Below are 72089 nucleotides of genomic sequence, written 5' to 3'. Positions count from 1 at the left end.
AGTGAAAGTGAGTGTGTGTTATCAGTGCCGCTTCAGAACATCCCGCCAGTCGTTGCTCACCTGCTGCAGTGTGCTATAGGCCAGCTGTCCAGTCCCTGCCTGCTTTGTCCAGCTGAAGCCTGATCCACTCTTCTCTGAGAGATTCACTGGAAGGCAGCTGCCGGGCAGTACAACAAGCCCAGCAGGCATTATGTAGGCTTGTGGGGCCATTCATTCATTCGCTTTGGACCAACTGGATAGGAGGCCTACCTACAGGGCCACAGAGTGCATGCATGGTTGTGGGGAGTGAGGGAGGGACATACCGCCCACTAGTGGAGGGTCAGAAAGAGATGACGTTATATCACTTTGCAGAACAGAGCTCTCATAAACTTGCTGTGTTTAGCTTGTGATTTCCCCTTCCGACCAGAAGATGACAGCACTACACTGGATTATGGTAAGAATGGCAGTCAGACTACCCAGTGTGATTTTCTTTCTACTATTGGATCCTCACCAAAACTTCAAAGGTGACTGTTTTCATATCTGCTGTTAAATAAAACCTTGAGGTTTGGATGCTCTCTAGGTACAGTAGTTATATCCTCAAACAACAACAAAGAAGCGAGTCTCAGGGTCAGCTTGGAAATGCATAGGGGTTGTTGCCACAGTTTTCCTGTGCTGTTATAAAACACAAGCATTGGCATTTCTGATGCCAGCATCAGGGTAATCTGTGTCTCCCTATCTGTGTGTGTGTGTGTGTGTGTGTGTGTGTGTGTGTGTGTGTGTGTGTATGTGTGTGTGTGTTCTCCTCATCCTCAATGAATAATAGCAGGGTCTTATCTGTCGGCGCTTCACCTTTGAAGGATCTCATATCAGAGGAAAAACAGGTAGATAAGGTGGGTTAAAAGGACCTTTTAAGAGGATAGTGTTTTAAATTCTTTTATCAAACCTGATGAGAAATTGACACGCTATTCTCTGTGTGTGGGATCCCGCAGTATCAAAATACATTTGCAACAGTTGCAGTGGAGTAAAACAAATGTTAGCATTTGTGAATGCTTTTTATTTTACAAGACCGTTGTCGGTCATTTGCCTCAGAAAAAACAGGTTTTTTTTTGTATTAAACTATATTGGCCTATGCAGAGAACTCCAAACTCCATGTGTGTTGAGGCATAAGCATAAGTGTGTGAATCCAGACCATTGCAACAGGTGAGCCCCAGTCAGCACTACAAACACAGCCTTTGAAACTCCATCTGTTCTTGGATAACATTGCCCTCTGGTGGGAGCTGTCTCTATCGCAGCATACAGCACTAACTTAATGTGAGACTGAAATACAAGTTGCGCTCTGAGGGGGTAAAACACATTCCCTGATGATGATGATGACTCAGGCCTGTATAGACGCTCGTCACTCCAGGACCATCAAAGACTTCTGGATGGAAGTAGCACAGCTCGACCGCTGAGAACCCACTGATGACTCATTCACACTAGGCCCCCCCCAGGTGGAACTAGCTACTGATTAGGCCCCCCCTTGTAGAAGTAGCTACAACTCTCTGATGTTAATGTCTGCCAGTAATACCTTTCAAATGTTTGTTTCTCTCTTCACCCCCTCAGAGTGTCTCAGAGAGCTTGGGATGCTGGCAGATAATGAACGAATCTCCTTTATTTAACCCTTGTATTGTCTTCACTTTTTGGACCCTTTGGGAGTCTTTGGGTCAAATTGACCCGGGACATCATTGGGGCTTTAAAAGCAATACAAAAATAAAAATTTCCATTAAAAACTCTTTAACATATATTGTCTATCTCAATTCCAAATTATATAGATAACATGTACGATTAATATTTGCAATTAATCTCTGCTAGATCATATTTAACAATGGAAGTGCAATTCGTTTTTTGTGATAAAGTTATAATTTATGTAAAAAATCTGCTATAATAAGGACTTGGGTGGAATAAATCATGCTTATCTCTGAAAAGTTGAAATGAAACAATGTTTTCATTGATGTTTATTATTTTTGAACAGATATTGAGATATTCTTAGATCGATTTAGTCACTGGATATGAAATACATCTCTCAAAAATGTCTCAAAAATAATTTGAGGTGATTTACAATAAATAGAAACACAAAACATGAACGAAATGTACACTGCTTTATTCACTGTCAATGAAATACAGTACACGTCTGAAAAATACATCTCTCAAACAATTCTGAAATAATATTGGATACATGTGAATTAGAAAAATGGTGTGTGTGCATGGGCATGCCTGTCTACACAACACATGATGCACAGAATTTGAGAGTATGTGTACTACAGATGTACTTTTAGCAGTTTCTGCATGTGATTTGTGTCTTTGAGTCCTTTGAGGGTTCACACACCTCGCTGCGCTTCCTCTTGTTGCCACCAGCTGCAATCTAGAATAATGAAAATACTTTATTAGTTCAGGATTTTTTTCCCACCACATCTTCTAATAGTCAATTTCAATTTGACCCACATACACACAAAGACACTCAGAAACATACACACACACACACACACACACACACACACATGCGCGCACGCACACACACACACACACACACATACATGCACACATAAACAACAACAACAGGACACTTACTTCAGGCACTGGAGGTTGTGGTTGTGTGGGTCGTGCATGTGGGACAGCAGGAGCCTCCTCCACCCTCCTCACTATGGCTAGAGAAGCTGGGTTCCTGGGCACATGTTGTCTCCTCTGTATGTGCGGTGTCACCAGTGCTCATAAGCATCACATTTTTGCCCTTTTTGGGTATGTAGGATACCAGGGCCATGTTGGCCGTAAACACAAAGTGGGAGGAATGGACTGGCCTGTTCTTTACAGTTAGAAGCTGAGGTGGGAGCTCTGTCTTATTTTTTCTGACTGTTCCACCCATTGTCAGCTTTCTTTTGAGAAGTTCCTGTCCCAGGCTGTACGATAAGAACAAATTATCCCAAGTGATGTTGTGGCCACTGAGGCCCTGTGACATATCCAGCACCACCCGTGTCCCCTGGTGTCTCTCAGGGTCTCCTCCCTCTGGCTTCCCAGAATGTTTTGTAACAACATTGTGCAGGTTCTGTGTGTGTGTGTGTGTGTGTGTTTGTATGTGTGTGAGTGAGTGTGTGTGTGCATGTTTCTGTGAGTCTGTGTGTCTCTGTGTATATGCGGGTCAAATTGACCCGAACACCCTGTGAAGGACATAAATGTGTAGGGGGGGTGTAGCATGTGCACTCAATGATTTTTTTTTTTGATGGCCCCCCCTTGTAGAAGTAGCTACAACTCTCTGATGTTAATGTCTGCCAGTAATACCTTTCAAATGTTTGTTTCTCTCTTCACCCCCTCAGAGTGTCTCAGAGAGCTTGGGATGCTGGCAGATAATGAACGAATCTCCTTTATTTAAGCATGATCACGATTCATGAATGTAATTCAGTATGAAAGTGTGTTCCATGGAAAACAAGGGGGATGTTTGGGGATGTTTGGTGGAAAACTTTATTTCATAACAAAATCATGAGACTCTTTAAGTGGCACATCTATACTGATATACTTTATTCTGTATTTACATGGCTGAATGGTACAGCAATTACACAATAACAACCTATTAATTATTTGTTTATTTCTTTGATATCTCTATTACTACGTTTCAATTATGGCACTTTGGTTTGTTACCTCCGAAAGTTTCTCTGAGATTTCTGAGCTTTCTGTTGACATAAACCATTGACCAGGTTTGACTTATAGATACAAACTGCCTACATACCCTCCTTAATGACTTCTCCTCATAGGCTGTTTGATCTTTGGCTCAAAAGCTTTGGCAGCTTTTAGAACTTTTAGTCTCATTGCCTGATTGGACAAACCCCCTACAGGCTGTGGAGGCACTCAAGTGAAGGAGGCAAGATCATGACGAAAAAGAAATAATGTAGAAACTCAAAGACCTTTACCTGCCAACGCCAATCCTGAGTAACATGTTGGTTGTGGAAGAGAACATCAATCAATTGTCCCCCATGTCTGTAAGGATATGATCCCTGTTTATAGAGATCCCTCATGTCCTGATACGGTACCTTGTTCCTCTGTAGCATGTTCTGAAGATCTGATACCTTAAAAGTGAAGCGTTTGATCAAGAGAGGCTGTGAAATGAAAGGAGACGTCTTCTTATGCTTAACTTGCAGATCAGATATGATATGATATACACCTCTCTCTCTCTCTCTCTCTCTCTCTCTCTCTCTCTCTCTCTGTCTCTCTCTCTCACTCTCTCTCTCTCTCTCTCTTGGTGTGGTTAGGGCAGGGCCACCTGAGCTGCTTTGATGAATGAGTTTTGATGTTTTCCTCCCCTGAAGCCATCAGTTCTGTGTGATAGGAGACTAGCGGTGTGTTTATCCAAAGGCACATATCTTTGGTCCATGCCAATACTCTGGGAGAGAGAGAGAGAGAGAGAGAGAGAGAGAGAGAGAGAGAGAGCGAGAGAGAGCGAGAGAGAGAGAGAGACAGAGCACTTAGAGGGCAGACCCAGCCAAATTAAGGTGTGATCTTAATGATCCATGATTTAATGTTCAGGGAACATGTACATTGGAATATTAAACAAGCATGATGTTGTTACAACCGTTGGTAGCAGGATGAGCACTACCCTAAACCTTATGTAGAGAAAGACAGATATAGAGAAAGCAAGACAAATGTTTAATGTCTTATATCATCTCATAATTATCCTGAGCTGTATATGGTCATTATTGTTCTTGTTTCATGTTCTCTCTAACTCTATTGTCTCTAAAAGAACAACAATCTTCGGATGGCAAACTTACAATGACAATTTCCGACTTAGTAATGTTTGTTATGGCTGTTTGCTTGCATGTCAATTTTACGGTCTGAGAATTTGTCTTCAGCTGTAACATTTTATGCCCATTTTACATTGTTATGCCCTGCCTCCACCAACTCCTGTGAGAGAGTGCCAGAGGAGAAGAATGGGAACTTTTGAGTACTCCAGCTGGCAATGGGAAAACATGTAGCAAGAATGCAGTGGAAATCTGGCTGCCCTTTGAGAACAGAACTTCTATTTTCTAACCCCCCCCACAGACGCTTCTGATCACAGTCACACACAACAACACTGGAGGTGACAACATTACTGTAGGTCCCTCTCATTCCTCTTGTCACCTGGGTGTTCTATGGAGCTAGCTCGGGGCTGAATATTGTTGGTATGATTAACTTTCGGTTTCATTGTTGTTTACATGCTACTTTCGTGACTATAGCTACTGTACCATTAGAGCTATACTGTACCATTATAGTCATGCTACTGTAAGCTATACACTGTACACTGACTGCACTTGTACAACATACGTACATCAGTTTTACATAAGAATAGGGACTTCTTTTTATCATATGATCGTTTTCATGGCGAATATGTAGCCAATAATCCAGTCCTGTGCTTTCCTTAAGTGCTTGTGATAGCGATCAGAACCACATCAAATGGATGGGCTTAACAGGTCTAAAACCTTAGTTAAATAACCCACATGAAGTCGTCAGAGCACAAAATGAATTCCTAATGAGTAACCCAAACACTTAGCTTAATCTGTAGAGGACCCATCTCCAGCTGGTGATAACAACATTAGCTTTCCCACCAAGAGGAACTCATTTGTCAGTGTATGTTTTGTTTCACATCTAATGACTTGGGTGTGTTTTCTCATGGTCTACTAGAAAGAGTGCTTGGCTTGGACAGCCTAATGGATGGGACCGGAGTGCAGGTAGAAGTCAAGTTCAAGGTGTCCCAAAAGACTTGACTGGCCACAGCAGACCAGAGACACTGGTGTGTATAGTGTGCAGGGTCTGTGAAAGTGACTTGGGACTAAAATTGTTTCTCTGAACTCTACCCTTTAACTCTTTCAAACACCTGTCCATAGTCCATGATTACAAGGCTGTAGTCAGCATTGTTTCTCCTCTCTGAAATCCTCAGAGTGGAGCTGTACACTGGTCGGGAGGGGTGTGTGTGTGTGTGGGGGGGGGGGGCTCTTTTGAAGTGCAGCTCTTTATGGACAAACATCTGCAGGCCCGCACCACTGTCCCAAACACACACACACACACACACACACACACACACACACACACACACACACACACATCCCACAGCTGGCTCTACAAAGGACCAGGGGCACAAACACGCCGTCTAAATACATCCCTCGCTCGGCTAGGCCAAGGCTCAGCTTCCCAGGTGCAGGTCTGGGCCTGCCACCACAGAGTGGGCCGTGGCCAAACGCCATTGCTGCAATAGATGCTAAGTGGGATCTTTGGAATGACCCAACCTTAACCCTAACCCTAACCCATACCCCATCCATAACCTTACCCCAACCATAACCATACCCCAACCATAACCATACCCCTTAACCCTAACCATAATTGTCTTTGATCCCAATTTACACTCACACACATGTACGCACGCATGCACAAACACACAGACACACAGACACACAGACACACACACACACTCACACACACACACACACACACACACACACACACACACACACACACAAACACACACACAGAGCACGCTCAGACAGGAAATGTATACTTTCACATGAACGGCGATTTTTAGTTTGGAGGGAGAAGAAAGAGAGCAGGTGAGCGAAGAGGAGGACTTCCCAGATCGTGAATTCCTAGGAAAGGCTGGCCATTACGTGCTTAGGAATGATTACAGACAAACAGAGCGGAGCATGTGGCATCGCAGAGCGCTGTATATCATGCCATTTCACTCTTAAATGACTGCCTTTCTTTCATGTCTGGCCATGAGTAATTCTCCTTTGATGTTTAATGTTCTGTTTGCATTGAACACTGCCTCTCTGTAAACGGGGACAGTAAACTCGGTTTGGGCCTGGATTCAATACACTCAACATGCAGATGAAGTCACGCAAATATTATTATTTCATCCAAAATGGTCAAATCAGATTTCATATCCCATGAAGAAAAATGATCGGTGGGAATCAGTAGGAGCCAAGATGAGGAGAAATCTTGTAGCATGATGAATTCATCCCTGGCAGGTTTGGTGAGAGATGTGGCTGTCATGACATGCATCCCAACAACTGCACTGCCATAGGTCTGCATATAAAGACACATACGTAATTGAAACAGCCCTGATCCTATGAGTCAATCGTTATGACACATATTTGTATGACATTTGCTCATGACTGATTTGTGAATACTCCATGTCGGCCTTATTTAGGGTTAATGAAGGCTTCATTGATCCTTGAAAATTGTTTAATGTGACCCATTATGACATTTGCAAAATCTATGGAATAACCCCCTTTACAGTATATCACTGGTTCAGTAGCTTGTTATGTGAAGGTATGACCTTAGTGAGAGAGAAAAACTTCCATCTGGCCATTGTTTTCCCTGACTCATGGGAAGTGACTAGATAAAGGGCCAGGGCCAGTCTAAACACTGGCACAGTCGAACAATAAACCCTGGGGTCTCAAACCAAAACTCAGAGATCTGCAGCACTCTAACACTAGCATTGGGGAGGTGTGTTTGGGTGTGGATCTGGTGGTAGGGCTGTTGAGTTCAGTCTTGTGGCAATTCGACTTGGGTTGAAACAGAAAACATTTATATAAAAAACAAAGGCCTGTGCATTGTTTCTTAGACATCAGTTTGAACCATGGTACAATTTGTAAGCACAAGCCTTTATTTTCAACATGATATTTGTTTGTGCCATTTAATTCTGTAAAGTTCCACGATTAAATGGATTAAATACATTCACCCACAGTAATGACTTTACCTACTTTTGCAATTACCATCTCATGTTCCCACTACAGAAATGTATTAACAATCAAAGCTGCCAACCCTCAGGACCCCCCCCCCCCCCTCCTTTTGCAGCTGTGCCCTCAGACACACATAGAGGTGATAGGGAAGGCTGCATTATACATGCACTTTCACAAGTGCAGTCGACGTATAGCATAGCCCTGTGTATCTCCCTACTGGTCTCCTACAGAGCTGTGTGTGAGGCTGTGAGTATTAGCACTCTAAAGGACAGGGGAACAAATCACGTGAAAATAGCAGCATGTACCTACCTACCATTGGCCTGGCTAGCTTGTTTACCAAGGCCATCAACTTCACCCCCGTTCAATTAGTATCAATCCACTCTGTGTTAACACACACGTTGTTGCCAATTTCATGGATTTGTCTGGAGGTTTTGTGGAACCTCAGGACATCTGAAGACATGAAAGGGCTATTTGGACATAAAACAGGCACTTGAGGTAAACTGTTCAATTGTAAACGGCAAGAGAGGCACTTCAGCGATGTGCAAATGTTGATTTGGATGACAGACAATTGGTGCAGAAATGACACTGCTTTTATAGGTGTCTCAGTGGAGAGGAAGACAGAGCTGGGTTAGGGTTGTGTCAGTGTGCTGTCATCTTTATGGTGTTGGAGGTGCTTCAGGATGGAAGGGTGGGGGAGTGGACACATGCAGCACCTGTCTTGTCTTTAGCCAAGTCATCCCTCTTTTATCCTATGAACCTACTGGTCCCACTTTAAAATAATCCTAATGTATGAAGGATGAATATGAGTTCTTCATATACCCTTCATAAGGGTACATGAAGGGTACAATACAAAGACAAACCCCCAGACAGTAGAAGCCTTTACATAATATCAAATTAGCTTATAAATGATTTGTAAACCATACATTATGTAGGCTTTATAGAGGGTTTATGAAGGGAACGAATAATGGATTGATCAAGTTTGTTAGAGGCTGAACTGGCGTAAGTAGGGAGGCAGGGGTTGTGCTATGAACTCTTCTGGCTAAAATACATTTACTAGCCCACATTGTCCTCTTAGTGAAATCACACTCTCTTATTTACCAGTGCTTTGTCCTCCATTCACACTGTCTCAGCCAGCCTCGAGAGAAACAATCTAGTTGTATAGATCCCTATTTACATAGCCAATTTACTGATGAGATTTCACCTGCATTACCACTTAAGAGAGGGTGTGAATTCAACAGGCTTTTAACATGGTAATCCTCCCTCAGTGCAGTATACATTCAAGCATACAAATTACCCCGTCTCAATGATCTTGCGACCTCTCAAGACCCTAAGCAGTGTTTATTAGGATTTCTGTATACATGTAAATTCATCTCTCATGCTCTCTTGTAGATCATGAAGCTCTCTTTTAGATCTTTTCTCATGATGGTGAGCCAAGGCACTCTCTCCATATCAGCATGTTAAACTTTATGTTGGGTTAACATTGGATTAAAATGGGGTTAAACATTGGGTTGAAAACATAATAGTCACATTTCAATTGGACAGGACGCTCACAGGCATATTCTGTCCCTTTTAGACTTTACATACTCTTTTACACAATGACCAGGTCTGAAAATCTGGAAATTACAGGGAAGCAGCTAACTGAATAGTTTACAAAACTTTACTGTTGGCGTTATCATTAATCTTCTACTTTGAGATTTTTTGTCTTTTTTTTTGTGGAGGAAACATACATTCCAGGCCAGTCATTTTGACAACCCTGTTATTTAGAGTTATAGACCAGAGTGTCAGAGAGTTTGAAGTCTGAGCTGTATCCTTGTTAGTCACCAGTCAGAGAGGAGTACCACCTTGTCATAGGACAACTTTCCCTAGTCTACGCATGATAGGAGGACTACGAACATCCCCCAGGCTATGAAGTGCACCAATCAGACTTGGAAGGGGTTTCTGAATTTCACAACTGCTGTTAGTCATCAGTATGCACTGATGCAATCTGTGATATGTGTGTATTTCATACAACAATTAACTATTTAGAAAAGCTATCAAGGAAAAGTGGATAAAGAGACCAAGAGTTATTTAAGTCTGTCCCAATCCACTGCTTTTGCTTGGTGGGAGAAGTTTGACTAATATACAGTGCCCTCCATAAATATTGGAAAGCGGAAGCATTTTGTCTTCTTTTAGCTCTATACTCCAACAGTTTGGATTTGAAATCAAATAATTACTATGGGGTCAAAGTAGAGATTCTCAGATTTATTTCATGTTTCTTCAAATTGGGTTAGAAATATTTGTTTAAACATACTCCCCCTATTTCAAGGCTACAAAAGTATTGGAAAAAATCCTATAATGTCGAAATAAATTACTCATGTCTCATGTTAGTATTTGGTCGACAATCCTTTGCATGCAATAACTGCCTGTGGTCTGCGACCCATTGACCCCACCAGATGCTGGTTATATTCTCTGGTGATGCTCTGCCAGGCCTGTACTGCATCCATCTTCAGTTGTAGTTTGTTTTGAGGTCTTTGTGCCTAAAATCTTATCATCAGGAAATGAAATGCACGTTCAATTAGATTTAAATCTGAAGATTGACATGGCCAGTCAAGAACTTTCCACTTTTTTGCCCTGAAAAACTCCCTAGGCGCTATGGCATATGGCTATGTTTGGGGTCATTGTCTTACTGTAGGATGAAGAACCATCCAATGAATTTGGAAGCATTTGCTTGTACACAAGCATACAAGATGTGTCTGTACATTTCAGAATACATTCTGCTGCTGCTGTCAGCAGTAATCAATTAAGACAAGTTAGCCAGTTCTTGTGGCAGCTATACATGCCCAAACCATAGCACCCCCTGCACCATGTTTTATAGATGAGGTGGTATGCTGTAAATCTTGGGCAGATTTTTATTATTTTCTACATTGTAGATTAATATTAAAGACATCAAAACTATGAAGGAACACATATGGAATTATGTAGTAAATGAAAAAGTGTTAAACAAACCAGAATATGTTTTATATATTAGATTCTTCAAAGTAGCCACCTTTTGCTTTGATGACAGCTTTGCACACTCTTGGCAAGGTGTGTCCAAACTTTTGAATGGTACTGTATATTCATCTTATCTGTCCACAAGATCATTTTCCAGACCTCTGCAGGCTTTTTCTGTACTTTTTTTTTTTACTGTAAAAAAACTGTAACCTGACCATCCTTTTTGAAGATAACTAGTGGTTGCAGTGAATCCTCTGTAGTTCAGCTGGTTGCATTCTTCGGTCATCCAGCAAAAATCTTACTTGGCCTACCAGCCCATTGGCGATTTCTGAGCTCACTGGTGCTTTCTTTCTTTTTTAATGATGTTACAAACTGTTGATTTTGGTAAGTCTACGGTTTTGGCTATATTTCTGATATTTGACAGACACCAAAGGCAAATCCAAAGCCTAGAATCAATACTAGACAGTGACAGCTCTCTTATGCATGCACAAATGATATGACGGAACACACCTGACTAACCAGAAACACCTGTTAAGCCAATTTCCCAATACTTTTAGTCCCCTGAAATATGGGGGCTATGTATAAAAACCATGCTATGTAATTTCTAAATGGTGAAACCAATCTGAAAAAAGAACAATTAAATTAAAGCTGAGAATCTCTACTTAACCTCATAGTCAAATTAGAATAGAGTTAAAAACACAATGCTTCCTCTTTCTCATACTTTTTTTCTCTACACTTTTTCTTTGATTCCTTGACATGGGTTTCACATTGTTAACTGAGACACAAACTGATAGAAACACACTATATATCACTTGCTAAAAAGAGAAGAAAACAGTCCATATACATCGCTTTATGTTGCAGAAGATAATTTATTGACTCTCTTTAAGTTATTTAATAATGTGCACAGCACATACACCACAATGTTTGACAGGACCTGTATAAAACTACAGACATAAGTTGATACATATACATGTACAGGAAATTAGGGGACAAAGGAGTCAGTTTGATATAATTTTCAACTGAATGCAGATATCACACAGAATAGTATTACTGAGCACAGTATGAAATACATCTATTTATCAGTTTGACAATTACATTATGTTCTGTCTGCATCCCCTGTGCCAGCAAAAAATGACATTCTTCTTGGTTTTTGTTTGCATGATTCCCTTTGGACAAATAAAGCAATGAAATATCAACATACTGCCAAAGTCTAATATGGGGTTCTCACAACTGACAACTGCAGGAGAACTAAATTCACAAGGATAGATTTCCAAAACCATGAATCAGACATTGAGTGCAGTAAGACATCTAGATCTATAGATGCTGAAAACAAAGTGACAATGTCGTTAATTGAACTGGTCATCTCATGTATGTGAGAGTAGAAGGTCCATTTGTGTGTTGCATGTGCCATTTTGGAAACTATTTGAACCATACATGCATACAACAAAAAATTATTTCAACCTTAGGCCTTAGTTAAAGCTATTCTTACTGTACAGATGTGCCATGAAAATGCCCTTTCCCTTTGTCGTAATGGACTCCACTCAATTCCCGTAGTTCACCTTCTCAAATGTACTGATACTGGTATATTAGCATGTTTGAGTATATACTATGATTGTATTCATAAAAGTGACTTGTACAGTATGACAAGGTCATATGTCATGCTCAGAAAAATAACAGAACAACAAAAAGAGACAAAACAAACTACACAATCCCTAGAACTATTTTTGGAAAGTTACTGCTTGTCTATAATGAGGTAGTAAAATGCTATAGAATTTAGGTAAAATAAAGAGCAGTCTTTCTTACAAAACATACTGCTATGACACAAAGCTGACTAATCACATCCTTTTTGGTAATCAATTGAGGTCTAATTTCGGATATTCTTTTTTACTCAAATGCCCATGATGGAAGAAGTTGCACAGTGTGGCTTTAAGTGACATCATTGCTAGTTATGGGACAAGGCAGGTCATTGAATAGTTTGGACCTCCTTTTTCCCATATTACAGTAGATAACTGGAAACCTTGATTGCATAGGTCAATGCAGACATTGGATGTTTTCATTATAATAATGGCCACTAGGTTTCTCTTCTCAAATATTCAGATCTTCTGCTACAGTTAAACATTTTCTTAGCATAGGGTCTCTAATTGTTTTCATATGACCAAAGGTAATATGAGAATGCTTACTGCACCATTGCCGCACAATAGTACTCAGAAAACAGTGCAAAATGTCACTCATCTAAAACACATATAGCAGCACACATTTGATTTCTCCATTTTCATTTTCCCTTTATCATTATTCCACGTTCCTAAAATATAAAATTATCAGGAATTATAAATAAATAATTTAAATATCACACTCTAAAAAAAGACATTTGAAAGTGCATTGTTTGGAGTCTCCTCTCCCTTTTGCTCACCAGCTTGGTTCAGATCCTGGGTAGGAAATGTGTCACTGTCATAGCTGGCGATACTCTGTTTCCTTTCTTGGTTTTGCCAGTCTTACTCAGTCCAATGTACATCCCTGGGTATGCCGCTGACTCATACGCATTGTAATTATTGGCCAAGAGATTCTCCTTGAACTTGCAGTCATTGTTGTAATGACCCTAGAGAGGTGAGGAGAGAAGGGACGCAAAGATGTTAGATCTTAGTGTAGACCATTGCAGGCTACACTGAAGGGGATGCAGACTCTCTGTTTCCCCCTGATATCTCAAACCACCCAACTCTACATTTTCGACTCTCAAATTCACTAAAGAGCATAGCGTATCTTTTCCGAGCGTAGGTATTCTAGGAATCGGAAAAATACTTAATGCACAGCTTGAGTACAGTAATTCTCTGTCTGAAAACATGCTACGGCTTGTCAGGGTCTCCAGTATAATAACATATGGTTAAAATAATGCACAGAAAAACATTGAATATACTTACAGATCCATAGAGCTTCCCTCTGTTGTTCATGGCCACGAACAGACCACTTCTTACGCCAAACAGGGTGACAACTCCCCTTTCCACAGGTGATATCTCAAGGAGACCTGGAAGAAGGCAAAGAATATCACTGATATGTTTATACTTTATCTATATCCAAACAATGTTGTTTTTCCTCTATTGTTTAGGCCAGTAGATTGAGCCGATAAGGAGGACAGGTCTATTTTCAACCTGCTATTGAAACATCCTGATAGGAAATGATGCTTTTTCCGCCCTTGGAGTGCTGTATTCTGTGGTATGATGAATTTGAGCATCAAGTAGGCTAGATGATGGACTTCCTCTCCCCAACATTCCTAGAATGGGTTGGTTGGAGCTTTGAGCAAATACAATGCAATTGTTATGTCTCTAGGCTTATTCCAGATAAAAAAAAGAACACAACTTTTGTCTCAGACATAGTATTGTACAGTATATTGTTGTTTGAGGATTGCACCACAGTGTTTCCTCCCATAGACTGATATATGAGACAGGGAATTTAGGACATGAGTGGATGTGTCATATATCCAAAGATTTCAAATCTAACATTTCAATGTCTTGAATGTGTTGGATATACTAGATATTGAAAGATAAATGTATCTCCAATAACAGATCAAACACCCCCATCCCAAGTAGCCTAGCCTGTTGTGATAGCATCAAAATCCTCACATCTGATAATATTCCTGATTCATACTGACACCAATTAGAAACATGGCCAGAAGCAATCTTTTTTGAAATTTCGCGAAAATTGTTCAAGCAGGCGCATGCATCAAAGAAGCGCTGCATTTGCCAAAATCACTCTTGGCATGTCACCATGAGACAGAAATACGAATATGTGACGTCAATTAGTAACTCCAACACACTCCATCCGTCAGGTGCCCATACACACACCCGGTCCCACCAAGAAGTCACAAAGTTCTGGACGAACTAAGGCTCGCGAAACATTCAGGGATGCTATCAAGACATATCAATACACTAATTGGTATTAGTGGTAGCAAGTAGGTGGATGATGCTTTATACATTTATACGAAAAATAGCTTACTGTATCGATTTTCGTTATGTACTCCAGTTATCTTCCCATCAGGTAAAACTTGAATATGAAACCCAATGCCAACATTGCAGTAGAGGCGTCGAAGTCTTTTGATGCCCATCATATAGTCCCCATCCCGGTTGACCTCTCTTTTTTCCCACGGGTTTCGAGCAAAGGAGCGCGTGTAGAGCGTCTCCCAGTGCCGCTCCATCGAAGTGCCGTTCATCCTCCCGGTGAACGGGGCAGTGCGCACGGAGCTACACACCAATCCCCACACCAGCAGCGGTAGAAGGGAAGCGTGGACAGACATCCCCGGTCAGTGCGGACTCACGTGTTTTAAGGAAGTTTTAGATTTCCCTATAAATTCCCTTTTTCCTGTCCACGGTGCTCGCAGGTTTACGAAAAAGTTGCAGAGACTATGTGACTCAGCCGCACTATCCAGCGAAACAGTGAACTTCGTTTAGACTCGGCATGAAGTCACTTGAGGGCTACTTCGGTGGCTCCGCTGAGTTTTCCCTGATTCGATTCTGTGGTGCTTTGAGTCGAAGTAGTGAATTGTCGGTATTGTTGCAAGGCATAGCCATGTCTGTTCTCCCTTGACGACGGGCTACTTATATCTGCTCCAGAATTACATCGCACGCCACCTACTGTAACAAAAGGTTGCTCTCAATCCACATGCACGGTAGTTACCTCCGACGCAAAGTCACTCAGAAAACCACCTCCCCTTCTTGTGCGCGCACCAAGCAGTTACATCTCAATCCGCTCAGTTGATTCTCTACATGTTATACTGTAAGTTCAATGTGGTCTGAAATATGTTAAAACATATATCCTGTGTTGGAGAGCCTGCGTTATTAAGTCTTTATATCACATACTTGTTAGTGCTGTGTCCAAGAGACAAGAATTACGCATGATCTTTGTCTAAAACTTCCTCCTATATCGACTGAAAATAAAATAAATTATGTATTGCAGGATGCAGAATAGGAAACAGAAAAGACAACAGTCTGTTGAGTAGGAGACAGTGCTATAAATGAACAATAACAGGAAAACAACAAAAGACGAATTCTTATATGAAATTCTACTTTTAGAACCGACATAATGGATGGGTAGGACATAAAACAATATTTTGTAAGTATTTAAAGTGCGCAATATCAACAATATATGTTGCATTATTTTTATGCAAACAAACTTGGAAGCATTAAAACAGCATGTTTTAAGATTACATATGGGGTACATTGGCAGAATAGCCTGTCATGAGCTATAAACAGGATGCAATTCATACATCAATTATGTTGCGTCCTATGATATGCAGACTGCACCAAACCGTTACGCACGAACCGGGCCTCTCCGTTATTAATTGCTTTTCGGGAATGACCAGTGCTGGGTAAAATAAACCGAGCAATTCAGTGCATGTCCATAAAAGGTCAATAAAAGTTAATATCAAAGGTTTCCCTCGGGGTTTGAACCGTATGTGCGACCTTTAACACCTAGGAGCGCCTATTGCCAGTGTAATACACAACAGACATTACATTGAGGTGCTAAGTGAGGCTCAGCGACTTTTGCACCTGCTCCTATGTGTTCTTCATTTCTTTGAAACTGATGGAAAGAAGTCGGAAGATATTTTTTGTTGAATCATACCCAAAATGAAGGTCTTAAATATATGACTATAACTGTAATGAGGCTAGAATATCCTCAATTTACCTACCGTTAACTTGATTATGTTTATTGATATTTTTGTGGCATTGTAATTCTAAAAGCATGTTCTCACTGTCCTCGTTTTAAAATCTTGCTTTTTAAAATATGAAATCATTCTGATTTAGCAAATGGCCTTTCAAAATATGTTTTTTTTGGCGATGGAAATCAAAGTAGCCTAGGTAATAAGAATTTCAATTAAACATACATAAATATTCGTAGTCATAGTAGTCAAGTATTATGTTCTAACGTGCACGTCTTACCTTTATGCCGCTCTCCATGGTGCTGCATTTTATCACGTGGTTTTGCGGTATCACATCATTGCAATTATTATTATTATTTTTTGTCGTAGGTGAAACGTTGCTTACAGACGTTAGATAACTTATTCCACGATGTTTGTATACATTTAGGCTTAAAGTTTGAGATAAAACATTGATATGAAATATCAAACATTTATCATTCTTTTCAATTGTTTCGACAGGTTGACGAATTAAGCTTGGTACTTGTTAACATCAAGATATGTAAGTTGCTAATAGGCTAGTCGTGATCTGCATTTGATTTTTACATCTGATGTTTGGTTGATTTTGAGATTTCGGCATTCTACAGAATGGCATTGAATCCAACAGAGTTTATGTCTAGTCTATTTCTTTTTTAGGTGGTGGAACTTTTCTCTTTTTATCTGTGGTAGCACCTGCTTGTTTTCTGTAGGAAACATGCGTTATGGTATTTTTTGTACTTTGAGCCGTTACACATTGTCGATATCTCAGACCCTCCCGGAGAACTTCCCATTACCCATGTGAGTCAAGCTGAATCCAGGTATATACTGTAATATACCTGGCTGCCCCTAGGGTGCAGTGTCTACAAATGTACAGAAGTAGAAGCAAGCCGTCACACAGAGGAACTCTGTCCTGGCCTTTATGAGAAAGCCAATGAGACCCAAAGGTTACCAAAAACTGGAATAATGTCTCCATGAGTAATGACACTTAGTCCATCCATACTGTACGCATCAAACACAATGTATTACCAACATTGATGGAAAATGTGTTTATGGAATAGTGGAAGCAAATATAAATGCAACAACAGCAACATACAATAAAACTTTTGAACTTTCACAATTTGTTGGTTTGAACAAAGTGCGTTTTGTATCTACAGTACTTGAATAATGTACATGCATTCTTATGGCACTTCAAAACATGTGTGAAATGACCCCAAAGTATGATATAGGAAAACATCAACATGTGCTTGGCATAATTCGACAACAATCACAATACATACTGTACTATATTACAAAAAAAGGTTTGACCTAGATCTGTTTGTCAGCTTGTCCCTGTAGGAGAACCCTTTTTGGTTCTACCTAGAACCCATTTAAAGGACCCACAAAGAGGGTTCTACATGGAACCAAAAAGGGTTCTCCTACAGGGACAAGCCAAATAACCATTTTTAGACCCTTTTTTTAAGAGTGTATGACACAGCAGCCAATAGATTTCCATAGAAATACAGAAGATACATTCAACATTTATGACATCAGACACTTTATACTGTAGAACTTCAAAAGCATTCTCTCAATCATTTTGTCATTGTCATTTCCAGGAGTGTGTGCTAGTTTGGGTTTATAGGAGGGCAAGGGGAGCTGTTACTGGTTGGTCATCAGTCATCAGCTCCTCCATACATGAACCTGGGTTCGGCTGTGATGTCGCCACAGCATTATTCGTGTTTGTGTAAACAGTGGGGATTGAACCCAAGTCTCCTGCTCACCAAGAAGATGTCTGTGGTCTGAGAGCAACATTTGATCTTAAAAGTTTCCAGGCTAGGTTATTCATCCAAACCTCCTCCACTACATTTACATTGGTTAGTTATCACACTCCCTGGTTCTTGATACACTAACCCTGTGCCTGTGTCTCCTCTGCTCTGTGAGCCTTGTCCTCTCTGTGAGTCTGAGTAGAGTCTGGCGGTAGCTCTGACTGCTGCTGAACAGGTGAACCATATCATGGTCCTTGTGCCCCAGAACCCTGGGCAAGAAGAGGGAAGCCTTCTCTGTCCTGCGGGTCTTCAAGCCCCTCCTAGGACGCCCCTTTCCGTTGATAGACACATACCACAACCTCTCAGCACTCGCCCTTCGTTTGGTGCTTCCTGGGGAGGGAGGGGCTGTCCTGTAGTATCGAGAGGCATAGGTGTTGTAGCCTAGTTCATGTATTCGTTCGATGAATTCACACTCCTGGTTGAATATATCCTGAAAGAAGACAATGAAATGGTTGGGTTTTCAGCAGGTTTTCCTTTGCTTGCCTTTTTTTTTTTTTTTTTTAATTAGACACATGTAAAGTAATAATCCCCTTACCACATAATCTATAGGACTACATTAATACAGATGATATTGAATGGCTGAATGGAAATTGATTATGCAATAATTATCAATAATAAAAGTCAGTGAGAGAGAGTGTGTGTGTGTGTGTGTGTGTGTGTGTGTGTGTGTGTGTGTGTGTGTGTGTGTGTGTGAGAGAGAGAGAGAGAGAGAGAGAGAGAGAGAGAGAGAGAGAGAGAGAGAGAGGGAGAGGGGGAGAACACGTGTTCTCAGTTCTCATAATTACCGAAGCATATAGTAGTCCTTTCTTGTTCATGGCCAGATACCTGCCAGAGAATAGTCCCTTTATCACCACAACACCCACATCCACTGATGTTATCTCCAGTATGCCTGAATGGACACAAAAAGAGTAATTCATCAATTCATTATTAATTCAAGAGTCACTGAAAAGTATTTTAAAAGTTGTGTTATTTTTCTATTCCTCCTCCTATACCTCTTTTAGTGTGTCTTATGACTGTGTCTTATACCTCAGAAGGCTACGTTTCAATTTTCATTGATGTCAAATGTTATAACATTTTTTGAATCACAGAGATGTGGTTATTGCGTTTTCTATATCTATGGTTTTAACACCGGATAGGGTGATGTAACCAGGCCAACTTTCTAGTCGAACGATCCAGGTCTAAGCCACATTTGGAGTGTGTAATGTGTCACTGCGCATCAGATGGCAGAGAGATAAAGAAGAGATACACGTTATTATACTCACTGAAAGGGTTGTTCTCTTCAAGAGTGCCGTCTATTTTCCCATTGGGATGTATTTGTAAGTGATACTTTGTGGCACAGTACAATTTTCTGCGTCTTGGTGCTCCTCCAAGGTGCTCGTATACCCCGCCGCGCCCTCCTGCGTCCCTTCGGTGCCTTGGGTCACCGCTCTGCCCACCGGCGCAACGTGGACTAGATGTCCTAACCAACGAAGGGGAGCGGGGTTTCTGACAACTTGGGTGCAATAAATTCAGCAATAACAAGACCAGGATTATTACCATTGTGGCATGTCTGAAAATCTTAATCCTCCTCCATGAGTGCAAAAACTGGACTCATCCACTTTATTGGTCCGTTAATCCAGTTTTGGACTTGTCGAGAAATTCGTTTTAGTTGTCGCCTTATGCCTACAAAAACCGACAGTTTGTGAAATGGCCGTTGGTCTTCCTCTTCCCTGGTGCGCTTTGCGCGCAGAAAAAAACACGTTATTCAATAACCAAGACGACCCGCTGCCACTGATAAACAGACGGAGGGAGTTAGGCAAGTTACCGTCTTGTGCGAACTATGAGAGCGCAGCATGGATAAAATTACATGACACTGCGCACAGTGGCTTATTGCGGAAAGCCGCATTACAAAGGGCGAGCCATCCGAGGGGAGGCTACAACTCGATTCCTTTTGAGGTTCACTTCTGAAGGACTCAAAAGGCCAATTAAACATACTCAAATTATACACTATGGCTTTCAACGCGGGAATTCCTCTGGTCAATTCTCTTGTCCACTTGGTTGAAAGATGCTCAAACGAAGACGTTGGTTGTGAGAAGTATACTTAACATCAAAACATTGACTATAATGTTACTTAGACTACAGTGATATAATATAATGATAAAGGAATAGCCTAGCTAAACCTATGTCAAGTATTGGAAAAAGACGCACACCCTTGCCTTTAAGGAATATGGAACGACTATGTCTGGTTATTTGCAGTGTAAAATAAATATATCTTGATAACTCAATTGTTCTTATAGTTGAACATGAAGAATGGGATAAATGCATACTGTATTGATGATTAATATTTACATATGCTATTTGTAATTCAAATTGGGAGAACTTCATAATCTAAACAATATTCTAGTAGGACCATATGCAAGATAGAGTTTCCTGGTCTCCGAGGTGGTGGTACCGAGCAGAGAACTATAGAATAGCACTTTATTGTCCATTCGAGGATGGAAATTTGCCTTGGGAATCACTATACAAAATGTAAATATCTTATTTGAAAGTGGAATTGGTAGGCCTACTGCTGGCACACTGCCATTGTATCCATACTGTACATTCAAACATGTAAAATACTAATGTATTGCATCTTTGTATGAAATGTGCAATACAAATAACGTTGATTTGATGTTTAGTCTGTAAATTCCTCACTTTACTATTCCACCTTCTCAACATTCATTCTCTCCTACCCAGTCGCTGTTTGTTTCCTACGCACAGTAAAATGCCGAAGTTTGCTGCACGCAAGTAGGCCTAGTTAACCCGCAAATTACTTCTGCCTAAATTGCTTCCATCTTGGCAGCTTTGTGGTTCCAATTTTCATAATTAGCACCATCGTAAGCTACACATCTATCTGGCCTTTGGTATAATGAGAGTGCTTGCTCATAAACCCCTAAACCCCGGCCTACTGCACAGAATATACTCGTGGGATTGGACCACTAATTTGTCCTGGCCTTTATGAGAATGCCTCTTGGTCACACAGTTTACCAGAGAGACCGTTGGGTAATTTGTTCCACTTCTAAACTGTTTTCTCTCATACAAGTTTAGCCGACTATCGTATCATGACTGTGCCTTGAAGATTTTTTTTTTTATGTGGTAGGACTTTGTATGTTTTTTTTTTAATATTGTAGGCATGGCCTAAAACCTTCCAAAACCCCATGTGTTGGTAAACAGAGGAATCAAGTTGCATTTCCAGGACAGAGATTATGTGTTTTTGTACATATACCACTGCCTTCTCTCACTTTTACTTATCAAAACAAAAAAATGAGAGCCTACCTATTCTATTTTTGAACACATAAGAAATAGTTAAAATCTGTTGAAAATGCCACTGGGCTTATCCATACAAATTCTAAAAGCCATTGACAGAGAAAAAAGGGGTGTATAAGATTTGTTATATAGTCAGCCAGTCTTGATGACAGGCAAGAACCATTTCTACTCATTCACTGACTTCACTATCACTGTAGTGTCACTGTGTACTCTTGAGAGAGACGTCAACATGTTTACCACATCCCAGTAATGAGTCCCAGATTGTTTGAGATAAACACTTATTGATTGAGATCGCCGACCTTGCAGATTACTTAGCTGAAAATACTTACCTGCCTCAGGCCAGAGCAACAATTATCACATGAGGCAGGAAACCACCTCAGGAGTCAATTGGTTCTGAAATTGTCTTGCACCCATTTGTTGAGTTAGAGGTTGAGCTGAGCTTAGTTTTGTCATCTTGAATTATACTGATTATGACATGTGCTCATTGTACATCTATATAAGTCCAGCATAGTAGAACACCAATGTAATTTTGTCCACAATGTATACCATGTTTTCCTTTTGGTGTACTGTTATGTTGGCTAGCATCACAACAATATTCTCACCTGATCCAGATATTCTAGCCTATCAAGATGTATATACCTAGATGTACAGCTTATCAAGATGTATATACCTAGATGTATAGCCTATCAAGATGTATATACCTAGATGTATAGCCTATCAAGATGTATATACCTAGATGTGTAGCCTATCAAGGGTTTCACAACCATTAATTAAAATAGTCGAAGGCGACTACAGACAGAGTTAGAGCTAATTGACTTAACAGGGAAAGAGGAGACATCACTCTCCGTCCTCCTGTGTAGTGGTCAGGCCTCAGGGCCTGTGAGGTTGATCTTGTCTGTTCAGAGATGAGTAATGGTGACATGATTGTTTGACAGTCACACTGTGAACAGGTGTTATGGAGCTGCAGACTGTAACAGTTACAGCTACAGGCCAGCAGTGGGGAGCTCCATTGTTGCTAACTGCTCTAGAGTTGCAGTATATGGGATGTCTAATGTCACACAGGCTGTTGTGCAACCAGTAACTCTCATTTTTTCAATTGAGAGGGAGTGCGAGAGAGAGGTAAACTGAAAGAACAATGAGAGGGAGAGAGGTTATACAAGGGAATTCTTCTGAATGAGTAGATCACAGACAGGCACACACATAGGGCCAACACATTTAAGAGAGATGAATAGCCAATGAGAGCAGGGGCACCAGGGAGCCAGCCAGGCTGTAGGAAACACAACACTACAGAGGTTAAAGGGTTAATTGTTGTTAGCTTACTCTAATATAAATAAAGCTTTGACCCTTTGACTCTGAATCTAATGATATGTGATTATCTTGCATACAATTCTTCCGGTTTTCCTCAACAAATGAAATAGGGCATTGCATTGCCATTCAAATGCATGCGTCATCACCTATTTTAGAAAGGCTGACCAGACGACATAAAATACATAAAAAGATAATCGTCTAGATAGATGCATAACGATGAACACCTCTGCTCTTGCAAAAGTAACAGTTCAATCGATAAACCCATACAGCACAATGCTAGTACAGTTGTTCCGATATGAACTTCCCAATGATTCTATCCATATGTGCTGCTTCCTTCAGACAGATATGAGCTGCAGGGAAGATGTTCGAAGAGGGAGGTGGAGGGTGGGGGACGGATAGGCTTAGCTGTAAATGAGAAGCAGAACTTTTGGCTCGATGAACCATGTGCCTCTAATGTGTAATTTAGGAAGTGTGATGCTTTGCGTTCCCTCTGTCACTTGGCTCCTCTCATATTTATTGTGAGGTCTATGTGAAGTAAGACGTGCTGTGGAAAGTGAAACGATGGCAGAGATACTGCTGTCCATACAGTATGACCTGAGTGTTAATGCATGTCTGTACCCAAGCTTACATGGGACTTAGAGAGGAGCATTTAATCAGATATTCCTGAAATAATAAATCTGATACATATGCAGCTGTATGTGTTGATTTTGGTCTACTGATTCTGTCATTGTAGATACTGTATGTGTGTTCATTTTGGTCCATTGCATTCTTCTGTGAACATGCAGTAGGGTTAGCTATCACCCCCGCGCCCAACCCCCACCCACCCCCCATAAGTGAGCCTCCTGCTAATTGATGGGTAGTGCACCCCACAATCTTTCTCAATGCAATTAACATCACTTAGAGTTGAGACAGTATTAATTCACATGCCAGGCTTAAGTACTATGTTACCATCCTCCCAAGCTTCACAAAGGCTGTAGCTTGGCTCCATACCCACACCAGCATACAGGCGCTAGTTATTAGCTAAGAGAAGATCCGGTATTTATCAGCTCGACTTACCACTGTGCCGTGATCTGAGCCGTGATCTTTTTATAGCTTCCCATTGATGTATTTTAAAACAGCAAAGCCATATTGTATTGTATTTAGACCGATGTATAGTATTTCTTGTAAAATGATCACAAATGAATGTACCAATACATGACATTGATCATAGCACTGCTAACAAACTTTGAGGAAACAATCATGAATGAATGAATCAAATGATACGATACCATAAAGTACCATAAGATATGATTTTGTGTCAAATATGATATTGTATCCTACCGTCTGAATCATTCATTCATTCTCTTATGCTCGAATGACTCTCCGACTTATTTACTTATTCATCGTGGTGATCTGGAAAAAAGTTCTAGAACAGTCTGCCCTTTCAACTTAGACATTGTACTGTGCCATCTATCATGGTATTTGGTTAGTCTGCAAAAGCTAGAGCCTTCATCTTTTGGTCAATACAGTATGCCTCACATAGTCTCTCTGGTTAAGCAGCTGTGAGAGAGAATGCCATTCTTGGCTTCGCTGAATGAGAAGATTGAACACAAACTTGTATGCCAAAACCTGTGCTTTCAAAGGAAACCACATTTCACAACAGTGCGTTAAGGTCCACTATTCTGTGGTCGCGAGTATTTAGTGTTTTATTTTGCTCTGCCCCGGATTCCACAAATGGTTGGCACTGAGAACGAACATAAACAGCAATATAATAATAAGGAACATATTCTGGAAATGTCAACAACGACGTAGGGAGTCTGTTGGACATCTGCCCTGAGATTTATAAAATGGGCTCACTGTAAAACTCCACCACTGCTAATAGACAGAATACACAGAGTAATATGAATATAGAGTACTATTTCAGTATCAGTCCCACATGGTATAACCTAATTCAGGTATATCGATTATGATTTAAAGCTTATCAATTGGAGTGCTGTCCATACTTTATTTCCTATGAACCATACCATTAACTTTTACATCTTAACTCTTACTTCCTCAAATGCTCCTCAGTGTGCCATCCCCAGACAGAGAGAGAGAGAGAGAGAGAGAGAGAGAGAGAGAGAGAGAGAGAGAGAGAGAGAGAGAGGGAGAGAGAGAGAGAGAGAGAGAGAGAGAGAGAGCTAGATACAGATACAGAGAAACAGACAGAGAGACAGACAGAGAGACAGACAAGCAGACAAACAGAGACCAAGACACGCAGAGACAGATAGAGAAAAACAGAGAGAGAGAGAAAGAGAGAGACAGGGACAGGGACGGAGAGAGACAACATGCCTGTAAAAGGAGACATAATGTGTTATTGGTTTGGTCCTTGGCTTGATCTTCTGAGGCAGACGCTGTGTGTGATGGAGTCTGCAGGAAGCCCTAGGCTCCCTGTATCCACTGACAGATGTTTATCCACTGGTGTTATTTATTACTCATTACACTAGCAATGCACACATCTCATATCCCTCCACGACCGCCGCATACAAGGAAATTATGCAAAGCTCACTACTTCTATTGCAATATTGTAAATACCACCTATGTAGAAAACTCAAGGAACTATCTGTCTATTGAATGTCTTCATTAGGATATTAGTGGCTTCAGACACATTAATGTCTATAGAATGGTAAAATTTAGTTACGTTAGTATTGTACAAGTTGCATATCCAATATTTTATATATATATCCAATTATTGCATATCCAATTATTGTTGCATATCCAATAACATCTTAATATTTAATTGCATTGACTGTTGCATATTGCATCATGTCCTCCAAACCAGCAAGGTAGGCTATGTTAGTTCCCCTGTCCTAAAACAGTAAGCTAAGTTAGTTCCCCTGTCCTAACGCAGTAGGCTACCACCAGAGTCCTGAGAGAGGAGTGTGTTCTTCTCATTCTGCTCTGGGCTCTGGCAGAAAAGAGTCTAGCTTGCGAGCTTGTTTGAGTGAACGCATGGCTCCTCTCCATGTCCTGCAGACTGGTGTCTGCTTGTCACATCTTGAACTCATCAAACATTCACAGCATCATGTTTATCACCATCATCATCACCACTATCTCTGTGTCTCATTAAGTAATATACACTTTTGGTGTAGTTATGTGTACTGTAATATAGTTATCAAATCTGCTCAATGCAAAAAAGCCTATTTGCTGTGACATTCCTTTGCAGAACATTAAACCTATATGCTAAATCACTGTAGTCACATAATGATGATGATGATGATGATGATGATGATGATGATGATTATCTCCATAAATATTGATTGTATTAACTGCTATCTGCACTCATATACACACATTTACAAAAGCAATGAGACTGGCATATGATACAGATCTATCTAGGCAAGGTGTCCAGAGCACATGGAGGGTGAGTAATACCCTACACTGGTGGTGGTGAGTCACTTTTCCCACAGCAGCACAGCTTTACGTTCTCCTCACATACATACGTAGCACAACCTACGTATGTACAGCTGCACTGTCACCAGCCCCCTGGTGCACTGACCTATACAAAATGGTGGCAGACCAAGCCTGGCCACCTAGTGTTAATACCAAAGTGGATACGGAGGGGCCTGAGGGTCTTTCTACCCTGCTGTAGTGCCTTCCTGTCTGCGTTCCTGCCTGCCTGGGTACAGTACCACCAGTGGAGGAGAGGATGCAGCCCCAGCCTCAGTCCCACCCCCAGCCGTCCAGGGTTTAGTCCTCCCCATCACAGGCTCTTCACCCGCAGGTGAATTCGTCTCACGCAGAGACAGGTCAAAAAGGTGTTAAAGTGATTCATTGCCGACATTTCAGAAATATCAGTGACCAAATTGATGTGCTGCGAGATTCTCATCCTCAGATTGCTTTCGCACAGCTCTGAGTCTTCTGCCTGTGAGAAATTCAATCCAACAGTGTACTGTGTGACTGTCATGACATTCAGATTGTCAAGCCAATTAATTATTGTATAGATATTGTGTAAGCTTATTCCACCATAAGATGACTATACTATACTGGCACTGGGACGGTTACCTGTACACAGAGAAATAGCACTTTGAGATTCCCCATTGAACACTGTTTTAGTCCAGAGCCATACTATAGGCTTAATCTGGGTCTGGGGAACTACCCCAATAAGTTCAGTACTATGAAGATGATGACAAATCTAAATAAAAATCTAAGGCTGTTGCTTAGGTGCCACATGAGATCCACTTTAACTCAGATAGCTTAAGGCTTGTGACTCATAACAGCTCTATCTTTAGACTGCATTGACCAATCTCATAACCTGTACACTGATGGACTATGTAAGGTAAATATCCTCCCCTAGACTGACCCTAAGACTTACGCAAGATGTATATAGACTTCTACATTATAGAGAACATCCACTGTATTTGCATTTGAATTTATGATTTATAGATCATCAACAAATGCACTGGGTGCCAGTGCTCATATTTTTCACATTATGCCCCTCTCATTCATGAGAATTATATTCTATTTTGTTGTATATATGTTTATATAATGTAATTATATTTATTTTAATCAAAGGGACAGTTCACACAAATTACAAAATCACATATCTTGTTCCTTACCCTGAGAGTCTATGGACAAGGACAGTCTTCAAACCAAAGTACACATCAGTTCTGTTTTTCTGGGCACTGCCACTAACCACCAACTGTTAGCATTTCTAACCAATGGAAATCAATGGACCAATGAATATTCTGTTCTGCATCAATTTTCTTTTCTTTCCTTTTTCCTTTTTTCCTTTTGCATTTTGCAAGAACTTCATTTGGAATGGGAAACGCCCTCAAATCAGTCTCTCCACCTTAACATGTCCAAAAAAGTATGGTGGCCGCTCTTTGCCTAATTTCAAATTTGACTATTGGGCATTCCATCTGAGATCTTTCGAGATCTGGCTGGATCCCTCTTCCAGCGTGCCTTGGCGTACGTCCATCTCTAAAACAACATATGGTGTACCATGCTTATCCAGCTTCCCACCCTCTTGTAAAGTTGATTTATCTACTAGAATAACTGGGCTTGCGTCCTTAATTTATAATAAGTTATCCTCATATAACATCAACACTCTTCCTGTCACAAAGATACGGGAAAGAGACCTACAGAACCTTGGGCTCAAATGGGATTGGCCCATGATGTGGAACAATATTTTCTCTGAATCTAAAAACCTTTCCCATACATTTTAAATGTGCACATAGGACCTATTCCACTCCTGAACGTAGATTTTAACTGAAGCTTCGCGATCACGATCAATGTAATATATGCTCTTGTTCTGAAATAGGAAACTTCATGCATATATTTTGCCACTGTTTAACTGTTGAAGCTCTTTGGAAATATGCTGTTGACGTTGTAGGAACAATTCTGAATAAGAACCTTCCGATATGCTCTGCTCTTATACTCTGGTTAGAACCTACATTTTTACATGTCTTTTCAAGAACAGCGAATCATCTTAGCAGCTTCAACTGTACTGTCACTGCCACTTGGTCTATCTAGGTTAGATAATTTTCATGGTTGAGGGATATTTGGCCAATAGTAACTGTAATTTCTCTATTCATATGACTGGTTATGTATGGCCATGGAAGTACTGTATGTCCCCCTAGTTGACCACTGGTTAGCTACATTGTTCCTATCTTAAATTGTAGCCAGCATAACGTTGATGAGTGCTGAGTATGTGGTGTGAAACACAGTGTGTGTTATATTACTACAAAGAAGGCTTGATGATGATCATTTCTAGCTAGCGCGACATCTGCTCTGAGACTGTGTAACTAGCACACTTAAGACTGCCGATATGGTACTTGTTATGGTTATGGTGGGAAGCCATGGAGATAAAATTGATCTTATGAGTTAGTTGGTTAGCTATTGTTGTAACCAACAGTTGTATCCTGGGAGGCACCGACCTCCGAGCGGTGAAGGTTAGCTATGGTGACATATGTTGTCATAGAAACAGAATTAGCTTCCAGTAGATTTTACATTTACAAACTTCTAGACATATTGATGGACTGCTTTATGTTACTATTTCTTCTTGTTGTAAACTAATTTTCTCTGTAATTTATTGTATTGTTGGAATAAATTGCATAAGGAGCTATTGTGTACAGCTAGAAATATATGATGTTGCTCCCCCTTTGTACTGCTTGTATGTCACCTTATTTTGAATAGAATGTATATTATATATTTAATATAATACAAATAATAGTAGAGTAGACGAAAACACCACCTGTTACCATTACAGCATCAAGAAAACAATAATAAACAAACAAATGCAAAAAGACAGTAGAACTGGATATAATTTAGTAATTTGTGTGAACTATGCCTTTAAATAAAGGAAACACTTCTCCCATAGTCTATGTTACATTAAGTGAAGAAAGGTTTGACCAAATAAAGTCAATGTCATATTTATATTGTATAAGTACCTTCAATGGGTCCTTCGTGGATGTTACTTGTTTCAACTCAACATAAGGATTAAGTAAACTGTTGGCAAGTGAATTCAGCATCCTAAGACAATGCCTTTGTTTGTTAGGGTGAAAGTGTTTCTGAAAACCCTGCACCTTGTCACCACCAGAACTGGGTCGGCTCTGCTGCTCCCTGCTGGTGCCTGTCCTTCTCTGTGGTCTGTTTGATATCATAAAAATGCATCACTTCCTGATTGCTGTATGCTCGCTCAGAGGAACCAGGCCTCCGATGTCACCCTCAGATGAGCGTCCCAGGAGATGTGAGGACCAACCGCTGCTCTCTACGGCTCTCTGACGCAGCCAACGTCTGCAGAGATCATCCTTTCCTCCGCGTAGAGCATATATTTGTGTGTCTGACTCAATTTGTTGGTGGAAATACATTTTAGCTTGAATGGACTCGATGCAGCCACAGGGCACCAGTAAAAGGACATAGGAGTTAGTCATACACAGTCACTTGTTTCAAAGAACACAAAATAGTTGAGTTGCACTTTGATGCTAAGTTTTAGATTTTTGTATTGTACTATTGTACTATGTAACTTGTGGTTTACAGTGCCTGGAAATTGTATCTTTGAAAGTCAATCAATGCACCAGGATAACGGATTGGAAGCATTCATATTGAAATAATCAAAATGTATGTTTTAAACTGTAGTGCTTGTGTTTTTATGATCTAAATGTGTTTTGAAACTTTGTTTGCTGCTATTTTGGCCAGGTCTCTCTTATAAAGGAGATTGTTAATCTCAGTGAGACTAACCAGGTAAAATAAAGGTTAAATAAATACAAATCGCGAACCCACTTGAATAAAGTATTGATAACTCTGATAAAACTGTTGAGCATGGCCTAATCTTGCCAGGTTACTATCACTGGTGGTTCTTTGCTAATCAATACTGAAAAGAGAGAGTCTCTGCCCCCTTCTCAGCCCTCCTGGTGATCCCCAGTAGGGGGCACAAGTGCATCATGAAGAGCTAAACAATGAATATCAGGATTCCCTGTATGACTCCATAGGAATTCCCAAATAACAACAATAACCTTCATCTTCATATAGGCCTACAGGACCTCCAAAGGTTTCCTTACGTAGCCTTCCCATGCTCTCAGCGAGTGTCCCTACATGCTCACATCGTGGAATCCTAAGTCTACTTTCAACGCCTTCACACACACAGTCTTCCCTACTTGTCTCAGAACACTCTACATGCTCTCTGACAGTGCTCCCTAGGTGTTCCCCACCAATGCCCCTACACACTCACACAGAGGACTTCCTACAATATGTGAGCACACAGGACTCCCCACAGGACCTTCATGCTTGATCTCAGGGCTCACTAGCTGTTCCCCAATAAGATTTCCTGTACGCTCCCTAGGCTTTCCCCAACTGAACTGAACCTACACAAACAGAGGACTCCTTACTACGTAGGGCCTACGTGCTCAATCTCACAACTCACCAGGTGTTCCCCAACAAGACTTCCTACGTTCTGAAACACACAGGACTCCCTCCCTGTGCTCCCTCTGAGGATTCCCCTATGTGGTCCACAGTGCAGGGGCACGGGGCGAGGGGTGCGCCTCACTGTGGGAGGCAGAGTGCTACCCAGGGGAGCAGCAGACTGCATCAGCTGGTGGTCTCCTCACCATGGCAGGCTGTCACCCCCTATCTAAGCAGGGCAGACCCCATCCCGCGCCCAGACTTCTCCCACTGGACTATGTTTAGAAGGCTGACGTACTGTGTGTATATGTGTGTGTGTGTGTGTGTGTGTGTGTGTGTGTGTGTGTGTGTGTGTGTGTGTGTGTGTGTGAGTGTGTGTGTGTGTGTGTGTGTGTGTGCTTGTTTGTGTTTGTGTGTGTACAGTATGTACTGTGTGTGTGTGTGTGTGTGTGTGTGTGTGTGTGTGTGTGTGTGTGTGTGCGTCTGCACGTTGACGTTTGTGCTTGTTAGTGTGTGTGTGTGTGTGTGTGTGTGTGTGTGTGTGTGCGAGCACTTGTGGGGTGGCGATGGAAGGCTCCACAAAGGGAATCTCTACAAGCGTCCTTTCCAGCCCTCCTAGAGATCCCCATGAGGGGGCACAAGTGCGTCACACAAGAGGCATCTTGTCTGAGACATGTTGCTTTGTAGAATGAGGACCTCTTGTGGTAAAATTATGTTATTTGTACTTTTACAATAAGTAAAGTGAGTGATAGAATAGAATAGAATAGAATACTTGGTTATCTGTTAAGAGCCATAGAATACAATACCATCTTTATTCAAAGAAATATGCAAACAATTTTGAACCAAGCAATGTGTATGAATAATATTCAAATTCCATCCATACATACATACTGTACACATGCATGCACACACACACACACATACAGACAAACAGTACAATAAGCAAAACTATGGCTCACATTCCAACATACTGGAAATAGTATAAAGATCACTGTGGCTATCTAGTGGTTAAATGGGATAATGCAAAACATGTTTATCGTGCACTGTATAGCCTACAGTAGAAGAGGGGTTGGCAACCTGAGAATGGGTAGATGCAGAAAACAAAACTGAGGCACTTCAGATGGTCTTTTATGATGCCCTCAAAATCAGGCAAGTCAGAATGCAGATTCAAAATGTGTACAGTACACATTGTGGCATTTTCTTCCCAAAAACTTTTTAGTCTAACTTTTAGTCTAGTTTAGTCTAATTCCCTGGATACACATACAAGGGGCTAACATAGACTAAATAAAAAAGTAGAATCTCTTCACCCTGTTAAAACCTCCAAGGCATTCTTTGATCCGCCAGCACGATTTCCAGCCAAAGTCCCTTTGTCCCGTCTCTAAATTTCATAAGTGCTATCAAGCAGAGGAAGTACGGTAAAGAAGAAATGGAACATTTCTCTGTATTTACACAAAGAAGAGCTTCCTGTAAGCTCTATCTCCTGAGGGTTCAGCTAAAACTCATCTGTCCTGACCTTGGCCAGGCCTGTAAAGTCTCAAATACTGTAACATAGGTTTCAAAACACTACAAATGTCCAGGAACCAGAATTTGGATGAAACATCCTTTTGATGATCAAATGAAAAGAGAATAGTTTGAAGTTTAGTACTCTTCATACTTTCAATTTACTACAATGAGGCTTTAGGATGCTGAATCAATGTTCGATAATGAGAGATACAAATGTTATATGACTGTATGGAACTGTTAGCAGAGAAACTGTGGTTCTAATGTATTTGGTAAAGACTCTCTCTAAATGTAAGTTATTGTGAACAAATTAGGTAAGATGCTTTACTGTCTGTTGGAAAGCACATTTCTGTTCCAACAGACCATAAGTATCTAGCCGTATCTAATCCATAGGAACAAGACAGCACTCTTTAGCCACAACTCAAGTTTGTATACATTCAATTTAATTCATTATTCATTATTTATTCAACATCACATCAAAAATGAATAGGCAGATCTCCTATACAATTACAACATAGTCAGTATCAATGCAGTAAAATATGCTGCTATGAAATGATATTCACTTTGTATTAATACATTAGTTGACATATAAAAGGATCCAAGTGTTCTTGTCGTCTGAAGATAGGGCGAGTAAAAGAATGAGAAGTTATATTTCTTAGTATATCCAGTAGACAGAAGTAAGTGTAAACAATATACAGTTTTCAAAAAGTACAGTTTAAAAGTTCCATTACTCCATTATGTGAAATAATAATAATATCCTGGTTGACTTTGAAGCGTAGAGAGACACAGTAGAAGTGTTATGGCTGAGATTGGCTTGCTTGAACTGTACATTTTCTAATAAAGGAGATATTCAAGGTCTGCAGGGGGGACTTCAACAGTATGTTAACGGTATGTTCTGAACAAAAGTAATTCAAAGTTTGTCTTCACTAAGTTTAGCAGCATCTATTCGCCATACAGTGCCATTCGACTGATTCAATGAAATTAAACTCATTAATACCTGCTTTTGCTCTATGGTAGCGTAGGTAAAGGGAAACATGGGTGAAACAAGAGAAGGGTTATGAAAAGTGTATGTATTTGGAGTTGATGAATAGCAATGGAAAAGGATCTGCCCCAAAACCCTTCTCAGTTGATCTTTTACTTTGTAATGAGTTGCTACATACTGTACTGTAGAATAGTTGAAAAAGATCTGTATCTCGGTTATCATCCCTCCTTAGTGCATAGTTTCACACAATAACAGAGAGTTAAGACTTTGAAACTACCAGTCTTAGAGCTGACCATTTCCATTTTTTGCTTTTCAAATGAATATAACATTTTCCAAAATGACATCTTGAGAGCCTACTGTTTATATTTTTGGAGCCCACCAGGTAAAGTCTCAACCCTTCTCATCAAAATGTGCTTGGCAGTGAATATCATTTGAGATCTAATTTATCAAAGACATTAAGAATAAAATAAAAACCTGTCACCCATTAAGAATATGAATCTATTCTTTAAGATTAGGAAAAAAATCCTTTTCTCTACACACATTGATTTCATAATATCAAAGTCTGATATCCTCAAGAGACAGTTTTTAAAAATCCAATCAATTTAAATAGGTAAATCAAGGTAAATAAAAATATGATTTTGAGAACAAAGTACATTAAGAAATATGTTCCTTAGCAATAGAATAAAAAGTTTAGCATGAGGGTGGTTTGCACCGTATGAGTAGATAGAAAGGATCCTGTATTATCTACTTCCTGTTTTAAAAAGAGGCAAACATAAAAATACCTTGGATGCCAGACATACTGTATGTTACAAAAGTATTTTTGACAGCATTGTGCAAAGAAAAAAATAGAAACAACCCTTCTCTCCCTCTCCCTGCTCTGAACATGTTCCGCCACGTCTTAAAACGACCACGAACTCAAAGCCGCAACCCCATCGCTTGATTGGCAGTTGGCAGTTAATTCACTGAAAGGTTTTGTACAGAAAGGCATTTGTGCACTGAGACAGTCTTTCCTCAACAACAACAACAACAACAACAACAACAACAACAAACAAAACAACAACAGTGGGAGCACCTCTCCCGTTCTCTGGAATGTCTGGACAAGGATAAATACACAGACAGTAGCCTAAGTAGCCCCGGCTAGCTAGCTCACTAGCTAGCTAATTCAGGAAACAGACAGTAAGCAGCCCTGTCTAGCTAGCTGGCTAGCTGGCCTAGCTGGCTAACATGCTAGCTGCTAGAAGTTGTTGGTGTGGGTGTGTGGTATTGAGCGCGTGCGGCGTACAGGACTGTGGTTGTTGCTGTTTTCCTTCCGGCCACCAGAGGCCATGCTGTCCAGGATCAGCATCTTGCCCTGCTCTTCTTTCATGAAGAGTTCCACCATGAGGATCTTCTCCTTGTGGATCTGGACACTGATGTCTTTAGGGATGTCGGGTATAAGCCAGTCCACGATGTCACTCATTAGCATCACCACATTCTAACAGGGATAGGAGGGAGAGACAGCATGGGCAAAAAGCAGGAAAACTCTAACGCAAGCCAGAACAGCCACTGCATTATTACATGCTTACAAATGCTTATAATGATTAACACGTGTGCTTATAATACTATAACACTTGTAATGAGGCTTACACATGTTTACAGTTTATAAATGCCAAAATACTCATTTAATAAAGTACTTACACTACATTTCAATGTATTTTCATCTCTAGGTTCTCCCTCCACTCACCTGGAAGACTATGACGAAGGCCAGTCGGGCGGCCAGCACTGCCCAGAACTCTTTAGAGATCTCATACGGCGTATTAGACCATGGTGGCTCCCTGTAGTCTTTATACCTGGAGGATAGACACATTTCACAATATGGTTAAAAAGCTGATTGTTTGCTATTTTTATTTTTTCGGTTTGTTTGTTGTATTGCAATCCATTGTATGAAATGTGCTATAAAAAATATAGTTTGATTTATTGCTTGTGTTTGTGTAGTCACACTAAGACAGACTCTCTGAAGAGTCTGACGGTGCACCCAATGTAATGTAGGGGTTGGAGGCGGTTGCATCCGGTGAATTTTACAAGCACTACGGATTATATCGATAAATCGTTGAGGAGGTGCTTTAAATACATTTTCTTTTTTCAAACATATAATTGAATGCACACGGCTCATCTGTGAAATGTTTGGCATTGAAAACGTCTTCAGATAACTCCAGGTTTTCGTTTCATGCAATGTGTGCAAATTGGGTTGTAAACGAGAGCACGGGCAGAAAAGGAAGGTCGCATCGCGAGTGACTCAGGTGGAGTTACAGCGGAAGGTTTAGGAGGGTGGAGACTTGCTGCCAACTTCCCATCCCCACTTTTTACTTCCTCCGCCCCCAGAGATGGGTGTGTGTGTGTGTGTGTGTGTGTGTGTGTGTGTGTGTGTGTGTGTGTGATTTTGAGATCCGAGATAAGTGTTTGTGTAAAAAAAATAATATACTGTATATATCGATCAGATAAAGATCTGGTAATCCAGTAGTCTCACCTGCACATCTCCACCTGGTAGCCCAGGTGTAGAGGCTCCATGGGTTCTTTCCCATCCTGGAAGTGGCTGACGTTGAAGTAAGATAGGGTGTGGTTGACGAAGCCATGCATGGAGCCATCTGGGCTGTACATGTACTGGTACACTAGCCTCGGGATGAAGTCAGACGTGAAGGAGATGACAAATGCCTAGAGAGAGATTCAGGCAGAGATCGATGAGAACGCACCTTGTGATATTTGCTGGTATACAGTACCTAACTCAAGAGTTGGATGAACAAGCCATATAAATGGAATTACATACAGTAGAATATAATAGAATACCGGTAGAATAGAGTATAAAAGTAAAATTAAGTTAAAATTATATGGTCCCAGTTACTTTTGAATCCAAAGCTATAAATAGGTTGAATGTAGTGGTCAATTTCAACAAAAGGAACGCTGTCTTTGTTTCGGTGTGTGTATCAACTACAGTTATCTACCAACACCAACAAATGTACAGGTTAAGCCACATACCGCCTTAAAAGCCTAAAAGACACACTGACATCCTGTTCTGTGTTATATAGTCTCAGTGACACAGAAGGAGGGAGGAGGATAGAGGACAGGAATGCCTCCCATTTTGGCACGACACCTCCCATTATAATAAATAACCTAGATCTAGATCTCACATCCCTGCCGCGACCATTTCTTTCGAAGTGAGAGCCTGATGTGGGATTTATGGACACACTGGCTCTCTGTCTGACCAAGTATGGTTCGCTGCTTTACACCAAGGGCAGGGGCTTTAGAGGAGAAACCTCTTAAAAGCTGATTATGAGGTTTTACAAGTGAAGTAACCCCAACAAGTGGTGATATAAATTAACAGAGAAGTAAAGGCTTTTCAAGACATGAGGCGTAGAGGTTTTAATACAAGCAGGTTTAAGTGCAAAAACGTGTTATTGTTCGGGGGTTTGGAATAGGATAACAAGATATAGAACTTTTGGCAGAACATTTTACTCGCCTATCTAAATCAAAACAGCACATGTACACCACATCACACTGTTCTCTGTCATTTTGTAATACATTTAGTAATGATGTTTGCTAGAATTTCAATAATTACTTACATTTATGATGACAGCCACCTTTGCCACTCCTCTGAGAATGTTATACCAAATACCTACAATCAAAGAGAGGATTAACACTCTTATTATCATAGCAGTGTGAGAGGGTTTTTTCAGGTTTTCTGCCAATTTACTGTGGTTCAAGTACTAACAAACTACAAAACTAACACAAGTACAATTACATTCATACTAAATCAGCAGGATGCATTAATCCCTTGCAGGAGCATAGGTTTCATTAAGCATGGGTGGAATGTGGGATGTGGGAGTGAGATGTCCCACTCACTTTTTGAAAATGGAATTTTTGAACTTATATTGCGGTCGTTGATATCCAGTATTGGACAGACATGGCAGTGAAGTGAAATGACAGAAGTGAGCTGCTGAACAATCACTTGCCATCATGGTTTGTTTCAGTTCTGTCTTTCTGTGCCATATGAATGATCATACTATTTAAGCTTCCACAGTTCACAGTAGGTTATCACATGCATGTGGAAGCTTAAATAGTATGATCATTCATATGGCACAGAAAGACAGATAGGTATGGTTGCCTCCCACGAACTGTATATGCTACCCATTAGCATTAGCTGGCACGGATGGCTCAAGACTATCTCCAATGCATTGGCACATCTTATTGAAAAATACATTAAAGGATCTGGGATACAACAATAACAAAGTGGGAATGGGCCTGGAGAAATGTTACTCTCAAATGTATTATTTTTGGGTACCCTATAATTGGGGGACTATGCAGAAAAAGTGTTGTAATTCCTGAATGGTGAAACCAATATGTACACAAATACCATCAAATAAAAGCTGATAATCTCTACTTTAACCTAATAGTAATTGTTTAATTTAAAATCCAAACTTTTGTAGAGCCAAAAGAAGAAAATGCTTCACTGTGCCATTACTTACACAGGGCACTGTATGTGGAGGTTTTTGACAAGAATTTGGCAAAAATTATTATTTACCTAGACAACTGTTGAAACGGTGTTGTATGAATTGCATAACATGTGCTTGCAGAAGGCCACATTTTCCCGTAAGAGGACTCCCACCATACTCCCACATCCTTGTCCATTGTCCTTCCCACATTTAGAATCAAACCTATTCCCATACACCCTTGAGAAATATCAGTAGGCAAGGTACTGTAGCTATGCATATGCTATCGATAGAAACCCTCTTGTCCTCTGCATTCTGCAGATGCAGCCCCGAGATTATCTGACATAGGATCACATTCAAGATTCCCTACATGCTTTAACAGTGACCAGTCACTGAGCCACTCCAAGCTCCAACCCACCAATGTCTTTCGCCCTGGCAGCTACAGGCCTGCGGAGCTCGGCCACAAACTTCTTGGCGTCCAGGCGAATCTCGATGATGTTGTTGAGCAGGGCGAACAATGGGGCCAGAGGAAAGGATGCCACGAACAGGGTGACAAACCCAAACTGGATTACTGCAAAGAGAGAGAGAGAGAGAGAGAGAGAGAGGAAGAGAGAGAGAGAGAGAGAGAGAGAGAGAGAAAGAGAGAGAGAGAGAGAGGGGGAGAGAGAGAGAGAGAGAGAGAGAGAGAGAGAGAGAGAGAGAGAGAGAGAGAGATCAGCTCAGGTCTGGTACAGTATCTACCCACCAGCATGCCCAAGACTAAACAACTCAGGAGAAGGAAGTTATCTGATCCTTAGTGACATACTGTATATAGTGCCTCAGATGTACAGTACAACCAATATCCCTGGAACGACCCTCTTGTATATGTAAAAATAAACCAAATAAAAATATTTGTCACATAGACCGCTGTAGGTAATTCAAATAAACATAGACCTTCTTAAGTGCTAAATTTATTGAACCAGCTGAAGTGAATTAAGATGTGAGAGAGTGAGGCAGAGGGAACAGTGAGACTCCGTTATGTGTCTACTAGGGAGGGGAGAGGAGACATTGAGGGGGATAAGGGGCAGGGAGGGAGGATGTAGGGGGGGTGGAGTGCAACGGGATAGGGGAGTATGGAGAGGAGACGGTGAGGGAGGGGGCAGGGGCAGAGGGGTACAGGCCCAGAGGAAAGCTGATCGGGCTGTAGTCTCCGCTGACATAGTGCCAAGGCCTGACCATGCCCAGAATATCACTCTGCACATCTCAGCAAGTGCACTCTGGCCTTAGAATTGATCTCTATATGTTTTACAATGCAATTAACATTTAAAGTATTTCTCTCTCTCTCTCTCCCCCTCTCTCTCTCACACGCACACACATAGTCACACAGTGTTCAGTTATGTTTTAAGAGCAGGTGCTATTACAAAAAAAGCCACACTATGGGAAATGTAACACCATTGCACACACACGCACGCACGCACGCACGCACGCACGCGCACACGCACACGCACACGCACACACACACACAGTCACACAGTGTTAAATTATGTTTTAAGAGCAGGTGCTATTACAAAAAAAGCCACACTATGGTAAATCTAACACCATTGCAAGTTGCAGAATTCTGTTAAATATTTACAACTCCTATATTACTGTGTGGGACTGGGGTGGGACTGGCAAAGCGTCTTGTTTAATGTTTAAACTAATTTGCCTATTTCAGAACATTTGATACTATCTATCCAATCATATACACACTCTAGAGGCATGTAATAAAATCTTTCTAACGGCATGAAAATTAAGTTAAGTCTGAAGCTCTTACTGAAGTGTTTTGAGGATACTCATCAGACATTAACTGCCTCTTGAGGGAGAGAGAGTGAAGTAAGTAAAAGAGCTGTAACTGGAGTCCTCTGTTGTTGAAGAGAAGACGATTCTCAAGTGTACCGAGACCAGACAGAGCACAAACATTGTCTGTCTTTAGAGAGACGTCTTAACGTAGCCTCAACAACCCTCTTAGGCTGTGAATGTATGGTAACCTTAGTACATTTAGCTGGCCAGACCCGTGTAAAGAGACTATCTTAGTGTAGCAGAGGTGGTTTGTTTGTGATGGGTAACCCTGTCTGACTTGCAATCCCAAATGTTGCCCCTTGACCATGAGGATGTGCTCTTGGTTTAATGGTACATGTTTAGGCTTGATTTGCAGGAGACACCTTAGTACTACCAGAGTAGCACTTCATGAAATACATGAAAACGGGTGCTGGTTTCTACTATACATTTGAGTTGAGCAGATGCTTGCCTGTGCCAACTCTGGAGGCTGATGCAGTGATGGGGGGATGAGAGAAGACAGAGATGGAGTGGAAGAGAGTGGATGAGGGCCAGGTTGAATAAACTACAGGACACAAGATGGATGAGAGCTACGGATGAAAAGAGCCTGATGGAGAATTTGGCCCGGGCCTGTGCCAGTGGGAGGATCTCTGTAAAATACTGCCGTGGAGAAGACCCAGGGACAAGGAGTGTCCATCCAGAGTACACAGAAAGGAAGTAATTTAGTCAATTAGAAATCACTTTCTAATGTGATCCTAGATTTACTATGCAATTAAAACTGGTAAATGAATTTCTGGAATATGTTTAAAAGTACGATCATCTTGAGGATACATGTTTGATTTAATATGATGTTTAGTTTCTTTTATGCACTCGTAAAAGTTCACTTCAGAGCATCCCGGCGCAAAATAATAATCTTCTCATCCTGGAAACCTGATGAAACATCTAATAGTGTCCTTAGTTGTTCTGATCATCATCATGAAACCTCCATTAGATAGATGACAGCATTGGCTGTAAACTTTCAACACTTTACTCTGTTAAACATAGCTTTGTAATGGTGGTATGCATGTAGTAAGAAGTTGAATCATTTGAAAAACTTGAGGTTAGACTAGCAAATCTTAAAATGTTTTACTGCCTCTGCAACAAACGAGACAGTGTATTAAAGGCAGTGTATTAAATATTTCAGCAGCAGCCTTGAGTTTCTGCTGGCTCATCAAAAGACATGGCCTCCAATTAGTTCAAGCAAAGAGGCCACTGGGTTCCACATCCATTAATTGCTTGATTCTGTCTTTGACATTTGCCAGAGCCAAGCCACCTAAGGTTTAATGCCGGAAGTCAATACAATATAAAAGTCATTGCTATTTAATTCTTTAATCAATTAAATCACATCTGTCAGCCCAGCAACAGGAGCCAAAGACAGTATAGTCTAAAAATGATCTGCTTGTCTTTGATGAATTGAACTGACTAGCATTTTTGAAAACAAACATGCAGGCGTATCAGAATTCTCTCATGACAGAGGTTACATTTACAGATCCTCATAACAACAACTATAAGATTGTTTGTTCATCACAGCTTGGCTTGGTTGTCAAGCCAACACCAACAGCCCTTCGTTTACTCAACAAGGACCACCAGCCCTCAGTTTCCACAACTTCTGCTTTGTCACTTCCTGTTTACATACATTCCGTTAACCTTGAAACGACATCAGTTGCTCCACCTGTTGTGGCTTGTATTACACATGAAGGTGCCAATGCACTGGCTAGTGGTAACAGTAGTCCTTCACAAGGTATCACATGTTTTCACCTATCTGTAATTATGTTGTAAAACTTCTGAACCCCATCTTTCCAACCACTAGTGTGTGATACATGGAACCTAATTCTGGAGTGCTGGCGAGCCACATGTACTGGATGAGAGAGTCAGACATGCCACAGTACAATACAGCCACAGGCTTTTTCTGATCAATGCACTGGAGTTGCCATAACGGACTGATTGGTCCTGGGGGTCTGTGTGCAGGGAAGGTTTTAACAGTTGTTGCTGTGTCAAACCCAAATTCACTCATCTTGCGTGTGTGTGTGTGTGTGTGTGTGTGTGCGTGTGCGTGTGTGTGCATGTGCGTGCGTGTGCATGTGCGTGTGTGTGCATGTGCGTGTGTGTGTGTGTGTGTGTGTGTGTTGTAGAGTCAAACTCAAACTCACTCATCTCCATGTACTCTGGCGTGAGGCCTCCGAAGGGCTCCAGGAAGTGGTCTGTCTCGTAGCGCTGGAGCTTCTTCTCACGCTCCTCCTCCTGGAAGGCACTCCTCTTGGACTTGATGTACCGTATCAGCTTCTTCAGCTTCCTGCAGGGACAGGGACAGGAACATAGTCATACAGGCACAGTTTGGTTAGGATCAGCAGGAAACATATATGTAGGAGATGACTAGATATGACCGGCATACAGTATGTGTCCCTGTTATACAAGCAGAAATACTGACCGTAGGAGAATAAACTATTTGCTTAGTTACTTGTTCATATTATTTGTTATGCATGTGTCCTGTGTGTGTGTGTGTGTGTGTGTGTGTGTGTGTGTGTGTGTGTGTGTGTATGCATGAGGGTGTGTGTTTTTGTGTGTGAGCGTATGTGCATGCATGCGTGCGTGCTTGTGTGGCCCGTGTTTGTGTGTGTGTGTGTCTACAGTACTCACGGGATGCCGATCTCAAAGAGGTTGTTCTGGATGAGCTGCTTTCCCAACATGGTGATACTGAGCTGAATACACAACTCCATCAAGCATCCTCCATGAGCACACTGCAAGGGGAACAGCACTAGTCACACACAGTACAGTACTGCACCAAAACACCATACATTATGCCATTGATTACTGACAATGTACTGCCAGCTCTTTGGTGTCTTGGCTGTATATATGTCTTTAATCATCTCATAAATGAATACTAACACTGAATAAGTGATTTGAATATTGTAATATCACAGTTAACTGTTAGAGAGAACTAGAGCAGCACTTGACTTGACGGCACTTTGATTTATATTATATGTATTCATACTGTAGGTAGGTTAACTAACAATGTTTAATTCATAGCCATCTGTTGTACACAAATGCTTCAGCACACTTCAATGTGATCTGTAAGCTTGATCCTGTACATTCTTCCTCCCAGGGAGTTTTTACTTGTCACTGTGCCCTATGTTTTTCTCCCCTCAGGGAAGTTTTTCCTTGGCTTGCTTTTTGTGGGTACCCTTTATGGTTCGGTGTTTGTTCATATTGTTTGTATTGTATTCATTGTTTATATTGTTTGTATTGTTCTTGTTGTAAAGCACTTTGAGACAATTGTCTTTGTTAAAAAAGCGCTATACAAATACATTTGATTGATTACGCAATGTGATGAAATGAACTATAATTATATATATAGAATTGACAAATATTTTGTTCTCCAAAGAGTATTTAATATTTCAGAAATGCCCAAAATTCATGCATGCCAAAATCTTCTATGTTAGAGTTAAAGGATAGGATTTGGAACAAAACGGTACTTACCTCCTCCATGCGGTAAGACTCAAATACATAAAGGTAATTTCCTGGGCGTCCAACAAGCCTGTGTAAACACAGGGAGTGTTGGGTTATGAGAGGAAAGATTCTCCTTCATGTGAAGTGATACACTGCCTCATAAACATATTGATAGCACCATACTGTCTACTGTATATGCAATCATAGAACATTATGAAACTGCAAAATAATGTAATAAGGCACAAGAGTTCAGTTTGCTGTGAAATATGACAATACTGTATAATTATTTATCAAGCTCATCTCTCAAATCATGTCTCAAATCTCAATAATTTCAAATATCTCACACTGAATGAGTGAATAGCTCAAATCAGTTAAAAGTGGTGCAACTGAGGGGACTCACCTCCCTCTGAAGAAGGCGATGTATATGATGGGGGTAAACGCATTCACAAACTTCAGGATAAAGGTTTTAAAGATTAATCTCTCCTCAAAGCTCTTATCAGTCTTCGGAACCTCTGAGAACACAAACAGAACGGTCACGGACAACGTTTGGCTTTTGTAGTACTGAAAAGGGGAGCACACACACGCACACACACACACACACACACACACACACACACACACACACACACACACACACACACACACACACACACACACACACACACACACACACACACAGATAAGTCAGCAGACTGACCTAGCACTGTAAGCCAGCGAGCTACAGCTCCATACACTTCGTCTAGGATCAGAATGACCACGAGGTTAATAATGGCCGCCGTGGCTTTGACCGTCAGACGAACGTTGGAGCGTGTGGTGGGGTTAGAGCTCATGTGCAGCGCTGCTTTGGTGGATATCCGGTAGAGGATGACACCGAACACAATAGCAAATGTCACCCCAATCTGAGAGGAGACAGAGGGAGAAGAGAGGTCCAGAGAGGTACAGAGCCACAATATGTTGGTGTAGGTCACAGTACAGCCTACTATGTTTTGTGCTTCATAAACTGTTGCACTCACCATTAAAAGCATCATGACTATGTTGGTCATATATGCTGGAAATCTGTCTCTACATGTCAACTTTTCCTTTTCTGCCTAAAAAGAGGGGGATGAAATATTAAGATCAGTTGCAGAGTTGAGGCCAAACATACCGTAGGGACTGTAACTGCATACATATACGCCGACAAAAATAATAACCAGTGAGCAGAAGAATCAAAACATCACGGATAGGAGAAAAAAAAGCTTGTGCTTGGATGCCAACACGACCATTACACAGAAATAACAATAATAACAATTCAAGCCTGAGAGAGGATGGTGGTGGTGGTGGTCCCAAAGGTCATTCTCTTATTTCAGGCATTTAGTCATTCTCCTCATTCTCTATGCAGCATGTCTCAGTGAATGTCAATGAAGGGGTCAGCACCTTCGGGCAGTCATTTGGAACAGGCCAGCATGCTATCTATTGTATGGGTGACCCTTTACATAAGGGTTTCCATTATAAATGGTTTATAAGTTATGGTGTGGACATGTGTTGGTTTATAAAGCATACCTCTACATATTGGCTGGTGATTTGTTAAGCACCAAATGACTATCACACAAGTCGTAGTGTCAATAAACCACTTATAAACCTTTTATAAAGGCAACAGTTATGTAAAGTGTTACCCCTGAATGCATCTACAGTACAGGAACATAAAGTCTCAATCACACTAAGAGGACAACATGCACCAAGCAGTAATCTACCACAAAGAAATAAAGATTCAAGAAAAGACTAACGAAAAACGAATCACTGTCAAGACAAGAGAGAGAAAAAAGTGAGGTTGGACTGTGGGAAGGTGCATCCAGACCAGGGTGAAATACAGAATGTCTGTCAAATACTTGAATGTATTTGAGGTGCGCTTGATTTAGCTTTGAGTTCTCACTTTTGTGATGATTCTATTGGTTCATTTGTACTAGGCAAACCAGGTGAAATTGTTTTATATATCTGGGGTCTATAAAGTCATATTTTGTCTTATCTTAATGTATTTCACCCATGGAGATGTCAAGAAGTCACATTTCACTGTCACATTTCTCTTAAATGAACACTAAATAAAAAAAATAGCCTACTGTGGGTCTATATATCTGAATGATACAAAGAAAAAAAAATGCAACCTGAATGAAAGTGATATTCAGACAGAGGAGCAGGATCTCTATTCATTTATCAGACCCAACGTGGTGTGTGTGTGGGACAACTGAGGTCGGTCATGACAAGAGTGGTGCAGTGGGGGAGAGGGGGGAGGTTGGGGGTGAGGGCGGTGGGGGAGGCGATCGAGAGGACACTGAAAGTACCAGTTTAAGGCCAGCCATGGCAGTTTGAACTGTTTGCTTCCATTTGTTTGAGGGTTCCTCTGCTATCTCTGTAGGCTTCTACCAATCAGAGGACAGGAGACAAACAAACAGGCAACCCAGGAGAACCAAACACCATAGTAATAAGATCAAAGACAACAAAGAACCACGCACTCATACAAAGTCATACTGTAGAGAATTTAGACAACAAGACATAACACACAAACACGCTAGTCCTATACAATGACTGCTATCCATCTAAAGGTCGTTTTAAAATACCTATAAAGACCTATAAAATATCACACAATCTGGATGGCTGTGAAAAAAAGGGAATAATTTTCCAAATACCAGGTGATAGAGCTCAAAGACAACGAGACAACACGACGCTAGTCATGTAAAAGGCTGTTATCATTCAATCTCTAAGGATTGCTTTAAAACCTCACAGGATAGCCAAAGTGGATGGCTTATTATTATGTACTGTAAAAAGGCAAACAACTTTCCAAACATCAGGAGGCAAGAAAAGACAAAGTCAAGTCACAGAACATGTTGGAGGACGACACTAAAAATCAATAAAGTAAGATCCAATACGAGTAGCTAAGAAGTATGATGAAACCATTAGGCTTACCTTCTGTGTCTTGTGTTCTTTCTTGAGGGACTTCTGCATCACCCGGAACTCATACTCAGCTCTTGGGTGGTCCTGAGGGGGATATAAAATGCACTTAACCGTAAAATACTATACGGACACTGGGGCACTCGTAGAACACACTCGGCAGGTGGAGTGTGAGTGTGTTGTCAAAAACAAGGCTATACTGTCGTACAGTTGCAGGTGTCCGTCAGGAGTCTGTGCAAAGAAATAGAGGGGTCAGTTTGGTCCCTCTAGATTCAGTGTGGCATCAGCAGAGGTGTGTGAGAGTGCTGGGAGACAGAGAGGACTGGGCTAGAGAGACCGTTTGGTGAGCTCACTCTGATGTCTTAGACAGGGGTGTACAGCAGGCTAAAAGCAGTGGGCATTTAGTGGCCATTCATGGAGAGTATCAGAGGCTTTATAGTGGGTGGCTGGCTGGGTTAGGGTCAATTTGTATTCAAATTCAGTCAATGCAAGAAATGAATTGAAATTGTACTTTTCATGAAGTGAAAAATCCCTTCTGGAAAATCATGGGTGATTTTTCAATTCACAAATGTGCTAAATTAGATTAATTTCTTGTATTATGTGAATCTGAATTTGAATTGACCCCAACTCTGGTGGCTTGGTGGGAGGTGCTTCAGCTGGAAGTGGCAGTTTGTGTTTTGTGTGTGTGTGTGTGTGTGTGTGTGTGTTAGGAAGAGGGTGTAGGGGGTGAGAAGTGTGTGTCCTTGGACAGCCCCAGAGGTGAAGAGCCAGTGTGGGGTAGTGAAAGCAAGAGGATGGCTGAGGAGAGAAAAAAGGCATTTGGTGTAAAATGAAAAGTTGCAAACCTTCAGCTCTTCCTGTAGATACCCAAAAGAGAAAGAGGGGGACAAGACAGTTACTGGAAATCTCTACACGCATTGTATTATTTTTGATAAAAATGTATATATATATAGAATGGTATGGCCTTCTATTGTGCTGTGCTGAGGTCAGGAACAGGAAAAATACATTTGTTGTAAGTTACTGTAAAACACAATTTCCCCCCAAATTTGACACAACTGGGCAATGATACAATAATATCAATTTGGTGGCATGCGGGTGGGGCTTGGGCAGTTTAAGAAGTACAGTTTTTACGCCAATGTTTCAGACCTAAAAGTCTGAAGTAAAAGAGCCTAACTGAGGGCAACTCACCTCCTCCTCCTCGAAACCGGTTAGGTCCCACTCATAGTTCAGACGCATCTGTCTTCTCTTCCAGTGCTCCATAAACATGGCCGCTACACAGCAGGACACAGTTAACAGTTATGGCTAGTAGCTTGTACTAGTCTATGGCTCCACCTGTACCACCTTGTTCCTGTTATTTGTGTCAGTGTGGTTTGAAAACAGGCCTAAATAAAACACATTACTAAAAAAGGCAAATACAGTGAACTGACATAGAATTCCTTAAAAGCGTGAATATCTCATTCAACAATCTTAACAAATAAAAGATGCATGAAAATAATATATTTTGTCAGTAACATCAACAAGACAGGCTTTAAACTGTTTTAATTTAGACAGTGTAAAGGTATGTCAAGTCATGTCTAACTATTCCATAGACATGAAGGACTACTTGCATATTACACATCTTACGGACTGCACCTTTAACCTTAAAAGTTACCTAAAAAGTTACTTGTAGCTATTAGGGGGGAAATTAGTTATCAGTGGAAATGGCAGTTCCAATTAAAGTCCCTAAGCCTTCCCAAAAAGATAATGTGAGGGGGAAAGGTAGCTAAAATTAGGATTGCAATAATCAATTATTAAATTCATAATTACCAAAATGATCAATTGTTAAGTGTGAGAGATGAGGGGCTAAATTTGCCTCAACACTGGTGTGGTGTGATACAAAGTCAAGGTGCACATGTGGGATGGTAATATGCAGACAGGGACCTGAGGCCTTTATTTCAGACATATTAGCCCATTGACAAAAAGGTTGCCTATCTGTTTTAGAATTTCCCCCTCAACATTTTCATCCATTAAAGCATTCATATGGAGTTGCATAAAGATGTTGTAATGTTAAGCATTAAACTTGTACGTTGGGAGTATCTTGTATCCAAGTTGAGCTACAGTAATAAAACAGGCTTCCTATTTGCCTGCCTCCTTCAAAGTTTCATTTTGTTATATGCATAACATCCAGAATATTGTAACTGATATATTCTTCATTCATCTGTCCCCATCAGATGTCTACATCCAAGAGTGAAAATAAACCATACACGCACACTCACACACACACACACACACACACACACACACACACACACACACACACACACACACACACACACACACACACACACACTGTGGTATAATTATACCGCAAATAAATTGTGATGTTGAACCCATGGCCTTGTACTGTGCTCCAGTCAATTGCTTCCTTCCTTCTGTGTCAGGCCCGTCTATGACACAGAACAGAGCAGGCTCCAGGAATGCTCCAGCACCAGCAAAGAGCTCATTTTTAAAGGGGAAAGCATCGGTGACTAAACCACATAATCAGATATTGTACGGTGCAGGGGTTGGGTTTAGTGTTGTTGGACAGTCATAAAGGGGAGAGCGCCAGAGAGAGAGAGAGAGAGAGAGAGAGAGAGGGAGAGAGAGAGAGAGGGAGAGAGAGAGAGAGGGGGAGAGAGGGAGAGAGAGATAGAGGAAATGACCAGAGGAAGAAAGAATACTAAAAATCCCAAAAAAAAACAGCAGGAAGAAACAAACAGGTGAGATTGAGAAAGAGCAGAGGGAATGTGAGGAGTAGTCTGATTTTTCTTTGTTTAGAAACTGTAGATAACCCTCAGTAACACGTTAAGATTACGGCACTATACTGATAGTACAGCAGCATCCCTAGCCCTAACTCTGAACCTAACACTAATCCTAAACCATAACCATAACCTTACATACTGTACAGTGCAAGCACAGTGCAACAATACAATGCATCCATTCATTACAATACTTGTTACACTGGACTTTACATAGTAATTACACAGTAATATGGACACCGACTGTAATCTACAGTGCTGTCTGACCCTCTTACCCCAGAGTGCCATAAAGATGGAGAAGAAGACGGTGGCAGGGTTGTCAAAGAGGTGGCTGGCCCTGGCCGTGCCACAGGCTGTGTTCAGCTTCCAGTAGCTGCATGCCTTGTCACACAGCGGGCACATGGTGATGTTGTTGTTGGGGTGGCAGATCTCCATACTGTAGCAGACAGAGAGAGGGGGGGAGAGAGAGAGAGAGAGAGAGAGAGAGAGAGACAGACAGACACATACTATCAGTCGACTGGCCACTTAACATTGGCTATCCATTGGCTATCCTTCTCCATATAGCAATTTAAAGGGTTAGTTCAATATTTTTAAACTTATAGTTAGATGGTTCCTTACCTTTAAACAACTTCAGAGTTTTTAAAATAGGCACGACTAACTTCAGCTAACTTTAGCCACCGCTAACAAAAAAACAACAGTGGCTAAAGTTAGCTAATGTTAGTAGTGGCTTTTTAAACAACCCTGAACCATGGATTAAAGTTTCTCCTGGGCAATAGACTACTTTCAAGGTAAGGGACCAGCTGATTATAAGTTTAATAATATTGAACTAACCCTTTAAGTGGAAAAATGTAATAATGGACGGGAAATGTTGTCTGTAAAGTTATAACTACTATATTATATATTTAATAATATGGAAATATTCCATGTTCGTGTACCTATATGTCAGTTAAGATGAAAAGACTATTGATTAAAATATTGACATAATATGTCAGTGGGGGTCAATTGGTCTTTCCTTTACTTCCTTCAAAAGGTGAGTCTGGGCTAACTGCATAATGATCTAATAGCTGTACAGGGATTGGGACCAGCAGCACTCGCACTGCTCGTCCACCTTAAAGCAGACTGTGTCCAAATATCCTGACTGTGATGAGAGCCAGGGGGGAAGCTGGACTCGTCAGCCAGATGTTGAACATCACAAATCACCTCCTCTGTGTTTCTCTGCGCTGTGAGGAAGAGACGGTTCCCTATTTATAGTGTTGGCCTGCCAGCCAGGGGCTGGGGTTGGGGTGTGTGTGTGTGTGTGTGTGTGTGTGTGTGTGTGTGTGGGGGGGGGGGGGGGGCAGGAAAGTGACCCCCACCTTATCAATACTAAACTGCATCATTCATGATCCCCCAGGAAGTGGAAATGATTGAAGTTGTTAGTCATCGTGAGCCAGGGAGTAGGGAGAAGGGAGGTGACAGAGGTAGTGATCAAGCTACACCATAGGTACATAAACAAAACATAAGTGTGTTTATGGGCTTTTAGTGTAAGCATTGAATATAAACCATTTAAGGGTTGTTTGTTCTAAGTTTGGCATGGAGTCAGGTTGAGCACTTCTTCTTCTCAGTTACCAAGGTACAGTACAGTTAGCCTTGTGTGTGTGTGTGTGTGTGTGTGTGTGCGTGCGTGCGTGCGTGCGTGCGTGCGTGCGTGCGTGTGTGTGAGTGTGCGTGTGCGTGTGCGTGTGTGTGTGTGCATGTGTGCTGTCCCACTGCAAACCACTCTCTGTCTTGTGGATGATGGACTACAGTTGTCACAATATTTGAAACAAACTCATTAGGATCTCAGAGTGGACTGTGAGGTCAGATTTCTACTTTTCCCTACAGTACCTCCGGAGGATATTGTTCAATGTTCTTATATACATTGCCTACTCAATTAGTTGCAGAAAAAGGTATAAATAATCCATTGCAGGTTCAGTCAGAATGTTTTTACACTTTATGGACAGATTTTGTGTCAATATGACAATGTCTGTGAGAGGAATAGTGTGCAACTTTTAACAATTTTAAGGCGGTTTAACACCTCCAAAACAGCACAACATTCTATGTGAATTTGCAGTGCGGTTTGCCATTGTATGCTATTGATTGAATTGGGACCGAAGACCATTGACATAATTGAAGGGACCAGCTTCATCAAATCAAATGTCCTCTGGAGACAGAGAGGTAGATGTGTGACCTGGTGCAGGTCCACTCAGAGATCCAATTGAGTTAGTTTCAACTATTGTGACAGTGTCCTTGGCTTCTGACCTGGGAATGTTGTCATCGACGGTGGCGCAGCCGTACAGGAACACAATGACTCCCACCAGAGAGGCGGGGATCAACATCTGGGTGTACAGACCCAGCCAGGCAAAATACAGGCCAATCTTCTCCCCAAAGTATTTCCTGTAGGAGACAAAGAAGAAGAAGAAGAAGAAGAAGAAGAAGAAGAAGAAGAAGAAGAAGAAGAAGAAGAAGAAGAGAACAAGTTCAGTTTTCAAGATTAAACCCCCACAGTAGAGAAATTATGACTTTAGGATTAAAATTCTTTATGAACTCACCTTACTAGGCCGATTGGCTGGTATTTGTAAAAGACACTGTAACTTGCCCACTCCTCATACAGGAGCTGGAACATAGAAAACAATCAAAGAGGTTACATTCAAACCAACATTTATCTTCAGCCATGAATTCATCCTTCCAAATGTTCTCACTGACAAGTATCTATTTTAACATGATTGTCAACATGATGTAAATATGATTGCTGTGAGAAAGCTGTGAAGAGGTTGTTTGACCTCAGGGAGGGAGAGTGAGATGGGATAGGGGGTGTGTGAACTGCAGATATAGACAGCATGGGGGTGAGAGATGTTTGAAGCTGGATCTTTTTCCCTTCACATGTCGACAGATATCAGGGGTGAGAATGCTACTGTGACATGACGGGGGGGGGGCGAGTTGAGAGTAGTGGGGGGGGGGGGAGTTTGAGCAGAAGGGGGAGTCAGGAGAGAAAGTGTGAGGCAGCGGAAAAGACACGGAAAGGCAATGGGAGACAGAGAGAGGGGACACATGTGGTGTAAGGGTAGAGGGGGGAGACAAGGTAAAAAAGGCAGGGGGACAACGGGAGCCAGAGTGGGGAGATGAGGGGGACAGACTGTGAGACCAGTGGAGAACACAGTATGTAGTATGAGGCCACAGCTGTGTTTTCAATCCAGGCTCTAAACGCTGTGTCACTATCCTCCGCCTCCGCTCAGTCACGCTGTACAGTTAACCATCCATCCATGCTCTCTCTCTCTCTCTCTCTCTCTCTCTCTCTCTCGCTCTCTCTCGCTCTCTTTCTCTCTCTCTCTCTCTCTCTCTCTCTCTCTCTCTTTCTCTCTCTATCTCTCTGCACCTCTCTCTTCTGCTAGACGTGGACAAAATGTTCTGTTCAAATATGCTGTTGGGTTAGAGACAGTCAAATGTTGGACGGCATTTATACTTTCCTCTGGCCTCCAATTATCTTATCAACAAAAAAATATAATTTTTTCCATTGTGAAGCAAACTTCAAGCAAAAGATAATTCTCAATGTGGAAACATCATTAAAGACATGGTAGGACTCCAGATAAAGCATGCATGTCCAACACTGTTACAGTACATACATGTGCACATGTAGACCCTGTCAACAGGTTGTTCCTGGGACACACACAGCTACAGTAGACAGCCGTAATGTGATCTGTGTGCGTGTGCTCAAGTCTCAGCTCACACTGGCGCATTCCTCTAACACTCCCCAATATGTGGCACAGTGCCACGGTCACCACCTTAACTGTAACCTGACAGCGCAGTACAGACACACACACACACACACACACACACACACACACACAGACATATAGACAGACAGGCAGACAGGCAGACAGACAGACAGACAGACAGACAGACAGACAGACAGAGCAAGTGGAGAGTAGAGACCATGCCTTAATGTGACAAGCATATTTATACCATCCAGACATTACCTATAGAGATAATTCAACTAATGACTAGCCTCCAGGCTCTGTCAGTTCAGGCCCATAATTCATCAAGCCTGTGGGTCTCTAATGTCATCTAAGTCCAGAGTGTGTGTGTGTGTGTGTGTCTCTCTCTCTCTCTCTCTCTCTCTCTCTCGCTCTCTCTCTCTCTCTCTCTCTCTCTCTTTATATACCCCTCTGTCTATCCAACCCTACCCTACCTCTCTTTCTTTCGGTCTCTCGTTCTCTCTCTTTTTCTGTACCACTCCCCCCTCCCTCTCTCTCTCTCCTTGCTGGGTACGAGAACTACCGGCCCACAGACCTCTGGCGCCCACAGTCTGTGTCTCTGATTTTGCCCTACACTGCTCTGATGTTGAAACAGACAGTGAGGCGACACGTGGGCAGGTCAGCTTTGCTTTCCTTCCCCTGCTCCTCCTCTGGCCCATCATGTTGACAACCAGGCAGGGGTTGGCCAAACTGAGCCAGCCAGCCATGTCATACTGTCTCCCTGCAGAGGCTCAGAGTGACAGTGATCTCTGATGCGGTGCCAATGCCACATTTATCCTCATAAAGGGAAAGGCTGAGCTACCCCAACCACACACACACACGCACACGCACACGCACACGCACACGCACACACACACACACACACACACACACACACACACACACACACACACACACACACAACGAATATCATAAAATGACCACCATTTCAAAATAACTCTAGGCTAGCAACACCTTATCCTCATAAGCTATGTATACTGCGCTAGCTTATAGTACATTGATTTAATCAGCACGATTACGACTAAGCTACAGTATATCAGAGAACATTAAGTATGTAAACGGTAATTGAGCTGACTGGTTTGTTGTCTGGACAAAACAGATGGTTGTAGCGATAGTGATAAGACATGAAAAGGCCGCCTGGCCTCTCTTTAGTCGAGCTCTCCTCTCTCTCTCCTGCCAAGATGAGCTTATTGTGATTGTTCCCACGGGGGGCGGAAATAAGACACCAGGACACGTCCACTTTCTCAGATAATTTCTCAATTACATGTTATTATTCCCTGCTTTCAATGATAGGGGAAGCCAGTAGGACTCCCCTGTGGTTGTGCACCAGATGGCACAGTAACACACTCCTAACACACGAAAGCCTACACTGACGACAATGTGCTGGATCCATTCAACTTTTCATATTATCTTCACCTCTCTTGTAATATGTTTAAATAAATGACTTGGCCATGCAGTCTGAGTCTTCAGATCTGAATCCAAAACTCCCTTCTAGTGTTTGAGGTGTAAACTCAGGAAAGCAGTCCATTAGCTGAGGACACTTTGAAGGGCAACGGCCAAGGCTCACTGGAGAGAAAGTAAACACCTGCACCATGCACGCATGCACGCACGCACGCACACACAGAGGGAAAGAATGATAGAGAAAGTGATAGAGAGAAAGAGAGAGAGAGAGAGAGAGAGAGAGAGGCAGAGACAGACAGAGAGAGAGAGAGACAGAAAGAGAGAGACAGAGAATGAGAAAGTGAAAGTGAAAGAACACTTCAGTCCGTAGAGAAGACCTGGAAAGACCTCAGTGCCAACAAACAAGGTATTGAGACAAGCTGCAATCCTCATTAATAACATGACTACTTGCCCTTGTCTAAGTGAGCTGTCTGCCTGCCCTGTACCAACGCTGCTGTATTAGTCTTGTCTGGCAGCCATTTACACTGCTTTGGAAAGAGCCATTAAAACCAGTGTGGTCTTTGGAATTAGGGTCAGTCTGCATGGTACAGTCACTCACCTTCCTATCGTTGGGTTCTGCGTTTTCACCGTCCACGTCTCCCTGCAAAACATACAAAAGTTATTGCAGGGTCTTATTTGTCCAGATTGGTTTTCAGTTCAGCGCATCTTGAATAATAATTTGCAGTAGGCCTGTATCAACTTTCAACATGACACACTGAATGACAGTTTTTCCTGACCAAGTGAGCTCACCGGGAAAAGCTCTGAGCCATAGTTATCCTGTAGTTAAAAACTAGGCCTCTGACCTTTTTTCCAGTCATGTGACATTAGGCCAAATCCTAAATTCAGATCCGTGCATAACTTGCGAGTGACTTTCACTCAAATCACGCATTGAGATCAATGAGAGATTTGTGCCGAACATTGAGTTACGCGCAAGGATCTCTAGTTAGGATTCAGCCTTAAGGCAGGATTCATCCAAGACATTAGACATGATTATACTGATTGCAAAGACTACTCACGTCATGTAAAGGGTATGCCGCTGTGTAGACCCCACTACCAAGCAAACTGGTGAGCCCTGTAGAGAAATGAGGCGGTATTGCTGTGTTTTAAATCCAAATACTGTCTCATTCTGTTGATCTTAGTTACTGCTTTTGGCACTCCCAAGTAGACTATATTACATTACCGTATGTCCTTAAAAGGATGGGGGGCACAACTGTTACTACATGTAGGACAACCAAGATGTACCATTTTTCAATGTAACAGTCAATTTGAGTATCTAAGTTTACAGGACTATCTCTGTCTTAACGTCACACACACACACACACACACACACACACACACACACACACACACACACACACACACACACACACACACACACACACACACACACACACACACACACACAGACACACACACACACACAGACACACAGATAAAGACAGAGGAGACACTCAGCATACTGTATAAAACAAGGAAGAATGTTATGGCTTACCCATACTATACTTAGCCTTTGTGCATTTTGTACGTTTCAATACTTCAAAAACCTGATAAGACAGGGAGGGAAGCATAAGTGAATTAGAGAATTGCACAAGCTCTACAGAACAGCACACAGCCATTCTAAACAGAGAACGACAATCTTATGGTCATATCATGATTGCAGTTTATAGTGGTGAGCAGGGCTGTAACCAGGGTACATTTTTCACCAAGGTCATGCACAACCCATGTGGGGGTTCAGGAGGAATCCATTTTTTTTCAGCTCTAGAAACTGCATTTTTAGTGCACTCTCAATGACATACAGTACAGTACTGTATGCAATGAATGGATCTTAGATGTATGTCAGTTTTTAATTCCAGGATTTCCTCTTTTTCCTCTTTGTGACATCCGATTGGTGTTAGGAGCTGTCAGTAATTTCATTTTGAACATCAACTGCCCTACCACTTCTGACTGCTCAGTTACCATTGAACAAGCTATGTTTGACAGACTCCAGGGTGTGGACCGTGCAGAGTCATCAAGAGACTACATGAGTCACAGCCTGTCATAGAGAGACTGCAATATAGCTTATCATCACTGGCGGGGAAATGTGTGGAGAAAGTGCCAATGCATTATTGAGACCACATCTGTAGCGCAGCATTGTTGATACAAAGTTGCACCTGAGAGAGAGAGAGAGAGCGCGTGCGAGAGAGAGAGAAATGTGCTCACTGAAAAGCATGATAAAGCAAATTGTAGAATTTTACATTTTCAGCACAAACTCGCAATCCCACCATTTGAATACACTATGGAAGTCTTTTGTCACTTTTGAAGACAAGTCGGACTGGTAGATAATGAATGACAAACATTTCTAGTCACATCCTATGTGCACAGTTTCGCCCCAAGATGAGTTAAATATTGAAAGTCAATATTTAGTCATTGACTGTACTTGTAAGGCATTTTTTTGTTAAGTTTGCCAGGTAAACATTACAGGTCACAAATGAACACCTGCCTTCCTGTTCATTTCATCACTCCTGAACTGACTGTGGACATTTCACCCCAAGGTTTTCAAGCAAAATATTTAAAGTTTAAATATATTTACTTAATAGTAAATAGTATTTACTCCTAGCAACCTAATTAATTTAGCTGCCTGTCTCCAAAAATGCAGAGTGTGTGTCTCCAGTTATGTTTACCTACAGTAGGCCTACAGTACATTCTGCAGTCAGAGTATAGACATTCATAACTAACCAATGATGTAATACAGAGGTTATGACGTTATTGTGGATATAATATTAAAAAAAAAAATGCTTTCACATTTCAATTGTACTTCAATCAACTAAAAGATGTCTAGCATTGTCAGGATGCTAGTGCCTGTCACACAATGTTTGGGATATATATTTTGACAGACACACACTGCATACACACTGCAACACTTACTATTGAGCTTCTTGTTTTACTGTCAAAGAAGGAGTCTCTGTCTGAGAGATCGAACCTGTTAAAAACAAACAAACAAACACACACACACACACACACACACACACACACACAGATGAACACAAAACAGTGTGTGAGTTGGGTACATAGGCAGGTGCTTCATACAACAGTAAAGCCAGCCATACAGTTCCATTATAAAGAGACTGTCTGCTAGTGCAACTCTAGTATCAGCCCACTATAAACACCATCCCAGAGTTCTTATCACACAGAGAGGCAATGACACACACACACACACACACACACACACACACACACACACACACACACACACACACACACACACACACATTTTTTCATAAGCATACATGTAGGTATGGGAGATCAGATTATTAGATAGCAGGGGGATGTAATATCATAAGGCGGATAGCCCAAGAGCTAAAAATAACCCATGTCTAATCTCTAGTGAAAATAAATCAACAACAACAACCCGATGCGGGGCGAAAATAACCCTATTTATAGTTTTATGTCTTGCACAAATACGGTTGTGTGTTGTTTGAGTAAGATAAGCCGTTAAGGCTTTCTTTTTAACATTAAACACAACATCGATTTGTGTTTATTTGACTTCTGCTTCTGGCCTGGATCGTGTGGAAGCTGGTATGTCTTTCCTGGAAGAGTTACACTTAACGGGGTTCATGTTTGGCACTTTTCAGGAAATTGTTTACCCTTCTGTATCTTGTTTTCATACCCAATTTCTATCGGATCTTCCTTCTCAATCAATAATGTAAACAGTTATGCTCTGACAAGCCTTCTGGCAGTTGGATATATTTATCAATTAATCAGAGAGAAGGGGTTTCTTGCTTGTCCTCAATGTGTGTCAGCAGGCCTCTGCCATATGTCACATACGTACAGTTTGCCACATGCCTCTAGTCAACTAGAAATAGATACAATGTCCCCGAAAGAAGAGCGTTGGAGCGTAAACAAAGACCTTGAGGAAAAGTATTGTACACATGCAGTGCCTGAGTTGGGCTACTACACACATTGGTGAACCAGCACATGACACGTTATACTGCTTTAGTATCGGTATTCACTTGTCTATAAATATGAACACTGGTACTGTAAAATTAAAACGAGTCGGTCTACCAGCACAAAATAATGAATACTGCCATCTTTCCACTTCAAGCACTGTATACATGATTGTAAGAGTTTTTACAATTTTAGTCATTTTTTTGTCAATGCAAAATGTACAATAGAGATGTACTCCACTTACAAGTGTTGCTTTTCTCTTGAGAAGGTATAGGAGAGGTGCTTGATGTTCTCATTCCTGTTCTCCTCCACGTTAGGATGAAGCGGTTCAGTCACTTTGTTTATCAATATGTTGATCTTCTCCACCACACCGCTGCTCTGCTTCACCTCATATACCTAAATAAAAACAACAACACATGTTTACCAGGGGTTTACCAGGGGTATAGTGAAACATTACCAGAGAGGATGGGATCTGAATTGTGCTGTTCATATGTCAGATATATTATAGCTTAAAGCGAGTTTGCACTTCTGGGACTATTTCATTGGTTCCATTGTACTATCAGGCTAAATCAAACACAGCGTAAGTATTTGACATGTGTATTTGACCCAGGTCTAGATGAGATTAGCATCTGTAATTTTTATCAGCAGACTTACTTTTTTAGTGGGCATCTTGAGCTTTATAAACTCAGCCTCTCGACAGAGGACATTCCATGGAGCGTGGATCTTCACAAAGCCCACACCTGGAGTTTTAGTCTGAGAAAATAAAATATCCAAATAAATTCAAATCTCCTTGACAATCTCTTTGACAGAGTAAGGTTGTAGGAGCATCTTCAGCAAATACGTCAAATAATTGTCATATCAAACGTCATATCATATGTATCTGATCCTTTACTTGACCAGCAACAGCAGGCTACTGACTTTAAAAGGAAGAAGACATCAAAGAAATGCATGACTTTATCATTGTCATTAAAGAGGTTAGGTCATACATTATGCTGGATGACAGTTGAGTAAACAAATGTAGCTTTCCAAACATATCCCTCCTCTATAGTTCAAAAACAACAATGTCTGGGAAGAATACTTATGGCGGAGGGGGGGACATGGGAATCCATTAGAGGAATCTGGTGCCATTCTTTGGAAACAGATAATCATTACAAAACTAGTCTCCAATGTAAACATTTGTATCTTGGAAAAAGATAATACAAGACGTGAATCATGGTAATGTAATGAGAAAAAGTTCAAGAGCATCAACATGGGAGTGGTTTCATGGCGATTATTGTGTGTGTGTGTGTGTGTGTGTGTGTGTGTGTGTGTGTGTGCGTGTGTGCATGCATGTGTGCGTGTGTGCGTGCGTGTGTGTGTGATAGTTTGTCTACACAGAAACTGTGATTGCTTTAATGTTTTCTCCTCCTGGCACAGCATAAAACAACTGTTGAAAGCAAAGACAATTAAGGAAAGTCGAGCAGCCAAGAAGCAGCTCTCTGTCTTCCATTATTGTGATATGCAGCCTCATTGAACACCTGTGTCTCACTCTTGTTCATGAGAAGAAAAACAAAATATGTACTGCAACCCTGAACAACCAATTGTCTCTGAACAGTCAAAGCAACAACAAAAAACACTTAATCAAACCAATTACTAAATAATTCTGTAAAAATATGCACAGAATCCTACCCACTTTTCCTCTCTGTCTCTTATCCATAAAGGATGAACTGTAATTGTCAATATGTCAAACTACAAATGTCACAGTGCTGTACAATATATAGAATGTTTAGGAGTGACATTTTCAGCAACTTAGAAAAGGGCAACAAATCAGTGCAGCCGTCTTAGAAAAGTTTGGAATGCATCAACTGAGAGGCAGCATCATACGGAGTGTTCCAACCATGTAATAACTATTGCAATTACTCATTGTCACACTGCACATATGTTTTGGGGTTGGGGTTATGGTTTATGAGTATTTACAATAGTTATTATATCACACAGTCATAGGATCACAATAAAGTCAAGTGTTTCCTAAGTTCCCATCACTTTTAAAGTAGCAACGATTCACACTCCACCACCTCCCCTTCCCACCATCGTCAACTGTCCCTCATCTTATTGGATCCAGATGTGAGTTTGTCCCACTAAGTGTCCAATATATACAGATTAGTCTGTGTCAACAGCCCTTATAATGATCTATAATACTACGGGCGCCTGTTATAATCAACCACTCCACAATGGAGCGACGATGAGAGGAAATGATAAAATACCTAAACATTACTCCACCCCCCCCCCTCCCTTCTCTCACATGAACCAAATCATAAGACCAGATTATTCAGTATGTTTTCCTCCACAGAGAACACAAACAATTAGACGTGATAAACACAAGGGGAAAACGCTTGTTCATGGAATGGTGGCTAAAGTGCAATTTGAATACCAAACAAAATCATCAATCTTCAAATAAGGTAACAAGGCGGTTAGCTAACAATGTCATCCAAATGAGTTCTTCGATGTAGGATACGTCTCTCTCTCACTCAATGAAATAGTGGCTCCAAATTAATTAAAAACAAATACATGTACACATTTGAAATCCAAACAGGATTGATAGGCTATGTCTCTCTCCCTCTCTCTCTCACACTTATTTGAATGAAATGACTGGGACATCAACCTCCTCGAACGCTGCTGCATCGACCTCTCTCTGCATGTGTGAAAGTGTTTCTGGCAGCTCTTGGCATTGCACAGTGAATGTTTTCTGAGTGATACTCCAGCTGGCATTGCCATGCTGCCTGTGCCAGGAATTAATTCCAAATCAGCCCCTAGACCCTACACCGTAGCCAGTCCTGTAGATCTGAGAGGATCTGAGAGAGTTGGATAAGTATGAGGAACATGGCAAAAGTTAAATTGCCCACATTGCTTGAACCTATCCAATCCTCTCAAATCTACAGGGATGGCTTGGGGGGTAGGGGGAAGGGTCTCGGGGCTGATTTGGAACTCAGCCCATGAGCATGTGCCTGGGCAGGGTTGAGCCTTACAGGGCTGTCCCGGGGTAAAGAGATCCCTTCTGGCAGCTGTCATTCTGCCACCTTCAGCATTTGGTTGGAGGCACTAGATAGTCTCAGATTATTTCTCTCTGATTCAGGACATCCAACAACGTGAGTTGATGGGTGCCTTTGTTTTTATGAGATGTAGCTGATCTTTTGCTCCTGATCAGTAGTTGAGAGGGCAAATAAATAACATTTGGCTTTGTTTAAAAAAAACAAATATAAAACTTATTAAAACTTTTAAAAGTTGACATTACATGAAGACTAGACAAACCAATCTTCACCAAATTATCACATCTGAGTTCTGTGATATCCAAAAGTCCAACAAACAAACCAATGACAGTGAACAGGTTAAAAGGTTACACCACCACCCCCACCCACCTGCTAACTCACTATAGGCCGGTTTGAGCTGGTGCTGTGCCAAACTACAATGTATCTTTTGTGTACTTGTTCACGGTGGGGGCTCCAGGCAAACAGGCTGACCTCAGCTCAAAGACAAAAATCCCCCTGATCCAACGTCCCCCCTGGGAAACAAAGACATTGAGGTACCAGCCGTGTTGTGGTGGAATGCTCTCCCTAAGCTAACGCTAACCCTAACACTAGACCTGGACAGACAGCGCTAATGCTAACACTAGAGAACTGGACACAGTGGATGATAATACACACTGGGGGGGGGGTTTGGGCTGTGTCAAAAAGAGACAGAAACACAGAGACAGAGAGAGAGAGAAGCCCATCCATTGCAACTCACATCCTCATCCTTCTCCAGCTCCAGCCCCATATCCCTCAGGTTGCCCTCGAACTCCTCCCGGCGGAATCGCTTGTCGTCCTCGTGGTAGTCCATGCTGAGGTCGTGGTCCTGTGAGGCCGCCTCGGGGTCACCTCCTGTGGGAGTAGTCGGCGTCGGAGGAGGGGGCCGCCCACGGCTGCGCCGGAGGCTCCGGGTGAAGGCGTTGTCTGTGAGGCGTGATGACTGACGGTGGGAGCGGCCGCTGCTGGGCTTTTTGATGTGGTAGGTGAGGATGTAGTCCACCCTCCTCTCCCCGTCCTGGAAGTACAGGCCGTGCTGGCATCGTGTGTTCTCCTCAGGTGTCAGGGAGTTCAGGAGCTGGGGAGAGAGGGGAGGGACGTGCATGAGAGTGGCTGGGGACTGGATGAGCATGAGTGTGTGTGTGTACGTGTGTGTACGTGTGTGTGTGTGTGGGGTGCGGCTTATGCATTCGTGAGAGTGGCTAGTAGGGAGCCAGTTAGAGGGGTCAAGGTGGGAGAGTGACCAAGCTACTCCCACTAGGGCTCCGGGGTAGTTCTAGTCACTTGGGAGCTGACACAACTCAGTCTTACCTTTTCTACTGTACTGTATGTCCATTTGCAAAACAAGCAGGGTAGACAATTGCTGAGAAGATGTTTTTAGTTACATTTGTTGCAGTTTCATATCCAACAAAGTATATTTGCTGCTCTGATTGTGTGCAGAGATTAACCTAATCACTAATATCACTGACTATCCATTTTAGAATTAATATATGTTGAACATATAGAATTTCACATGGAATTGCCTAAAATACATTGTGTAAATACAGTACATACTGTACATTCTATATAACTAATTAATATTCCTTGGATTTCTTTACTATTTCTAAGAAGCTCACTTTGATATATTCCACTAGCATATTTGTGTTGTGGATTTTAAGTGAATTTATGACATTGTCATATAAATGTGTGTGATCTGGTTTCAGTAGGATGACCTGGTGTCACACTAGTCAACAGATGCAGGCATTTGACTATGCTTGCTTGACTCTGAATGTTTTTAATCAGTCACTAATACTCCATAACTTACAGTAAGAAGTGTGTATGCTTGATCTGCTAGTGGTGGCTGGATACAATAATATTGTATATTATCATTATCATTAATTGTGATCAGCGGTTAAGGTAATTATGTGTGTGTGTGTGTGTGTGTGTGTGTGTGTGTGTGTGTGTGTGTGTCTTTGGGTGTACTGTAAGACTACATGTTGGACATATTTTAATATCTAAACTGTTGTTCCCAAAAACAAAGTTGACTATGATCTTTATAGGTCTGGATTGGTCATGTCAAGCTGCTGTCCAGCCAATAGACCATATCAACATACTTCAAATTGTATGACTGTGTTATCAGTTATAATAATATTTTCAAATACTCCTGCAGACTATTTAGATAGCACTGACCCAACTGATTTTCTATTTTTAATCACAATATCTACAGTAAGTGGCTTGCCCCACATACACTCAATACAATCACTTTGACCTCATTTTAAATTCCACATTTCTACCTCACATGATGGCGAGGAGAATCTAAGACACTATTTCATTTCTAAGTGGAACATAATCACATTGCATGAAAGCCAAGGCATCTTTAGTTCCATTTGTGTCAGGGAGAAGAGTTCAGGACCAGGTCACTACAGAACATTGCCCTCCTTTTCATACTACTAGGCTGAACCAAATTGAGGCTATCTGAGTTGTACTGTGCTGGCCTGGTTACAGTATGTATGCATCTACCATAATTGCTGCTTTAACAGTACTGGAAAGGACAATGTGAAATGGAAATATCTGAGCCAGCAGAGTATGGTTTGGGTCAGCCCTGCAGTGTGAAAAGCCCATGTGAGTAAGATTACAAGCAGTTGTCACAGGCACAAACATGATAAGGGCCTTGTAATGTGTCATGACGTTATAGTGAAGATCTACATTTCAGAGCAGCCCCCCCCCCCCCCCACACACACACACACAGACACACACTCTGTCATATGGGCACAGACTTACTCGCTGTCTTACTGCTGCTTGTCTAATGGGAACTAGAAACTAGAAACTAAAAGGTAAAAATAAAGATAGATAGAAATAGCCAGACTTGTACGGTAGACACTTACAGTACAGAAATTAGGCTACATAATTATCTCTCTACAAGCTGTCAAACCAGGCCACGTGATTCCTTTTAAGATACTTTTATAGAGAAAAGCTTGCAAAGCAGAAATGGATTCAGTTGTCTCTACAAAGACTGAATGAATGTATCTATTTACTTCACAAAGTCAATGTAGGCCTACGCGGGTTTTCAAAACTGTATTTTGCACTCCATGTATCAAACAAACATACCTCTAACTTCTGTCTAACCATTTTCCACACATCAAAGTTTAAAAGCATAGCAAAGTAAAACAACTGCCCAAAATATCTTCACTGCAACAACATATTTAGTACCAAACTGTGAAAAAGTACTCCCCTCTGAGCCACGGTTAGGTCTCCTGTGGACTATGTAAACTTGTGATACAAATCTAAACATTATCTCATTCCACTCACTTGAAATTTGCCATGAAAAACCACATCCCTTAAGAAGTGCCTGGTCTTGCTCGGAGCTGTGCTATGAGGCAGAGGACTAGTCCTGGAGCTCTCCGCTGTTTCTCCAGCCATCTTCCCATCACTAGGGCGAGCGCCACCGCCGACTGCTATAAAACAGAGCACTCCCCCTCTCTCTCTTTCTCTCCTTCTGCTTCTCTCTCTTTTCTTCTGCTTCTCTCTTTCCTTCTGCCTCTCTCTCTCTCTCTCTCTCTCTCTCTCTCTCTCTCTCTCTCTCTCTCTCTCTCTCTCTCTCGCTCTCCACGCAAGGGTGAGCCAAGCCCAATGTCTTCCTGCAAGCAAGCAAGCTCCACTTGTTACTTGAGAAGAGTCTGAGAAGCCAAGAGCTAATATTAGACAAAACTGTAAAGCCTTGATTTAAAATACCTTCAAGGTGCCCTCTCTACAGCATATCCCTAATTACATATAAAAGCAATAACAAATATATTTTATAGGGAGCTGCTAATCGTGTGGAGGTCAAGGTTAAGATGCATTACATTTCATTGTAACGTAAACATTGGCTCGGACAACACAAACATTTCCCGAGAGGGTCCTCTGACAGAGAACATCTCATCACAACACAGAGATTGAGGACCACTTAGGATGTGGCACTGAGACGGGGTCATGAACAGGAGGGGGAATTAAACACTTAGACACAACTACATATCTACATTGTTACAGTCTGTCATTGGATCAGTCAGGGCGTCAAATCCATTAATAAACCCAAGATATTATAGTCGTTGATGGTTGACCAATTAGGAACGGTAATGTTTTTGGTACTGTACTGTTACATAATACAGATGATAGCTAACCAAATGGAAAGGTGAAATTGCCCTTATGATCTTGCGTAGTGCACCTTCAATTCAGAATACATTAAGAAAGTTAAGAGGCACAAAACAACAATTTCTGGGCTAACACTAAAATCCTGTCATTACGTAACACAGAAAAATAGCATCCGGGGTAGGTTTATTTTTAGCCTAAAAGAGTAAAAAATACACAGCAGCTAGCTATCTAACAAACAAAACAAAACAGAAACAGCCTTGTAAACCACTGACCAGCGAGTCCCTGTGGGAAACATGTGTCAGTCTGAGCAGGAAGCTGGGGTAAAGTTCACTTCTCACAGGGAACATAAGGATGTGGTGGACCCAGAATCAGCAACCAGCCCCAGGCTAAGTGGTACAGCTAGGGGAGCCCTTGTAGCAGAGGTGATTTGGAATCACACTCTTGTGATGGGTAGCCCTGCCTGAGACATGTAAAGAAGTGTCACCCACAGACCTTGAGGAGGTCCTCTGTGGAAGGGGCGCTCGCCATAGGGATGGGAAGATGGCTGGAGAAACAGTGGAAAGCTCCAGGGCTAATCCTGCATCGTAACGCAACTCCTAGCAAGACCAGGCACTTCTTAAAGGATGTGGTTTTTCATGGCAAATTTCAAGTGAGTGGTATGACGTAGATAATGTGTGGATTTGTATCACAAGTCCACAGGAGACTATATTCCTCTACGCCCCACTTCCTCTAAAACAACTTATTACAAACATGATCTGTTTGATGAAGTCAGCGTCAAACAAAGTAAAACTTCTAAAAGCTTAATAAACAATAGAATGGTCTAACTGCCTTAAATAAAGGAGACATAACATGACCTAACAGCGACCTGTAGGTCTACCCCAAAGTGTTCAGATACTTTCCACCTCACAAAGCAACATGGAAATCAACAGACTGTGTTATAGGTGCCGATATAGTTATGAAAGTCAAAAGGTTGTGTCACAGATGCCAATATAGTTATGAAAGTCAAAATGTAACCCATAAACCAGGCGTGATCCGGTCAGTACTGATGGTTGACCTGGCAGAGAAGTTAACCATCGTTTGCAACAAGATCAAGTGTCAACACCCTTCATCTCGTGCAAACTAAGCGACTGTGTAAACACAACACAATTCTGTAAGCGCAGTGTGGAAAAGCTGGCCATTATTACCTGGCTGCAATGATTGGATTCCAACCTAAGTTGCATTCACACCTGGCCTAAAGTCCTCTCAGCATCACAAAGGAAGTTATGTTAAACCTGTGCGAGAATTGTTCTGTCTCTACATAAACCCTAAAATATCCAACACATACTGTATTGTAGCTAGCAGACATGAGTTGACATAAGATCAGAGGGCACAGTGCATTTTGGTGCCAAGAATAAACACAGTCGTAAACTATTGTCACAGTGCCAAGTGGAACAACTAATATGGAGGAGAAAAGAATATGAACATCATAACATCATCTTGAGTAAAGTAAGTGGCTGGGGCAGACTCTCTTCACTTGACACAGCATATCTGAGGCATACAGAAATGGACAGAATGAACCAAATGAACTGACTATAAAATAAACAATGCAGATATTGTCCATAACTTGGGAGGGCACACACACTAATTAGTCTCCGGGGGGTGTTTTCCACTGTCAACAGTGGTTTTAAAAGTGCAACATTCTTTCCAGAAAGCACATGCTTTACATGCTGCGACTATAATGCTGCCTGGCTGGGGACTTTCATATGCCACCAGTCATGATAAGGTTACTTACTATTGAATCCCGGTGGATATATCCTATGTCCTCGATACCCTTGATATTGATGATATCCACCTCTTTCTCTTTGCCAGGGATGGGGGTCTGCCTCTCATTTTTCTTCATGGCAGATATATGGGCCACCTTGTGGGTGGGATCTTCTGGACACGGCTGAGCCAAATGGGCTTTACCTGAGGAAAACAATACTGGTGACATAGGACATCCCTCTGAAAATGTGGTTGTGTATTAAACAAATGATCAATAAGGTATGATACAACATAAACAAAGCTACTTTCTCAAATTACACTGTACAGTATAAGCATATATGACTTGAGTATACCTACTATGAAGTATATCCTCCATTTTAAGAAGGCAGGCAGTGGAACGAGCAACTGGATAACAGTCTCTACTGTAACAAATCATGTGCTCCTGAACCATTGGCCAGAACTCAGCTTGGGGCAATCTAGAAGGACTAAGTTTCCAGTTTCAGGCCTTATGGATCAAAATAGCTGAGGTGAGTAAATCAACTTTAATACCTGATAATGGCTGCAGTAACAGTTTACCTTCCCTACAGAGCAGACCGCAATGGGCGATGTGAAAATGTGAAAGTACATCATGTAACATACTGTATTTGGATATTAACAGCAATTGTATTTTTCTAATAAGTCATAATTCGTAACAATACATATTACTGGAAATGTAGATGTTTGCTGTCTGGTTTTAAATTTATGGTTGGATTAACGGCTGTGTGAGACAGCGATGGATACCTTTACACATGTGTCCATCTAATTCAGTGCCATGTTTCAAATTTATAGCTGCAATTTGGTACATGCAACACTGACAGCAACAGATGCGCAGTGTGGACTATAACACATATATACTCAATTACATTGATATGCATGGCAAAACATGAAAGGCAACTTGCGCATGAAGCATGCTAAGAGGCGAATAATAAAAATTTAAAAATCAAAACCTCTAAGAGAGCTTTTTATCACCCTCTCTCCTTTTCTGTAATTCAGGTAAAAAATGCACAATAATTTAATATCAACATGGGTAAAAGTGTGTGTATGTGTGTTGTTGTTATGAAAGCATCCAAAAAACCTTTTTCTATCTGTTTTTTCTTGATCTCTCCACTGCCCCAGACCCAGGTCTGAGCAGGGATGACATCTGAGAGTTTGCAGCTGAGCTGTTGTTTATTTTTCAGCCTTACTGCAGTATGTGAAATGCTCTTTGGACTCTGTTGAACCTCACCCGGATGGTGCTCTTCCTCCACTCAAAAGAGAGATGTGCGTGCATCTCTTCTAACATAAGTTACTGTCCAGCTGGTCCCCATCAAGTCCTCTATCTATCTCTGACTTGGGGCTCACTTCTGTGCAACTTGAATTCCCTGTTAGCTTTAAACCATTGGGCTTCCATCCAGTTGTATGTTTGGCAGTTTAAATAAGCAGACCCAAGGATTAGAAGGAGTCTCCGTGGGAATCGATGTTTGAAAAAAAAAAAGAGTGAAAAGAGGAGAAAAAAAGAACTTCCTTCGGTCTTATTTTAGAATTGTCTCTCTGTGGAATTTGGACACACTACTTCAATTAATATCAAGTTGACAGTATGTCAACCGACAAAGCAGTTTCATAAAAGACACCCAAAATGGTGAGAAATCACACAAAAATGTTAAATTATGAGTAGAAATCTCAATATCTCATCTGTCAATCAGCAAAGAAGAGATGCTGTACTGTATTGTTTAATAATAACAGCGAACACTGACATATGAGCTTTTTTCATAAATAACAAAAGTACTTATTATATGATGTTTCTAAGCAGCTCAAACTCTCAATTTCAAGTCTGAATGCTGGTGCTGTAAAGAGATATATCAATCAAACCCAAAAGTTCCAACTGTACCTTCAGTAAATAGGCTTAACTAATTAATTAAATAATTCACTCTTACCATTTCCTTCGATGTTGTGACTTTCTAAGGCTTTCTTTGGACTTGCCCCTTTCTCATCCATGTCTTCATGAACACACTCACTACCACAGTCTAACACCCTATGACCTACTCCTCTCTTCCAACCTCCAACTGATACTCTCAACCTCAAGTACAGCCCTAAAACTCACACTAGTCCTGTCCCACAAAAACGTCAGACACACTTCTCTTACACCTGCCTTCCTGTTTTGAATACAACTGACACAAACTACTTAGAGTAAAACATTTTTAAAAAAGGTACATGTGATTGTACCGATTCAACATTCAAATGAAAACTAGCTGGAAACTAAAAAACCCTTTTATAAGTTGCAACATTACAACGTAGTTTCTTAAAAAGACACAGAGTGGCTACTTACAATGACTGAATGTGTTAATACAATGACCACACGGACAACTCATCCACAGGCTATACAGCATGACCTTCTGAAGGATCAGCACACACACAAACCTGACTGACAAAAGCAGGTGAAGCTTCAGCCACAGGGAATACTCGGTGACTCTAAGAACATGTTGGTCATACTGCCGGAAAAGTTCACCTGACACCCTTGAATCGGACTGGGCTTCCCCTGGAACATCATTAAACCATGGCCACACAATAGGAAAGGTACGTGGGGACGATTGGATTTGGTGCCAAGCAGTGCTATGGCCGGTCAAACAGTTGCCCACTGTTGCCACCGACCTTTATTTATGGTTGTTTTACAAAACAAAAAAGGTCTGTTTACAAAACATCCTCTGACATTTAGTGATATAACACAATAACATTGTGTATACAGTATGGCTAGGGTACAACATAATGTTCTTAAAGCTCAGAATGAAACGATTCAGGTTATTTTAACTCTCTATATCCTCTCACTGATCATCTTGCTGCTTATCACAAGCAGGTAAAGTAGCCATGGCATGCGCTCTATCCCAATCAATGTAGATAACTACTTTGGTTTATTTCACTGTCCTTAATAACCAACATTGCATCAATCAAATTATAAAACACTTGAGGAATAGATATAATACACACATTGTTGCAATGCCTATTCCTATTACGCACTTTGGTTATGGACTTGTCTTGTTCTTCGCGCGTAAAAATGTAGATGGCATTTTTGATTATAAAAACGCAGATGCAAAATCTGAAATCATGTTTTGCCTACTAATTGTTTCCAAATGCCCACATCCTCACATTCTCATGTCATCATTCACTAATATACACAACAACACGTTTACCTGCAAGTTATGAAATAGGCTGCCCAAACTGCTGAGAGAGACAGGTTTACAGGTAATTTAAATCCATAGTGACTCCGGTGCCAGCCAGCCAGCCAGCCTCTCGACGTTTCGCGGACGGTAAGCGCGCTCTTGTCAAAAAACCAGTGGCACACAAGTCCTTCTTCCTTGAGTCGCGCGGAATGTGAGGAGGAAGAGGAGCGGAGTATGAATTAATCTATATAGAACTGAGGCAGCGAGCCCTCCTTGGTCGTTGACGTCGCATCCCCTTATCTAATGAGCGGAGTTGTAGACCACATCTCTCAATTTGTCAAGCCAATGTCAAGCCCATAATACATAATTACATTTGCCAGTGATTAAACCCAAGAAGCGTAAGGTTTTTGATAAACCAGATTCTATGAGGTTATATATCAATTGCAATTTGGGTTTTGGCCTTTGAGACTTTCTCTATTGATTGTGTTTGCACTGCTCATTCAAAGTTACTTAACAATCTAATGATCAAACCTGATAGTGAGGCTATTCCTCCTCATTTTCAACTTCATTCTACATTTGTCCTGTAAATTATAGTATTAGTTAGCTAAGCTGTGATACATAGATAACAGATACCTCTGTGCTATATCTGTATAAAGCAGGTGCAACAGGAGAGCCCTAGAGCTCTGTGTTCCTAACATTTGACACTGTATGTTGCTTGTGCACACAACTCCATTCTGCTAAAGGCAACTAAGTGCTGTTTCACTTATGCATTTGAGCACTGAATTGGTTGCACTTCATCTGGAGCCATCACATGGCATTCATAGCCTATGCTTTGGCAAACATTCTTCGTATCAAATTGAAATTGAATAATTAGGTTTGCCTTTATGCAAGCAGTTTATAGGTTTTGTACAAACAACAAGGCACTGTATCAACGATACCATCAAGTCACAAGAGAGCCATTAGAGAAGGAATGCATGGACCATGCCACCTCAATGTAATTTCAGTCAACCCTGGGACTTCAAGACAAGACAATGTGTGTCATTAGTTTGTCCATGCATCTTTATTGTTGTAAAATCCCATGCATTTCAGTAATGTATCCCACGTGGGATCAATAACGTAAAGCAAAATACAGACAAGATTAGCTCAGATGGACTGAGAGTGAAGCCAACCTATTGTTACTTTACTGTGCTGCAATATAGAGTGAATGGTAATGTGGTCAATAGAGGTAATTTCATTTTAATTACTTATGGCATATTTGGCTTGTATTATAGCTTCTAGTTTAGATGAAGAACCCCCTACGGTAGCCTAACATTTAACGTTTCAATTTCTGAACAGGCACAGTATTCCTATTGGTGTTTTCTCTCTAACCTCATTAAGGTAAACACATTTGACAGGTAGCCTTGAGGTAAAATAGGCAGGCAAGTGACCTGCACCTGTGGGTTACTAAAGGAAATATCTACAGTATTCCTTCACTTAGAGTTGTAGAGTACACACAATTTATGATTTTGCAATAGGAATTGAGACCTCTTTAAACCTCTTTCTTGCTCTTTCAGTTAGAGTATTTATCACAGCATAACGTGAGAGATTAGGATAAGTGTAACACTACACTAAGTGTTATTAGTGTACGATTGCAGTTCATCAGTTCATCCAGACTATTTGACATCCAGACTATTTGACATCCAATGGGATGGTTTTCCAGACACAGATTAAGCCAAGTCCTGGTTGAAATCACACTTTCAATGGAGACTGTCTAGTAGTAAGCTTAGTCTAGTCCAGGAAAGTGGCCTAACGAGTTGTTATGAGTCAGTCAGAGGAGCCCAAGCATCTGGGTGGAGGCTGGAGGATGACATCGTGGGAAGTTATGATGGTTTCCCATCCAGATCTGTGGCCCTTTACAACCACATCTCCACACATGTAACGCATTGCAGCTCCCTGAAGGACTGGGCTGGCCCGCTCAACTTCCTGTTCCTGTCGTAATCAACAACACCTCGTTGTGTTCCAGTGCTCTGTAAGGATGCTGCATGATTTACGGTTATGAATGGACAAACTTTATGTTATGAAAACAGAATGACAACTTTTTAAATTTAAATACTGAATTTAAGTAGGCTCCTGTGACGTTATTCTCCTAAATAGTCATATTTCATACCTTTATTGTTATTTTAAGTGATCAAGAAGCACTGTAAAAGCAGTCAAAACTATTCCACCTTTAGCAGATGTAGCGAAAGGTAAACTCAGTTTACTCACGGTGTTAAGGGTTGGCTCACTTTTTCTGTTTTCTGTTTCCTCAGAAGAACCACCCCATATTTCAGGTGTAAAATGGCCAATGGGGCAACTGTGTTGCGTTTGCAGAGTTGAGCAAGACTGA

At 41.3% G+C, this 72089-nt stretch overlaps 3 protein-coding genes across 6 annotated transcripts; all 3 read right to left on the bottom strand.

Annotated features, from left to right (window-relative positions):
• Positions 1-13104: 13104 nt before the first annotated feature.
• LOC310801700 (fibroblast growth factor 4B-like) lies at positions 13105-14970 on the bottom strand (the record flags this gene model as incomplete). The annotated part of the gene is made up of 3 exons (XM_083665785.1): positions 13105-13281; positions 13601-13704; positions 14673-14970. The coding sequence occupies 3 exons, from the start codon at positions 14968-14970 to the stop codon at positions 13105-13107; spliced, it is 579 nt and encodes a 192-aa protein (XP_083521911.1).
• Positions 14971-18198: 3228 nt separating this feature from the next.
• Positions 18199-19688, bottom strand: LOC310802183 (fibroblast growth factor 3-like; the record flags this gene model as incomplete). Its single annotated transcript, XM_083666477.1, has 3 exons — positions 18199-18579; positions 18935-19038; positions 19412-19688. The coding sequence occupies 3 exons, from the start codon at positions 19686-19688 to the stop codon at positions 18199-18201; spliced, it is 762 nt and encodes a 253-aa protein (XP_083522603.1).
• A 12835-nt stretch (positions 19689-32523) lies between these two features.
• Positions 32524-69892, bottom strand: ano1b (anoctamin 1, calcium activated chloride channel b). 4 transcript variants are annotated; one of them, XM_083667340.1, is made up of 26 exons: positions 68504-68570; positions 66583-66755; positions 61426-61782; positions 58318-58416; positions 57908-58059; positions 56644-56698; positions 55232-55283; positions 54756-54811; positions 54299-54340; positions 51097-51161; positions 50807-50941; positions 48802-48962; positions 46938-47020; positions 45765-45836; positions 45143-45220; positions 43841-43915; positions 43525-43726; positions 43228-43339; positions 42858-42915; positions 42018-42118; positions 41531-41673; positions 37966-38118; positions 36681-36733; positions 35591-35775; positions 34808-34913; positions 32524-34558 (listed from the first exon to the last, which is right to left on the bottom strand). In XM_083667340.1, exons 1-26 carry the CDS (start codon positions 68562-68564, stop codon positions 34319-34321), a joined length of 3069 nt encoding a protein of 1022 aa, XP_083523466.1. In that variant the 5' UTR covers positions 68565-68570; the 3' UTR covers positions 32524-34318. The 4 variants fall into 4 exon arrangements, with proteins under 4 accessions (XP_083523466.1, XP_083523465.1, XP_083523463.1 ...); XM_083667339.1 differs by lacking the exons at positions 45143-45220; positions 68504-68570 and adding an exon at positions 69755-69892; XM_083667337.1 differs by lacking the exon at positions 45143-45220.
• Between the last annotated feature and the right edge of the window lie 2197 nt (positions 69893-72089).

This window comes from Argentina silus (genome assembly GCF_951799395.1).
Source record: "Argentina silus genome assembly, chromosome: 3".
NCBI classification, from domain to species: Eukaryota; Metazoa; Chordata; class Actinopteri; order Argentiniformes; family Argentinidae; genus Argentina; species Argentina silus.
The sequence above is the reverse complement of the archived record's forward strand: the minus strand, read 5'-3'. Positions and strand labels throughout refer to the sequence as shown.

What these genes read in the sequence shown, in the direction of transcription:
- ano1b (XM_083667340.1), bottom strand. Translation starts at nt 68,564, where the DNA reads ATGGATGAGAAAGGGGCAAGTCCAAAGAAAGCCTTAGAAAGTCACAAC. An exon ending in TAGTCATGATGCTTTTAATG is followed by an intron (nt 43,727 to 43,840) that starts GTGAGTGCAACA and finishes GTCTCCTCTCAG; the next exon opens with ATTGGGGTGACATTTGCTAT. An exon ending in TCGCTGGCTTACAGTGCTAG is followed by an intron (nt 43,340 to 43,524) that starts GTCAGTCTGCTG and finishes TTGTGTTCTCAG; the next exon opens with AGGTTCCGAAGACTGATAAG.